This window comes from Onychomys torridus, chromosome 5, assembly GCF_903995425.1.
Source record: "Onychomys torridus chromosome 5, mOncTor1.1, whole genome shotgun sequence".
NCBI lineage: Eukaryota > Metazoa > Chordata > Mammalia > Rodentia > Cricetidae > Onychomys > Onychomys torridus.
Window position 1 is genome coordinate 91,507,176 of NC_050447.1, and position 70,998 is coordinate 91,578,173.

A 70,998-nucleotide genomic window follows, 5' to 3' on the forward strand; every position below is an offset into this window, starting at 1 on the left:
TGTGGTGTGTGTGTGTGTGTGTGTGTACTGTGTAGTGTATGTGTGTTTTGTTTTATTTTTTGAGACAGGTTCTCACTCTGTAGTTCCAGCTATCCTAGAATTCAGAGTTCTGTCTGCTTCTGCTTCCTGAGTGCATCACCACATCCAGCCTAATGTATGTATGTATTTATGTGTATATGGCATATGTGTATATGTATGCATGTGAGGTGTATGTATGTATGTGTATATGCAAATGAATGCATATGTGGTGGGGGCAGGGATGGGTTCAGGAGCCCATGAACACAGATGGGGACCAGAGGAGGACACTGGGTGTCCTATTACTCTCCTCCTTATTCCCTTGAGACAGGGTGCCTTGCTGAAGCTGGGGATAGGCTGGCAGCCCCAGAGATCATCCTGTCTCTGTCCTCCACAGCCTTGGAGTTACAGGTGTATGTGGTCATGATTGGATTTTTTTTTTTTAATAAGGGTTCAGGGGACTTGAACTCAGATCTTCTTATTTATTTATTTATTTTTACAAGGCACTGTGCATTGTACCTAAATGCCACTCATAGAATCAAGGGTCATGTCTGAGTCCTGCCTGTGACCTGGTGCAGGTCACTAGACTTGTCTGTTCCTCCACAAAATGGTATTAGGGACTCTACCTGACAGCTGCTTATCGAGGATCCCTGTCCCAGGCAACCTTGGGAAGGTGGGCTAACCTGTGGACCAAAGAGCTCTAGCAGTACTCAGGTTCACGTGGAAGACAGACCAGTGGGGTGTATAGTAAATGCACAGCTGCAGGATACGGGGTGCTTGTGGTGGCTCTAGGTAAGGAGGAGGTGAGGGAGGAGTCTAGGGAGCCTGGGGCAGGTGCTGAGTGGTAAAGATGAGCTGTTGACATTAAACAGCAAGCACACCCTGTCAACGACAGGCAACATAGTCCTGAGACAGGGACACAGAGAGGTGGCTGAGTGGGAGGGAATAGAAAGGGTCTAGAACTCCTCTGTTCTCAGGACCCGATGCAACCTGACTTAGAATGAACTTGAATGGCAGCAGGTTATAGCTGAGAGCAAACAGCCAGCTTTGCCTGAGAACAGTGACATGCTTCCTGGGACAGCAGCCATGACACAGCATCCATTCACAGGAACAGTAATATCACAAGGACTGCATCTACCTGCACGGCCCATCCTACCACATGGGCACCTGAGGCAGGTCCCGACCCTACTGTGCTTTGGCTTATGATGCCTGGGTGGGCACAATCACTTCTCTGTATAGGAAGGGCTAGTGGGCACAGGTAGAGTTTTCCACTCTGCTTTTCCAAACCACAAGACTTTCCTTGAGAATGGTGGGTGAAACCACATGTGTGTGCCAGGAGGCGGAGGTACTGGAGGGTCAGAAGCCAAAGGTCCTCTGACCAGCAGGATGACTCGAGCAGAGCAAAGAGCACCTTGCCTGTCTGTGGAAGATTATTATGTGCAGCCCAGGCAGGCGCCACGACCCGAGTGTGGGAGCCTAGGGTGACCTCATAGCTTTGCAACACCATAGTGGAGTTCTGAGATCATTAACTTAAGAAGGGAAAGGTTTGTTTTGGCTCATGGTGCTGGAGTTACAGGCCAGGTTCAGATAGACCCATTGCTCTGGACCTGCTGGGGGTATCAGGTAGCAATGGCAGGAGCCTTTGTCCAAACAAGCTACTCCTCACATAGCTAGGAAGAAAAAGCAATAAAGAAGGAAAAGCATATAGAGGTCCTGCAACCCCTCTTAATGGCACACCCCCACTGACCTCCTGGTAGGCCCTACACCCTAAATGTCTACAGCACCTTCAACAGAACAATGCTGTGCATTAAGATTTTCACATAGGGACCTTGGGGGTGGTTTGTTGAGCACTGTGGAAGATGGAAAGTGGAAGACTGTATGTGTGAAGGTAAAGTAGGGGAAATGAAGGCTTCAAGGTGATCTCCAGTCAGGGCTGAGGCACCAAGGCCCAGCAGTGGTGGCCATGGACAAGTGAGGTAAGCAGGATGGTTCTATCTATAGAAACAAGCACATGTGGTCCACATGGTCAGAACTGAATGGTGGATAGAATTCATCCCTAAGGATTAGAGAAGAAAGATGTAGGTCTTACAGAGTCAGCTCAGGAACCTCCCTCTGGGAACCCAGGCTAACTCTAGGTACTGTGTGTGATAGCTGAGGCTAGAGCAGGATCAAGGTTCAAGGGTAAAGGGTATCCAGCTCACTGGGTGCCCCCACCCCCTCGCCCATGGCTGGGCAGGGCCCCAGGCACTGTCTGTGCCTCATAGTCATCTGGGGCAGTTGACAAATCAATGTATGGCCTACCATAGACCACTAAAGCCAACCCTGGGTGAGCAGGCTGGGCAGGCAAGCCAGTTATGGATCTTCTTTGGTCACTGCTAGTCCAGCCTGCGTGGAGCATATGACTGGTATGAAAGGCAGACCTGGGCTTGGGCAAGGCTTTGGCACCTGATTCTGGCTGCATGCTAGGACCTGTGGACACTTAAGCCAATCTTAGGGCTCACCCGTGCGGGTCGAGGGCTCCATGAAGATAGCTGCTGTACACATGTTGTTCTCTGGGGATAAACTCATAACCATTGTCATCTACATGTCTGTTTTTACCAGGACTGTGCCACAGCCTAGTATGATAACAAAAGGAACTCCAGAAGCCAAGGCCAAGTCATGGTCAGAGCTGAGTCCTCCTGAGGCCTCTGTCATTGGCTTGCAGGTTCACGCCTCTCTCTGTGTCTATCATAGTTACCGGTGTTCCTGTATCCTGACGGCTGTGTGTGTGTGTGTGTGTGTGTGTGTGCATGTGCTAGTGTGCTCACACATATATAGAGGCTGGATGACAACCTTGGGTGTCATCTCAGAATGGTGTCCACCTCTTTTGAGATACGGTCTCTCATTAGTTTAGAGCTCGCCTATTAGGCTAGACTGCTTAGCCAGAGAACCCCAGGGAACCACCCACTCCACCAAACCCCAGGAATCTACCTGTCTCCACTGCCTGAGTGCAAGATTACATGCATATGTCACCACACCTCGTATTTTTACATGGGTTCTGGGGATCCAACTCAGGTCCTCATGCTTACCATAGACGTACTTCACTGACTGATCTACACCCCTGTCCCTATGCCTTCTTCGTATAGGAACATCAGTCAGTTTGCATCAGGGCCTACTGTAAGGACCTCACTTTACCTTGGTCATGTCTTTAAAGGCCCTATCCCTAAATATAGTCCCATTCTGATGAGTGTGGTGGAACAGGCCTGTAATCCCAGCTACTACGGGAGGCTGAAGCAGGAGGATCAGAAGTTCAAGGCTGCCCAGAATATTGAGTGATTTCAGAGTTAGCCAGGGCAACTTAAGAAAGGTCAAAAGAGGGCTAGAGATGTAGCTCCTTTGGTAGAATGCTTTTCTAGCATGCACGAGAGCCTGGGGTGGCTCTCTAGCCCTCTTATAAACATGGAGTGGTGGGGTATGCCTGGAATGCAAGCACTTGGGGGGTGGAGGCAGGAGGATCAGAACTTCAGAGTCATCCTAATCTATACTTAGTGAGTTCAAGACCAGCTGGGGCTACATGAAACCCTGGGGATGGAATACAATGGTATAGCACTTAGCTAGCACAGAGGCCCTGGATCCTATCTCCAAACAGTCACTTTTTGGGGCCCTGGAGGTGGGGATGTCAGCATGTAAATCTGGGGAGCAATTCAGTGGGTGACAGTGTGTTTTCCACGTGGATCATCCCGAGTTTTCCATGGATCTTGGACGACAATTCTTCATCTCCCTGACCCCAGCCGTGGGTGGGTTCTCCTGGGCCATCGATGATAACCATGCTTTTGGTTTTGAGGGAGTGAGTTATTAAGCATATAGCAAACAAAAGTAAAAATGAATAGCAAGTGGTGGGTAGAAGCCAGCAGATAGATGGCAAAACATCATGAGATCATGCTCTCAAAACACCCAGCAGAAATAAGTGATACAAACACAATTGGGTCTGAAATGGGGATGAGGAGGCAGCTACTCCCAGAGTCAGTATCCCCATGAACAGAAACAGCACACAGCCATTTACCCATAGAATGTGCATTACATGTGGTCACTGGGAATACCAGAACAACTAAAGGTTTGGCTTCAGGGCTCCAAATAACTGCTTGCCACCCTCACATCATGTCATTCTAGGACACACAGAAGCAAGCTCAGATCACCGATGATTCCCACAGAGATGGGCCTGAAGGCCATCGTCTTCTGCATCCTGACCTGGGTCAGCCTGGCAGCTGGGGACCGGGTATACATCCACCCCTTCCACCTGCTTTTCTACAGCAAGAGCAGCTGTGCCCAGCTGGAGAACCCCAAAGCAGAGACACCCCCGGAGCCGACATTTGCACCTGTGCCCATTCAGGCCAAGACCTCTCCTGTGGATGAGAAGACCCTGCATGACCAGCTTGTGCTGGCCACCGAGAAACTAGGGTCCGAGGATCGGCAGCGGGCCTCCCAGGTTGCAATGATAGCCAATTTCATGGGCTTCCGCATGTACAAGATGCTGAGTGAGGCAGGAGGTGCAACTAGTGGAGCCATCCTCTCCCCTCCAGCTCTCTTTGGCACTCTGGTCTCTTTCTACCTTGGGTCTTTGGACCCCACGGCCAGCCAGTTGCAGGCACTGCTGGGTGTTCCTGTGAAGGATAGAGACTGTACCTCCCGGCTGGATGGGCACAAGGTCCTTGCTGCCCTACAGGCCATTCAGGGCCTGCTGGTCACCCAGGGTGGGACTAACAGCCAGGCACATCTGCTACAGTCCACTGTAGTGGGCCTCTTCACAGCCCCAGGCCTCCGCCTAAAGCAGCCATTTGTTCAGGGCCTGGCCCCCTTTGCCCCTGCTGTCTTCCCACGCTCTCTGGACTTCTCCACCAACCCAGGTCTTGCCACTGAGAAAATCAACAGGTTCATCAAGGCTGTGACAGGGTGGAAGATGAACTTGCCCCTGGAGGGGGTCAGCACAGACAGCACCCTGCTTTTCAACACCTATGTTCACTTTCAAGGTGAGGCAAACCCTTGGGTCAGCCCTGGCCCCGGCTTGTGCCCGAGATGGCGCCTGGGTTTCCATGGCATCCCTATAGCCCATGTGTGAGATGGGCTGGGGTGGCCTCTGTGTTACTGGCAAGGCCCTGGAGCCTCAGGAAGCAAACCTGGCTCAAGATAGCACAGCCCCACCTCTCTACCCCACAGCCCTTCTGTGCTGGGTCATGCTCCTGTGTCTTGAGAAGCCTGGGACTAGAGTGGCTGGCCCAGGCAGGAACACCCAGCTTACTTGCTCACATAGGGAATTACCCATATATCCCTGTCTGGGAAGTTGTTTATTCATTCAACGAACTCTTACTACTTGTAAGACTGGACAGGAGTCTCAGAGCGGCAGGAGACTCTGACCCCATCCCCCTCCCCACCCCCAGGTTTCTTATTTAACATCAGCAAGTATGGAGACCCCAAGGGCAGATGCCCGAGGCAACACTACAGGGAACAGTGCTTGAGGTGGAAGGGAGTGAGTGGTAGAAGGCTGGTGAGGGCCACGGGCAAACATCCGTGCAAAGCCTCAGGAGATCAGGGTGGAGGTAAGGGCGGAGGGCTGGGCTGGGCTCAGAGACAAACACTCTGTGAGGAGTGCTTCTTCTCCAGTGGGCTGATCAGGACAGTTTTACTCATAGGATGTCAGCCTTGTGGCCTGTGACAGCACTGTGCGGGTGTGTGTGTGGGAGGTGCCATCCAGAGGCAAGCAATGGTCCAGGCACACTGTCCTGGGAACATGTGCAAGGGGGCCAGGTCTTCAAATTGATGGCTACTGGGGGAGGGCAGACCCATGGGAGCGCACAGGAAGACATGCCAGCCTGGAGTGGAGGTAGAGGGCTCAGTGCCCCTGATGACTTGGCCGCTGTGACAATGTTTGCAGTTTATGAATTCACACGGGGAAAGACCTCGGCCTGCCTGCCTTTGAGGCTGAGAAAGGAAGAGATCAGAATGTTAGAGGAAAGAGGCAGCCCTGAGGCTGCTGAAGCGTGGCTAAACTCGGTGTAACTGAGTCACAGTCCCTGGTGAGGAACCCCGGACTCACCATTGAGAAAGGAACGCTTCCAAAGGGCAAAGGTCAGCCATGGCTCAGACAGTTTCTTACCAAACCTGGGCCTTACCGTTTCAGCTAGACTGGCCAGCGAGCTCCAGGGATCCTCATATCTCTGCATCCCCAGTGCTGGCATTATAGACCTGTACTGCCTTTTCCCGACTATTACAAGGGTTTCGGGCTCAAGACACAGGTCATCATGCTTATAGAGTAAGTAGTTTATCTGTGGAGCCATCTCCCTAGACTATGATCTCTGAGTCTGTAAAAAGTGAGTTGGCAAAGGAGAATGGATCTGGGTTGCACCTGCCTGGTCAGACAGGAGCAGACTGAGTCCCTGTAGGTGACAGGTGTGAGACCTCAGACTCCACACCAGCATGCCCTGTGTTTTCTGTTTCCGTCAGGGCTTCTGTGGGGAGCTCAGGTGGCTGGGATTTGCAAAAGAGTGTCAGAGAGCACCTGAGGGTTAAGTCTCAGGCCAGGCCAGGCCAGTGCAGCCTCATGGCAGGGCAGATAGGTAGGCAGGTGGGAGCAGGGGGTGGGGGGAGAGTCCCTCCTTAGCTCTCCCATCCCTCCCTCACTGAGCCTTCCTCCCGGTGGGTCTCTGTGGCTTTCAGGGAAGATGAAAGGCTTCTCCCAGCTGGCTGGACCCCAGGAGTTCTGGGTGGACAACAGTACCTCAGTGTCTGTCCCCATGCTCTCGGGCACTGGTGCCTTCCAGCACTGGAGCGACTCCCAGGACAACTTCTCCATGACGCGCGTGCCCCTGGGCGAGAGTGCCACCCTGTTGCTGATCCAGCCCCACTGCGCCTCAGATCTAGACAGGGTGGAGGCCCTCATCTTCCAGCATGACTTCCTGACTTGGATAAAGAACCCGCCTCCTCGGTAGGAAGTGTGGGACCCTTGGAAAGCAGAGTTGAATGAATGGCACACCCATTGCATGCTCACATGTCAGTCTATTCATGTCTGTCCACACATACAGTGTGTCCTGTTGCTGCGTCCCCCCCCCCCCCATCCTTCTGTCATGAGCAGTGTAGCTGTGGATATGGCTCGTTATCTGTGACTCTACAGATACTCCCTCCACAGGGAGGCAACTGGGGCTGTCTTAGGCTTACTGTTGTGATGAAACATGAGGACCAGAAGCAACTTGGTGAGGGAAAGGTTTATTTGACATACATATCCTGAATCACAGTCCACTGAGGGAAGCCAAGGCTGAAGCTCAAGCTGGGCAGGAGCCTAGAGGCAGGAGCTGATGCACAGGCCCTGGGGATGCTGCTTACACACACGCTTGCTCTCTGTCATCGCTTGCTCAGCCTGCTTTCTTCTAGAGCACAGGACCACCAACCTCGGGGTGGCCTCACCCACAATGGGCTGGGCCTTTGCACATCCAACACTGATTTAACATAAAAATGCTTTACAGGTTTGCTTGCCTACAGCCTAGTCTTAGGGAGGCATTTTCTCAGGTGAGACTCCCTCCCCTCAGAAGACTACAGCTTGTGCCAAGTTGACACAAAACTAGCCAGCACAGGGGCCATTATCTTACTAGTATTTTGGTTTTTAGAGAGGTTCTAGAATTTGTGGTAATTCCCCTGCCTCAGCTATGCGGCTAGGGTGAGAACAGAGGGCAGACAGCTGCCCACCATCAGCAAGCTCTCCACAGGAGCTGTTTCAGGTCCTCCTCCTGTTTCAGGGCACGTGGAGGTTTTTGTTGTGTTTCTGAGAACTTCCTTGGGGTGAGGATGTCCTGTATTGGGTGACCCTTCCTGGGGAGACACAAGCAAACATCTATTCACCCCAGATAAGGCATTGACTACAGACCAAAGAACCAATTCCCTCCAAGTCGAATTTGGTCATTCAGTGCACTTATTGGGTTCATTTTCATGAGTGTGAGTGCATCACCAAAGAGCCCACCACAGCATGGAGACCACTCATGAAAGCTGCACCCCAGGAGCTCCCTGCACAGCCTGGAGGCAGCTCTACCCATCTCCTCTCCCCAGCAATTGTTTCCTGTTTACACAACACTGGGGAGGGGCTTTCTGAGGCTTATGCACCTCTTTCCAGAAGGGACTGTCTCCACAGGACATAGCTAACAACACTGACTGGGCAAGGGCTCAGGACTGCCTTCCTAAGTGGGTGGGAGCTCCCCAGCCCCCTAACAGTATTATCTCCACAGAACCATCCGCCTGACCCTACCCCAGCTGGAAATCCAAGGATCTTACAACCTGCAGGACCTGCTGGCTCAGGCCAAGCTGTCCACCCTTTTGGGTGCTGAGGCAAATCTGGGCAAGATGAGTGACATCAACCCCAGAGTAGGAGGGGTGAGTGCTGCTCTGGCTGTGCCCTGGGGAGGGAGGGTGGATGGCAATATGGAGGAAGGTGTGGACAAGGCCAGCAGGGCAGAAAGAAAGCATAGAGCCGGTAGGCATTGCCAGTACTCCCTGGCATCCCAGTAACATGCAGAACATGAGTCTCCTACTCAGCTCTCTTGCTGCCTCTAGCTCCAGGTCTGTCTCTGTCCTGCTCAGTCCAGCCTTGCATCCTCCAAGAAGTTGTGGTAGATTAGGATGGGGAGAATGACCCCAATGCCCTGATCTGTAGTTCCTGTGGGGAGCAGCTCAGCAGTAGACAGAGAACTATGTAAAACAGAGGGTATGTCTGGATACTATCGGCATTGTGCCAGATGCCGGGAAACAAAGAGGGATTACTGTAGAAGACACGATCCTACTGTGCCACTTGTCCAAATATTGGAGAGCAACACAACATCAAGATGGCAGTGGAGATGAGATGTGGACATGGGGCATGCTGAGCAGGAGCCTCTATGGGGCTTGTAGAGGACTGGTGTGTACACACTTCCTCCTGGCAGGCTGGACAGTCTCTAGCCTGCAAGTCCTCCTGAAGGAGAGGTGTCTCTGCTTTGCAGGTTCTCAACAGCATTCTCTTTGAACTTAAATCGAGTGAGGAAGAGCAGCCAACGGAGTCTGCCCAGCAGTCTGGCTCACCCGAGGCACTGGATGTGACCCTGAGCAGCCCGTTCCTGTTCGCCATCTATGAGCAGGACTCAGGTGCCCTGCACTTTCTGGGCAGAGTGGATAACCCTCAGAGTGTGCTGTGAGACCTGGTGCCATAGGGGCCCATCAAGGCCTCATGTGCATCTATGGGAACAAGGCTAGCTTCAGAGAGCTGTCCTGGGCAAAAATCAGTGCTGCCCCGCCTGGCTTTCCATCACTCCTTCCAGCAAGGCAGCGGCCATCTCCATGGAGACTGTGCACTGCCTGAGAATAAACAGTGAGCACCAGAGCTGGCCTCCTGGGTTGTGGGTTTGTTCGGAGACGGGGGTAAGAGCCAGGAGCTGGTACACAGCACAGACCACTGCTCTGCACAGGAATACCACTCTGGAAAGAATTTGGACCAAACAATTGTGAAACCAAAGAACATTCCCTTTTTATTCAAGAACAAAAGTTGGGTTTTGACATTAAAACACGCATTGTCCCCTTGCTTTGGGCTTGTATTTAGCTCACTGAGTGTGCGACCATGACCTTCAGAGTCCCTACACAACCCTACGTTTTCTTACCCATGGCATGTTTTGAAAAACTGAATTCATACCAGTGTAACACCGTATCACGTTGCTGAGAAACAGACATGGTTAGTTTAGCTGACAGGTTGAGCAAACAAAAGTTCCTGAAGCTCTTGGCAGAGAGGCCAATGTGTGACAGCTAGGTGGGGAAGGAGAACTCTGTCCCCAAGTTGCACTGAGAGAGGACCTGGGCAGAGGGTACATCCTTTACCCCAAAGACACAGGGTTGCTACTTGTTTCTCTGTCTCCTTGAGATTATACCCACAACTTCCAAGTGTGTGTGTGTGTGTGTGTGTGTGTGTGTGTGTGTGTGTGTGTGTGTAGCAGGCTGCCTCTTCCCTGAACAAACAGGAAAACAGGTGAACAATGTAGCATGTTAGCCACAGGAAAAGGCCAGAGAGCACCTACGGACAGCAGTAGAACCCATGGTGCATACAGTGGATACGTTCTGGCCTCTCTGGCCTGAGCTGGAGGTTTTGACCCTGCATGAGCCTAACCTAACCTCTTAGACAGGGCTTGGGGCCTGGGAGTTGGGACTACAGGGTCCTGAAAGGTGGATTTTGTTCCTGTGGCCCAGGGCCATCCTAACAGAAGAGCGCTACTATGTCCCTTTAGTCTCGGCTTTCCTCACCCTAGCCCTGTTGCCTCCTGAATACTCTATCCAGTTTCCGATACCATGACGGCAGCTTGTCTGTCTTACAAGGCGAGTGTGGTCAACCCAACCAGGCCATCCACTGCTGTGCCAGGCGGATGGGGAGGGACCTAGGTACCATGATGTGACTGGCAGCCAGTTCCTTATCCTCCCTGGCCCGTGTGCAAACAGGAAATGCTAAGGTAAACAGATTAACTCTCATTCTAAAAGGCCCTGTTCCCAGAGGGCGGTGGAGTAAACTTCTCATTACTGTGATAAAATACCAGACAAAAGCAACTAAAGGGATTGTTTTCAGCTCATGTCTGAGTTTCGGGGAGAGTGCAGCGCAGGAGTGCGATTCAGCCACTTGTCCCGTTAGGACACACAGGGACTGAATCTGGTGCTCACTCCACTTTCTTAGCCCATGGGATGCTGCGGTCCACTTTTAGGGTGGGTCTTCCCACATCTATTAACCCAACCCAGGAACTCCTTCACAGGCACGCCCCGAGTTTTGTTTCTTGGATGATTCTAAATTTTTTTTTTTTGGTGGAGCTGAGGATCGAACCCAGGGCCTTGCGCTTGCTAGGCAAGCACTCTACCACTGAGCTAAATCCCCAACCCGGATGACTCTAAATTTAATCAGGCTGACAAGATGAAGCATCGCAGGAGTTGATGGGAGAAAATAGAGGTGAACTGATATCCAGGCTGACACTCGTCCTTATAGAGAGAAAACTAAGTTAGTCCTTAAAGGCCACCCTCCCCTACAGTAGCCCAGGCTCTTCAGCAGTAGATCTAGTTGTCCCCTACTTCCTGTCATGGGAACCCCTGACTAGGCAATCATGGGGCTGGCATAATTATGGCTGAGAGGTGCCAGGGCCATGCAGGCTGCCTCAGAGGTTCAGGCTGTCCTATACCTACCTGCTCTGTGATTGGGGTCCCAACATGCCACCTCCTTCGCTCCTTGTTAGTCCACCACGCCAGGACCCTGGGCTGGCACAGATGACACTCCACACGTATTTGCTTCAGCAGAGGGCCTGAGCCTGGCCTGTGCCATCCTGCTAGTTGACTTGCTAGTGTGTCAGCACCTGGTGGGACACAGGACAACTGAGCTCTGCCTTGGGACAGCTACAAGCCGAAGTAGGAGCCAGCAGCGGTCCTGCTGCTCAGAGACCTGTAGCCCCAGCAGGAGCTTCGGCGGCCCGCTCCAATTCCACCTTCTGTGCTCCGTGGGCTCGAATATGGTTGGACTCGAATATGGTATATACACACGGCATAGGACCCTCCCAACGGGACAGCTTGAGCCATGGGCCCTCGGAGGGAAGCAGCAACACAGATTTTGAACTTCTGCCTCCAGAACAGAAATCATTTCTTTGATCCAACTACCATATCTGTGGTCACTGAAGGCAGCCTGAGAAAAGAATGCATGCTCTTTGATTGCACGGAAGGGAGATAGTGGACTGCGGGTGGGTCCCTGAATGACAGACAGGCCTTCTCCTTACTTACAATATGGGATGCTCTGTATGCCTCCCTACCTTTTCTATCTCCCACTTCCTGGCAGGCATCCTCCTCGTTAGCAAGTTGGGCCTGACTCTTTTCTATCACTAGCCCTAGGGAGGTGACACCCCAGCCCTGGACCCAGGCAGGCCCTCAGAGCCAGGCTCAAGGTGCTGGTCCCTGTTCTCCCAGGAACTCCATAGTTTATACCTGAAAAAAGAAAAGTGCATTGGGGATGGATTTTTAGTGTGTATGTTGAAGTGGAAAAATGTATTACTTTAAACCCGACTGACTAAAACTGAATCTCAACAGGGAAACTAAAGAAAAATAACCAGGGAGCTGTTCTGGGGGAGCCAGATGTAAGTCAAACTGTTAGCTTTGGCCTGAGTGTTCTGCTCTCAAGTGCAGAAACATGGCAGGGAGGCTGGAATGCAATGGCCAGGAGTCAGAGCCAATAGGGTAAGAGGTTAGGCCTCAAGGCCCACTATGAACCTCTGACTCTTTGGGCTGAGGCTGGTGTGTACGTGTAACTACACAGACTGGCAATATGAGTCTGGAGCTATTTATTCTGCCTTTAAATCCCACCTGTCAGTCATCTCAATGACAGGTTTGTGTTACCTATCTGTAGAATGGGAACAGCAATACTGGAGTTGGGCTGGGGAGTGTGGGATCAGGGGACACTAACAGACAGGGCTCCTTGGGTATGGAAGCACATGAGTTCAAGGTGTAGCGATGACTTCTAGTGACTATCTCGTGACAGCTCCTTGGGAGAAGCCCATTCCATGCACCTGTAGCAGCCGCCAAGCAGACAGGGCTGACCAGCCTGTATGGGACAATTCTGTGCTAGGAGATCTACACAGACAGGACCCTTCTATCTGTGTCAAAGGGAATTGTGTCGCTGAAGGCATGTATGATGAGGGCTACTTGGACTGAATTCATAACTGACACATTTGCAGCAGATACTTCTTTTATTTAGGAAAGGAATCTTTGCTGTCAGCTCTGGCTCCTGAGAGAGAAGTGGGGTGGCAAGATTAGATGTGCTATTATTCTTAAGTGCCAACCTGGGATGGCCACCCTGCAGCCTCTGAGGAGGCCCAGGACTGACAGTGTCTCTCAGGTTAGAGAGTGTTTCTATACTGTGTTGGTGCCATGATGCCCAGGGCTCCCTCTGCAGGGTCCGGTCAGCCCACTAGCCACACCTGTGTATTTAACAATACTGTAGAAATCTGCTTGTCTACTCCAAGATTGACAATAAAAATAAAACAATTTGTTCAGTAAACTATAGTAAAAAGCTCCAAATGTCATAAAAACTATCTTCCATACAATGGAAAGGCTTTTGGTTCTTTCTGGGTGAAAGATGGCCCACTTCACTGGGCAGGGGTACAGGCTGTTGCTGGGTGACTCAGAGGACAAGAGTCGCTTTCTTCCCCACTCCAGGTCCTGCCAGGATGCCTAGGGCTGTTCTGCAGTTGCTTGGTCCCTGGCAGCAAGGACAAGCTCTGTGAGGGCTGGGAAGCTCTTGATGTCACTGGTCTGCAAGCCCATCTTTTGTATCTGCAAAGGCCATGAGAAAGAATTATCACTGTGAAGAGATCTGAGTGGGGAAAGAGGCCCCTATTAAAATCATGACAACTTCATTTACCCTGCTCCCATTAAGGTAGAAAGAGTTCCCAAAGGAAGGAGGAAAAAGTCTTCTGCTACAGCCAAGGACTGGCTTATTGCAAAACTGCACGTTTTGGGTCAAATGCTTCATATTCTAAGAAGCTAGCATGTTCGAGTCCCTCAGTCCACCACACTAGACTGGCCAGGGCGAGAGTCTCTTCTGTGGGCTTCAGAAAATGCTAGGAGAGAAAAGCCCTTGTGCGGAGAATTAAAAAAGATTCTTTGGCTACAGAGTTTTCCATCAAGCACCAGCTGAGCTCTCCTTTTCTCAGCACCCTTCTCAGAGTGTGATGGACTGAAGACGCACAGCGCTTGAACTGCAGCAGAGCCTACACAGCCTCCTCCTCCCTTCTGCTCTCACTCTGCCCGTGTCTGGAGCAAGCTGTCCTGCTTGGGAGAAGACTGCAAATTCCTCATGACATAAGCATGGGAGCTGATGTTTGCAGGCTGTCTGTCTCTCTATTTTTAAGACAGACTCTCCCAATCTAACTCACAGCAATCCTCCTGCCTAAGCATCCCAAATGCGGGGGTAACAAGCTATGTGTAAACCCAGACTGGAAAGGAAGAAGTTTCCTACATCTGTAAATTTGGTGGTACTGAGGATATCACTGCAGCCGACCCTATATGCTGCCATCAGCCATCTACCATGACCATGACCTGAAAATCAGGGTTTTACAGGACACACAGCAAGAGGTTGCAGGCCCCGCCACGGCTCAGGACTTCAGGCAGCAAGGGCAGGTATGCTGACAGCCCAAGCACAGGCTGAAGCACCAGGGCCAACCTTGCTGCTGGGAGGGATGCTCTGTATGCCTCCCTACCTTTTCTATCTCCCACTTCCTGGCAGGCATCCTCCTCGTTAGCAAGTTGGGCCTGACTCTTTTCTATCACTAGCCCTAGGGAGGTGACACCCCAGCCCTGGACCCAGGCAGGCCCTCAGAGCCAGGCTCAAGGTGCTGGTACCTGTTCTCCCAGGAACTCCACATCCAGGGCCAGCTGCAACCGGATCTTGTCGTCATCACTCATGCCACCGCTGGAGCTGACAGGGTTGGTGGCTGGGGCTCTCCTGGCCTGTTTGAGGCGCTTCAGGCTTTCCTCCATCTTCTTCACTGAGTTTAGCACATCGGACACAGTCTCAAAGTACCTTGGGCACAAGACAGTAATGAAGGGTTGGTAACTAAACAGATACTGGTGACACCAAGCAGGAATTTGCTTTGCAAGCAAGATAGTCTTAAGATGGCAATGATGGGGTTGGGGATTTAGCTCAGTGGTAGAGTGCTTGCCTAGTAAGCACAAGGCCCTGGGTTCGGTCCTCAGCTCCAGATTAAAAAAAAAAAAAGATGGCAATGACATGCACAACAGCTCAACTGGGAAATGTGCTGTCATATTTCCTAGGTCTCCAGGATGAGGCACCCTGAGAACTTAAGAAATGAGTGTACAGGGGCTGGAGGGATGGCAGAGACAGGGGAGTCATAGTTTTCTGGTCAGCCAGCACAGCTGAACTGGTGAGCTCGAAGCTCAATAAGACCCGGTGGTCTCAACAAGGTAGAGAATGATGGAAGACGGCACTGGTAACTGACCCCTGGCCTCCCGTGTACATACGAATAGAAACACCAGTCCTAAACACAAGTGACCGAGGGCATGTCCTTTCCAGGTGGAGGACCCTCTGCAGCACATCCCAAGACCAGTCAAGCAATCTGCCTCTTAAAGTACAAACATATCTCAGGACTTTCAAAGATGCTCACTTACCCCCAAACTCTCATTGTAACATTAAAATCAGTCACTTTCTCACCTGGTTAGCAAGCTGGCTGTTTGGCACTGGGGCTTTATTTGCCTACAAAACCATAGGATTAGGCACTATTGGTTCTAAACTGACCCACAACAAAGTGGGGGTTGGGGGCTGAACTCAGAAAAAAAACAAACTGCAAACGGTGACTAGTAATTAAATCAATAGCAAAACGAAGCAATAAACTTCCAAAGGGCCAAGAAGTGATTCCATTAGCCATAAGTTAGCTGGGAAGAGATGCAATGAACTGTCCTGACTGGGGCCTTCTGCTGTGATTATAGTTTACATGCAGACTTCCTCTTCTCACCAGAAGCCATCCCATCATCTAGTGGGACCAGCTAGAGTGACAGCTGAGGAGAGGAAGGACTGGCTGGGCTGAGCAGGGACGGCAGTAAAGGTGCCCCTGGAATTCAGGGTTGGGGACTCACAGAACCCAGGTCAGCCTGACTGTAATGCAGGTGGAGGAGGGGTGGGTAGGGAGGGACTGGACCAAGAGACTGCTCACACCTTGCCCATGGGCAGTTCTGTGATTTCTTGCTGATACATCTACGTGCAACCCAATGCTCCAGGAAGCCCTGCCATGCCCATGCCCAGGGTGTATAGGCAGCCTCCAGCATCCATTAGCTTACTTGTGTGTGCTCTCAGACAGGGCTTCCTGCAGCCATTGCCGCATCACTGCTGGCTTCACCTTGTTCCCGTGTCCACGCTGAAGCTGGTAAAATGGCTTCAGTGCACTGTCCACGTAAGAAGAGGCTGTGCTGGGGACCTCCTGGAATACCGTTGTCAGCAGGAGAAGGACATAAGGAAACAAAAACAGAGTCATCATACCATCACTGTTCAGCAAACAGCTTCATCCCTCCCAGAAAGTAACCAGAGGGCCACAGAAGTCATCTGGGAACAGCAGTGTACCAAGGAAGAGCCCCTGCCCCACACCTGCCCCTCTGCTCCAGGTCAGGCGTGACTCTGGGACAGGATGCACAGGGCTGAGTACTGACTCCTCCACTAGGAGATGCCCAGGGCTGGTTTTACATCTTGCTGAAGCAGCAAGGATGGCACAGGGGACTTGATTCCTTACTCTATAGGGGAAGACTGCCTCGGGGTCCAGTGGAGACTGATGTGCTCTACAAACTCACACACCATGACGCCCACAGAATAGAAGGAAATGGAAGGCCCCTGGCATTGTGCCCAAGCCCCTCCCATCCAAGTGGGGGCTTCAGGCTCAACAACAAACAGTAAAACAAGATACTTCTGTTGGGGGCTGGAGATATGGCTCAGAGGTTAAGAGCACTGGCTCTTCTTCCAGAGGTCATGAGTTCAACTCCCAGCAACCACATGATGGCTCACAACCATATGTAATGAGATCTGAAGCCCTCTTCTGGTGTGCAGGCAGAACACTGTATACATAATAAAATCTTTTAATTAAAAAAAAAAAAGATACTTCTGTTACATGATAATTCTACTGCACAACTAAATCTGCTTCACTTGCTTTTTGTGTCAGAGTCTGACTTTGTAGCTCAGGATGGAATCAAATCTGTGATCCTCCTCTTAGCCTCCCAAGTGCTGGGATTACATGTGTAAAATAAATCTAAAACAAAAATTTTTAATAGTTTCCTTTTTTTAAAGAAAGTACTTTTCTAGCCAGCTGCGGTACTATATGCCTTTAATTCCAGCACTCCAGAGGTAGGGGCAAACCAATCTCTGTAGAGCTGAGGCCACCTTGGTTCATATAGTGAGTTCCAAGCTAGTTAGGACTCACATGTACAAAAGAGTACTTTTCCTTAAGACCCAAAGCCCCCAGGCCCCAAGTGCACACTGTGGGCTGTGGTGGTAGCTAGCTCCTGAACCTTTGGAGTCCCTTACCTCAGACCACCCTGATGCCTGCCTGTAGCCCACATCTCCCTGACCACACACACCACAGAACTCTCTCCAGAAGTGACACTGACCTTATTGGTCCTGCGGTAAAGCCTGGGAACCTCCAGGGCACTCTTCAGATAACTGAAGCAAGACTCACTCAGGTCCTGGACAATCCTGCTGCTCAGAGCTGGCACGTGGGCAGACAAAGAACTCTGAGAGTCTTCCAGGGCCGCTGTGGACACAGGGCAGCTGGACTGAGTCACTGGTCCAGCCTAGGGCAAGCTCCATTAAAGTGTGACCACAGCATTTAGAGTGCACTAACAAATCATGTCATTGTGTAAATCAAGGATCTCATTTACAGAAGTTAAAGAACAAAACAGGAACAACCAGGGATTTACAACTGGAGCTTGGATGTTAGCTTAAACACTCCCTGCAGTCTATGGTATTTTACTTGATGTTATTTCCTACTCAAAGATTCTGAGTCTGAGTTAATTTTTTACCTGAGATAGATGAAAAATTCTTGAAGCCGATCATTTCAAGTTTTGGCTTGACTATCTTCAGGAGTTCTGGAAGCTGAAACACACATTTTGGACACTAGTTTCTTCTTTCAATCGGAACAAGTGGCTTTTCACCCACATACTCAGACATGATTAACAAGTGCTGAAACCTAAGCCAGAACTCAGGTCAAAGTTCCCATCAATGGGAGTCATGCTCTCGGCACAGAAGCACTCAGCATGGGACACTGGCTGCATGGCCACTGAGGGCGGAGGAAAAGCAAAAACTCATCCTGCAGCTCTCCACCACACAGAAACTGCTCACAGTAAACAGACCATGTTTTCTCAGAAAACACAATGCATTTATTCAATCACACAAAATATAAACAGTGGAAAGCAAAATCTACCTGAAGGCATAAATTCTATGTGTGTCCCATAAAGTTCTCTGAATTCTGAGAGCTAAACATGGGTTCGACAAGGAAAACAGGTGGGGAACTTCTCAAACATTTGGGGCAGTGAACTACAATTACAACTCAGCCCACCACAGGCTGTGCTCCAGCAGAGCTGAGCTGAGGACGGAAAAGTAGAGCCTGACTGCTCAGTGGTTGGTTAGGTTACTCGCCAGGAAGTGAAGATATGGCTCACTCAGAGGTTGACCGTGGAGAGGACAAGTAGGGAAATGTCCTCTAGGGCAGAATGTCCTGGCCAGGTTCCCGTGATCCCAGAATTTACAGACCCATATATCTACCAGTGCAGTGAGGCTCACCCATTCCTGAAGTCTGTCCAGGTCTGCAACCACATACACCAGCTGAGTGCTGGAAATGGAGGCGGCCTGTACTTCTGAAGGATGGCTTCCTTGGTCTTCGGAAGGGTCTTTGCTGCCAGCCAAAGGTTTTTTAGTTTCCTTGGTGCTTTCATTAGAAATAGGCCTGACAGAAAGCTGGGAAAAGATTTCAAGGGTCATTCACTGACTCTGAGACACAGGGCATTTGTATATGCTCAGGAGCTCTGCACACACACTAGCTGTTTGTGGAGTTCAATGCACAAACACCAAGAGAAGGCCAGCATGTCTATCCCAGGCAGGTTTTGGCCCTGCTCTTCTTGGAATTGCTGTTCTTGACTGTCTTCTGAGACAGCCAGTGGGGCAAGAGAGTCTGAGGAAGTTTTTGAGCAGATGGGAGGGAGGAGAGAGAGAAGCCCTGACTTTCACAGAGCGCCCATCCCACCTGGCACCTCAGCTTAGAAATAAACCCTCACCACAGCCACATACAAAAGTCATTTTGCCAAATTACAGAACAGAGATTCAAGGTGCTTACCGTTCCAAGCCACGGGGTAACAGCTGACAGAGCGATGGCTAGACCTCACCTGCTCCAAGCCTGTGCTCTGCTCCAGAGTAGGGTGTGCCTGTCATGGCACTGTCCTCTTTGCGGTGGACTTCTTTTAAAGACTACCCCATTTATAGATCCTGCACCATGAGGACTGGCTTCTGTGTCTGTCACTGAGGGTGTCCCTGAGGTGGCTCTGAAGACTGAGGTCTGCAAGGACCTACAGCTGGTGCCCAGTTCTTAGTAATACTGACCTCCTGGGGATAAGAGCCCTGGGCTTCACCGACTTTCAATAACTGAGCAGTGCCTGGAGAGCTAATACATTTGACTGGCTGAAGAAGATGAGGAGATCCTAAGATGGAAAGTAACTACTTTCATTTTGATGATCATATGACCGTTTAAAACTTAAACCTATTTACTTTCATTTCTAATATTTTTCATTAAAATGAACATTTTATTTCCGAGATGCTTTAGGGAGTCTGATTTTGAGAAGAGAAACAAACTTATTGGGTGGGAATCCTCAATAAGTAATCCTGATCATGTGGCCAGGTGCCCACAGCTAGATCCAATACCATGGGACACTTGGAATATCCTGTGGGTGTTTAGCCACATGCCACTCTGAGTCCCACCAGCGCTAACTGTAGAGAGGGGCTGCATGCTACTCACCTCACTGACAAACACAGAGAACCGGGCCAGAATCTGTAGTGTGAGCCTCCACAGACGGTGTGCCAACAAAGGCAAGAACATCTCATCAGACCAGCATTTCTCCAGACTGCTCCATGTTTTGTGAGAAGCCAATAGGCAATATGGACTTCCGTCTGGAGAAAAACCATAGACCCAGGGCATATCATTGGGTTACAGCTGCCACTGGCACACAACTCAAAGTAAAGCCCAGGCATGCCGTGGCCTCACGGCTACAGAGATGCTGGACCAGCACAAGACCATGTGAGGTGTTTGATAACTCACCTGACATTGTTTCCCATGCATGGGGGTTAGCATCAAACACAGCACTGAACTATCTTTTAACGGGTACTTTATACCACAGCAATACACACAATGGCATGTGGCAGCTTGCAAGGCTTAAATTTCAGTTTTTAACCTCTCTTCCCCACCTCAACATGCCTACTATCCACACAGAGGAGGGCAATCCCTTACGACTACTTTTGCAGAGATGAACAGAAACAACTCCACAACTCGGTAAGAGTAAGCCTGGGATAGACCTGGCTGTGTTAGAGCAGGCACTTAAGTAGGATAACCAGGAACCTGTGTGGCACAGAAATACTGTCTCAATGGCTACCAAGAATGGTGTGTCATGAGCATGAACACCTGCAGCTGCCACCTGCTTAGAATCCCAGAGGCCTAGCTGTGCTCCAACTGAGTCTTTCCCAGGAAGGGACAAGATCATGCAGACCCACGAGCAGCCTTCACATAGCTGAGTTGGGGGCAGGAAAGAAGGTGAACTGCCAAAGCCGACAGACAGCTGATTGAATCTACAGCACTCCACACTGGAAGTGCCTAATGTCAAGAGTGCTGGTCACAGAGTCTGGAGTGTGGTGAGCACACACACAGGTATAGTCCTGACATGCTGCATTCAGGATAGAAAAGGTCAATTTTGAACTTTGTAAAGCATCCCTTTCTATCATCTCTCCAAAGCAAGAAATTCAATGAGCCAAAAGACTCTTGTCTTTGGCTGTTGTCTTAAAAAAAGAAATTTCTGAGAACTTAGCTTACTAGTACAGCGCTTGCCCAGCATATTATGGGGCCCTGGGTTCAGCAGTGCATTTTTAAAAAGAGGTTAAGCCAGTGTCCTTACAGCACAACTTACTGTATGGTGAGAAAAGGCAGGAGCACTCTCGGGACCAGGGTTGAGCTGGCTGGTGAGCTCAGCTAACCCCTTTAGGGACACCTGCTGTTTCCATTCTAAGGTTACCTGGGGCGTCTTCTAGCCCGTCTGTGAGTGATGCTTCTAAGGATCCTGCCACTTCTCTAAACCTGAGAAAGAAGGACATGCATCAGTGTTGGCGGTTCTGCAAATGCTGTTCCTTGCTTAGTCTCCTTTCCTGCCCACTGACACTTGATATTCTCCAGGATGTCCAAGATGCCCTTCTTTCTTTCACTGTGTCAATTAAGCCACTTTCCTGTGGAGTTCTGTGCTATTTGCGCTAGTCTCAAATACACCCCATGCAAGCCTTATTAGGAGGATTCCCTTAAGTTCCACTTACAGTAACACTTCAAGGCCACAGAGTGCTTGCTATCTCTAAACCCCTACACCAGCAATACCACAGCCAAGAAACGTCTCAAACTAAGACACAGGAAAGCTGGCTTTCACCTGCGTTTGTCACTTGAGAGAGATTTCTAAAGTCCCTGTCAACCCTGGGATCACTGAACATGCCCTTCAGCCTCTGCTGACCTTCCCGCTGCTCCTACATCCTGAGGACAGCCAGTTCCCAGCGTCCAAACACCTGTCCGATCTGAGTTCACTAACAGAGACAGCATATTTTCCTGACTGCAGAATGAAGGTGTTCTACTCATCTGACAACTGGAAGCTTCCATGGACATTGTTTCCCACCACACCAACCTCTGCACATCTTGTACTTGCTAACTCCCTCATTAACAGGGAATTCTGACTCATGCTCAAGACCGAGTTACCTAAGAGACACTTTTACAGTCACTCCTGGAAATGAACTGTGCAGATGCTAGGGAAGTCTACACTAGGCTGGCCTGGGCAGAGGAGAGGCACGGAGCAGAGAGAGGCGGTGAGAGCTGCAGGAAGCAGCCCCCAAGTGCTGGAGAAAGGGCCGAAGGTGGCAGCAGTACACAGCCGCTCCTAGAACTCTGCCTCAGCTCCACAGCACCTTACCAAACACAGGAAAGGAGCCTGATGCAGAGGCCTAGGGACTGGCTCCACTGTCCACAATGGAAAGATGGCGTCTAAGAGGCCCAAGGTGAGGATGTGTCATGTCACGGTTGGGGTACTCAGCGAAGACTATAGTACCAAACACAGAGCATGATACTAGAAAGGAAAACAGGTTTAGTTTGGCAAACTAGGTAAAGGAATAAGGCGCCAAGTTATGTGAACATTTATGACAATTCACAGAAATGATGGAAAGAGAGCCCTGACAGCTAGCACTCCACATAGCAATGGTACATCTGCTGGTGAGCCAAGAAACACAACTCAGAAAGAAAGGCCAAGACAGCAGGCATGACTGCCGTAGGGAGGCCAGTGCCTTGCAAAGCTGCTGACCATGATGGTGAACCCTGAGCACCCATGCTGTGGCCTTCAGATGCACTAGAGTCACTGTCCATACATGGGACCTCAGTAGGAGAGGTAAGACATCTAAACGCTAACATTTGGGTTTGGGGAAAGACTCTACCTACACTCCTCCCTGAGCATCATGGTCTACAGGAAAGTAAAAGCACTCTTACAAAATGACACCTGGGGCAGCCTAGAGTAGAGGGTGCTGCTTTCTCTCTGCTTTAAGTACCAGACATCATGAAAGTATACATAATCCGTGGACATGCAGCTCTGAGAATGGGGAATAGGGAAATGGGGTGAAGATACCTAAACCTTTATATCATGCATTCCACATCACAGAAGGAACTACAAATCATACACTCACTAGAATGTTCTGGGAGCACATTCCAGAAACTTCAGGTTGAAGGCCAGCACCACTCTGTTCAATCTGAAGCTGTCTGGGTCATGTGTGCATTTACTTTATCCACTAGGGACTGAATGTAGATCTACTTTCCAACATGCCTGTAAGGGCCAACGTCAAGCAGACAGATCAAGATCTCTGGAATGAGCAGACCTAAGATGTGCTCATGAGAAAGGCTGTGGGCTGGGCTGCCTTTTCCTGAGGGTGGGCATGCAGTGCATGTCAAGTGCAGCAGTTCACACTGATCCTGAGAGCATATTAGTATATCTTAGGAAAATGTCCGACTCCCAGAATCCTATCCTAGGGCTTCCTTTCTGTGTTTTTGGTTTTTTGAGACAGGGTCTCCCAGAGTAGTCCAGTCTGGAATCTTCTCACCCTGCATCACAAATGCTAAGTGACAGGTATATGCATGCCACCATATCCTGACTCAGGTTTGTTTTAAATGGTCCTGAAGTATTTGAGGTGATCGTGTCATTCTGACCTGTTGGCATGTTGGCAGAGCTGCCATTTCCTTAGAATAAATACCCCATACAAAGTCTTTACTTACATTATTTCTTATAAGAGAGAACAACGGAGCTGAAAAGAGCTGCACTTTATAATTCAAGCATAATCTTAAATGGCAAATGAGACAGTATATGAAGGCTAAGTCTTCAAACGCCTGGGCAAATCTGGGGACAACGGGAGTTTCTGCAGAGACTGGCCGAGTTTCAGTATGGTTTTAGCTGTCAACTGGAGCCATGTGTAGGGCTCCTCAGCACCTGTGGGTAGGCAGCTTGGGTGACTGGAATTCGGTATGCTAGGTGGTTTAGACCTAAAGCAGTCTAAGTAAACCAGGGGACCCAGCACCGACTGTTACAGTCCTGCTCACAGGAACAGTGCTGTGCTGCTATCAATGCTAAACCTGGCCCTGAGCTGTCCCACCCCGGCTCCACTGATGCTCATGAACAACTGTCTCAGTGCAGACCACGGGTCTCACATCAGCAACCCTTTGTTTCTTTCTGAGGAAGAGACCATGGGAAATGACAAGTAAGCTCAGGGCATGGGGGACAAGGACATCTGGCTCAGGCAGCGCAACTCTGCTGTTCAACAGGGACCAGGCAGCTGCCTCTTGAGGCTGTTTCACTCAGCAATCCTCTTCAGAGCTCCACATCACCATCTGGGAAGCACCTGGCCACCCCAACAAGAAAGGCTGCGCTCTTCATGGACACTCCACTCACAAGCTTCAGCACTGCTACTGGACAGGACCTGCCCCACCTCCCTCAGGATACTGCAGAAATGGCAGCTCCTCTCTGTTTGCTTCTTGGGGTAACAAGCTGCTGAGGACTTGTCTGAATTTCTCAGCACTCTACAGACTTGCTTGTTGACATAGGTAATAGATCATGAGATCTGGAAGGGAAGTGTCACTGTCTTCCAGGTCAGGGAACAAAGGTCATAAAGGTCACAGGGGAGAGAAAATAACCACCTGCTCTTCCCAAGCTGAAGGTGGGGGGGGGGGACACAGAGCCAAACACAGGGCCAGGGCTGGAGACAGGTGGTAATGGGACAGGACAGAGTGCCTGCCATCCAGCACCTTCAGTACTCTTCACAAAACCAGAGAGAAGGACTGTGGCAATGAAGCCAAGCCTGGAGTCCAGCTTACTTCAAGATCACTTTCTCTCCCACTACCAGAAAAGACACACTTTCTTGGTAGTTCAGCACTCATGATGTAAGGACATCCTCACTTCAATTCTGCCACCCCCAGAGAACTGCTGCCTGGAGTAATATCCCCTCCCCAAACTTGAAAAACCTTAATAATAATTTTAAGATGTTAATTAACTAGCAAATGCTTGTCAGTTGAGTGTGATGACAAGCACTTTTAATCCTAGTAATTGGGAGGCTGAGGCTAGAGGATCATGATTTTAAGGCCTGCCTGAGCCACACAGCAAGACTATGACTCTACCATGAAAAAGTCTATTTAGAAGTGACTGACCTTATCTGAAAATAAACAGGTAAGTTCCACTTATTGCTGAAGCTGTGATAGGCAGGGTGTGCTCGAAGTCGCTTCACACTGGCCTGGGATCCACACTGCCGTTCAAACCTCTGTACAAAATCCATGCTTACAGTGTATTTCTAGAACAAGAACAGACAATGGGGTTTTCTCTATCAGCAGGCTAGACAGAGTCAGGAGCACATGCTGACCAGGCTGCAGCCGAGACAGTAAAGTTCTACACACAATCAGGCTGCAGCCGACTGACCTTAGGGCAGCTAACTCCCAACTTCCCACCTCATTAGGGCCTCAGCCATGCCCAGACTGGCTCTGTGACTCTCCAACTCTCAGGGAAAAGCCCACACGGAGCCCAGGTGTTACACTGCAAGTCCAGGGCTTTCTAAATGACACACTCCAGTTCCAGGGCAGCCTTGACCTCCACATGGAATCACAGACAGCAGATTAGGCAGCAGAATTCATCAGCACCTCTCTACATGCAGAAGTCATTTAAAAGGGGATGAGGAACGAGAGGATCCATCCTATCATTCCTGGGGTGAGAGGTGAGAGTGCCGACTGATGGACAGCACTGAATGAAGACCACCAGCAGTGACTTAACCTCACAACTGTCTACAAGGGAATCATGACAACCATCCCTCCTCCTACAGACACAGCTAGGAAACACAGTAAGACCATACTTGCCTTCTGTGGGGTCTCCATCTCCTAAGTCCCAGGCTCCCTGCAAACCCCGCTGAACTTTTAGCTCTTTCTGTTAGAAAGGGCTCAATCCTCTGTCACTAAATCCCCAAACTTAAAAGTTCATGCAGACAGGGGTTTCATCGCAGTCAGAGCCACAGGTCTTACAGTTCTTTCAGCTAGTTTGGGATAGCTCTTACCCTCTGGGGGAGTCTAGGTGTAAGAACTGGGACAAGGGGAATGCACTGACTCTGAAAACAGGAAAGACTAAGAGTCCACAGGCCCACCCACTTCAGAAGAAGTGTGGCATGGGCTTCAGGCTGGAGGCATTTATTGAAAGAAGTGATAGAAACCCACAGAAACTGCAGCCACCAACACTGGGCCTGAAGGCCTGCTTGGTCCTGGTCTGGAACTCTGGAGTTCAGGTTCTCTCAGAAAGATTCCCTTCTGAGCCCAAACCTCGGCCCAGTCACCTATGGTCCACATGAGTCTCTAAAGAACACAGCAAAACAGAAAGCTCCCTGATCAGCTAGAGCCCACTCGGCACTTTCACCCCACTTATGGTATCCAATCTAAAAAACACAATAGTTTTTAAAATTATAAAACCTGGCTACAAACCTTATCAAAACACAAGTCACCACATTATTCAGCATTCTACATGCAGGACAAATAGCACAGTGGGTTTCTCTGGCACAAGGAAGCCCCAGACTCGTCTGAACTAAAGTCCACCAGTTAAGTTACCTGTGCCTCTAGACAGCTGAAAGTCCTAACAGATTAAACAGGCAGATTAGAAAAAGCAAAGAGAAGTAGAAGGGCCGTGATGGTAATTAACACCGAGCACCGAGCACTCAGGAGAGACAGTTCTGCATCATCTGGGGTCTGCCAAGGGCCAGGGCAGGAGGAAAGAAGATAACAGCTGAAGAGACAGTACACAGGAGAGACACTGCAGAATGAACGGAATACTAGTCCTCAGTGCAGGACACCCAGCAGAGCCCAAGGGTAGTAAGGAAGAAGTTCCCACGACACACCAGAGTCAGACCCTTAGAGGACAGGGCAGTACCTGACTGGCTACTGGGCCAAAGAGAACTCCACCTCTAGCCAACTACCTTCCCCAAAGAAAAGCAGGGTCACATCTGCAGACAAATGTAAACTGAGTGCTTATGGTAAAGACACAAAGTGTGCTTGCTATCAACGAGCCTTACTACAAAGCCTTCCAAGGGCAGAGATGTAGGAAGAAAAGAGTGTGCTGACATCTTCAGTAAGCAACAGTGAACAGCAGAAAGGGTCAACCCAGGGAGTCCTTTACAGAGCCATGATCACTACAACCAGGAAATGCCAAATTTCAAACACATCAAACCAGAGGTGCAGGGAGCAGCGCGTCCACTGGGAGGGGCCACAGAACATGGATTCATCTCTGTCTCTGTTAAGTGGAGAGGGAGGACATCCATGGCTCTTGTGACCGACAGAAACAATAAAAAGAGTTGAAGGAAAAACACAGTTCAAGGAGAAAATCCCCCAAAGCCTAAATCACAAAAGGGCAGGAAAAGAAGGGGGAAGGGCAGGGGAAGAGGAAAAAGAGGAAGTAAACCAGGGCAGAGGAGAACAGAGTAAAACTGTACTACACTTTTACAGCCGCATATTTAAAATACTGTTTATTAGGAAGAGCTGACTACAGCAAGCTCCAGAAGCAGGAGCCAGGGCAGGACTGCCATCTTCATGCTCAAAGCATCGAAGACAGCTGTGGGCAGTGAGCACCAGAGTGCCTCCTGCACTCTTCAAGGCTTGCTACTTTCCTCAACATTACACACCAGACAGGAACATGTGTGGCACACCTGTGGGAGGTGCTGGGAATCAGAACTCAGGTTCTCATGCTTTCCCACACCAAGAGCTCTTACCTAGCTCACACTTGAATTTTCATGGAAAACAACTGCATGGATACTGGCTTAATGAGGGTCGTAGGACTTTTTAAAGGAATGTAGAAATTGCTGCATATATCTATGCACAACTGCCTCTAGATTGAATTATGATCACAATCTAAGATGAGAATGTGGTCTGGAGAGACAGTTTAGCACTTAAATGTGCATATTGTTTTTTTCTCTTTTCTTTCCTTATTTATTTATCTATTATTTATTTATTTGTTTATTTATTTTTTAAGTGTGATTGGATGATTTGCCTGGGTGTGTATCTATGCCACTTGCATGTCTGGTGCCTGTGGAGGTCAGAGGAGGCTTTGGGTCCCTGGAACTGGGAGATGTAAGCCACTGTGTGGGTGCTGGGAATCTAATCCGAGTCCTCTGGAAGAGCAGCCAGTGCTCCTAATCACCGAGCCATCTTTCCAGTCCCCTGCATATTGTTCTTGTAGAGAACCTGAGTTTGGTTCCTAGTACCACATCATGAGGCTTACAATCAACTGTTACTCCAAATCTGGGGGTTCTGATGCCTTCTTCTGGATACTGCACTCAAGTGCACATACCCATCTACTCATACATACACATAAGTAGAAATAAAATCTTAAAGTAAAATAAGAGCATTCTCATTTCTCCAAGTATCATATCCACACTTGAAAGAAGCTGCTTGTGTTCAATTAAAAACTCACTCAACAATCATAGTTTTGTTTTTCACTAACCCAAAGACTAGAACTATGTCAATGAAAATGTGGCTTTCCCTAGGCTAGAGAACTTTTAAGAACCAAGATGACAAGGCTTTACCTGGTGAAAGGCGTCAGGATCCCCAGGATTGAAAAGTGAGGGTAGCTTTTCCTCTAGTCCTCGAACTATTTCTGGCCATACAGAATTCACCAAGAAATCATAACCAGGGACGATAGTGCCTTTTTCACTGTGGGACAAGAGCCGAGATTAGTCAGCTTACCCTACGCTCTACTTAGTGCACTGTGCTTAAATAAAGGCCCTCAGCCTAGATTATCTAACCACTTCAATTTCACTTCTGGGTCTCAGTGTCACACTGACCCTGACTCTCTTGCCTCCTCCAAGACCCTGTCAGGGAAAAGGCAAACCCACCGCACAAAGTTAATATAGCTCTCCCACTCCCAGGCTATCATCCAGACTCTTAGCTTGGGGAACAGCAGCCTAAAGTCAAGCATAGTGGCACAGGTGTGCTTTCTCACATTCAGGAGGCTGAGACAGAAGAATTACGAGACTTGGCATAAAAAACAGTAGCCTCCTACCACAGGAAAAGCAGCCTTTGCATTCAAGACACTTACTTGTAAGGCATGCAAGTTTACTAACCTATCTGTTCCTAAAGCACTGTGCTTCCATGCTCTAAGAATGTATTCATTTCTAAAATTCTATGACATTTCATGTAAAACCTTGGTCACAGATCTTGATCTAAGAGGACACTAAGTTAATATGTGTGTGCTTTGTTTTGTAGTGTCTGGAACTAGGTGCTGGATTTCTAATCTGCAAATTCAGCACTGAGATAAGAGCACACAATTAAGCTCACAAAGAGGTTTCTGTATGATAGAGGTCAGCTGGCAGTGCAGGACCAGACAGTGAAGGGCCTCCTCCATTGTACCAAGGAGGCTGCACCCTCTCACAAGCCCTGAGAACAGGGGAGAAGGAAGGTTCAGCATGCAGATCTGAGAACTGGAAGCCTGCTCGGGTCCTGAGTTAGACAACAGATGAAAGGTCAGATGGCAATGGTTCAAGCAAATGGGTATCTATTGAAGACCAAAGGAGAACTAAAGACAGCCTCAGGATCAGTATAAAACTTGCCGACTTGAACACTGGACACTCGGGAGTAGCTGACTGGTAGGATGTATGCCTTGCCTGTACAAGGCCCTGGGTTTAAGCCCAGCATCACAAAACCAGAAGATACTTGTTTTGTATATGGAATGAGATTTGGCCCATGGGAAGAATCCATTTCAGTTTAAACTGGACTTGGGAAGAAGGTGGGTGAGAAAAGGAAAATGCCGGAGTCTGGGCTCCACGAGGCCCTTGCACCCAGACCTGCCTTCCAGCAGCAGAGAGGGGCACTAACACACTAGCTCACAATGGGCCTGCTCACTAAGCCAGCTTGGGGAGCAGCTCAGGCTGCACCCTTGAACTTACCTTGACACAGCTCCTCCTGTGACTTCCCGGAGAAGGCGGCAGTGGTGAGGGATGAACTCCAAGAGCTTGCTATACATGAGCTGAAGGCCACTGGGGTGAGACTCAACCAACTGTTCAATCATCACCTATACAATGAAAGCCGTTTGGAAACAGCATTCAAAGGGAAACATGAACTAGACACTACAAAGGTGAGGGAACTTGGGCCACTCTTCTGTTCAGCTGTTAGTTTTGTTTTTGTTTTCCTGGGTCAGGGTCTCACTGTACAAAGCTTGACTTGAACTCACAGAGACCGCCTGCCTCTGTCTCCCCAGTGCTGGGATTAAAGCGTGTGTGTCATCACACCCAAGTCAGCCATATATTTTCTAAATAGTAAAACCAAGCTGGTCATGTTCAGAAGCAGTTGCTATGTTTAGCTGTAGCCCTGACTTGATGTGGGGAAGGAGGAGGCTAGGTGGCGGAGACTAGCCTGGACTGAAGAACCTGCTTCCTCCAGAACAGGTCTAGATTATAGCGAGGGCTCATTCCAGTTTCTCACAGCCCAACCCTTGGCCTCTTCTATCACTACTAGGCTTAGGGTAAAGTATGAGGCAGACAAATGAAAACATAGTTTCCTTCAATATTTTATTTTTGGTTATAGGGTTGAAACTCAAAATATCATATAACAGAAACCGTAAGTTTTAAAAGTCAGGGGGCTATAATTCACTTAATACTATCTTTAAATGAGAAATGTCTTCTATAGGCTCCTATTTGAATACTTGGTTCCCAGAGGTAGAGCCTTGTGGAGGAAGTACTTCACTACAGATGGGCTTCAGGGTTTATAGCCTTACCCTACTTCCTGCCCCTGCTCTCTGCTACCTGTATGTGGATAAAAGTGTGCTCACCCAGTTTTCTGCTCTTGCCAGCAAGCTAAGCCTTCTCTGCCATTATTAACTCTATCCCTCTGGAACTGTAAGCTGAAATAAACCATCTTTTGGAAGCTAATTTTGGTCCTGTTTATCACACAACAGAAAGCAAGCTAACACACTCGATGGACCCACAGACTTCAATGCTCCTTCACTTCAGCACTGGAGACTCACTTCGGTGAAAGGCACAGCTGTATCTGTAACTGAGCTAGCCCAGTGACTGGTAAATGCCAGTGCAGCTGGTTCTCTTCCCTCCACAGACAGCTACAGAGTGTAATAAGATAAGAACGTGGGAAACTGAAAACTTACTTTAGCAATTCTAAGCTTGTCCAGAACTAAAATTAATCTCTGTACTTAATCTCAAAGACGTATAGTAGCAGAATGAAGGACAGCCCCCGAGAGATTGGCCAAGCATCTGCCATCACAAATGCTGACAGTTCCCAACAGAACACACAACTCTACCTGATCATTAATCCAACGGGTGAAGGACATCTGTCTAAGTGTGTCAGGTTGATGTGAAGTCCTCCATCTCCGATTCCCACCTTCCTAGCCCTGACAATCCCTCCCTGATTCTCAAGTGTCTTCCATTCCCTACAGAGCTGTGGACAGATAGTCTGCCTTTCCTTCCACAGGCCTCACTGCTCTGGACTCTGTGGTGCCTTACCAGCTGTTTGCTTGTCTAGTCCACCTATCAGACTAGTGGTTGTTTTCTAGTGACTTAACTGGGTATGACTCATCACTTTAACAGAGCTAATGTTTTGACCCATGCCTTCTTCTCTTAACCCCACATACAAAGACATAGCCAAGCTGCATCATGAACACCCACTAGAATGCACTTAGTTCCAGTACCAACTGTGCAGCAGGACCCTTTCTAGCTAGCATGCAGAAACAAGCTCCTTGCATCTCTGGTGTATCTGTCTCTACCCCCCACAAAGCAAAGGCAGCACAGCATGGCTCTGTATAAGCTCCCCACACCAGAAGCACATACCTCATCAACGTATGGCTTCACCAGGACTTGGCCAACCAGAGCTTCTGCGTCCCGTGTCTTGTCAATGGTGGCATAGGTCCGCAGGCAGTGCCGGATGATGTCCACATTTGAGGTCTGCAAGCCTTCCAGCAGGAGACCTTCTAGGGATTGCTGCAGCATTGCTGTGATGCCAGCTATGCGCTGTGGGGGCCATCAGAAAGTTCACATCACAATGGTTCCCAAACTTCAAACGGCTGTACACACATTAGCCCCTGACCCCACAGAAAGCAGTGTGTAGACATTTAAAAGGGGGAACTCTGCCTGGGGTAACAGTCTATCTCCTTCCATGACCTTTCTCCAAGTAGAACACCAGCTCAGCAAAGAATTTACAGAGAGACAGTCAGAATGAGAAAATGTCATTTTCCTCTATAGCTACAAGGTAAAATTGGTTTCTGATAGGCATTACAGATTTAAAGCTCAGCCAAGGGGCTGGTGAAATGGCTCGGCCATTAAGAGCCCTTGCTGCTCTTGTGGAGGACCTGAGTTCAGTTCCTAGTATCCCCACGAACGACTTTCAGCCCCCCTCTTCCGACCTCAATGGACAGCTGTAAACACATACACACTACTCAGGCATGCACACAGAAGCCAAATGGTTTAACATTAAAGGGGAAAAAAAAGCTCAGTCTAGGGATTTGGGAAAACTGAACATTATCTGTGCCGTACGTTGTCAGATTTAGACTGGTACTCTTACAGCTTAGAATGTGAGTTAGTCTTTCCACAAATCTATAGTGAATGACACTTGGAAAGCAGGAGTCAAAACCGAACTCCAAGCCTAGGGTTAACATCCTGTAACTCACAATCAGTGCCAGGCATGCTGCTAACCACTGAATAGATCCTCTGCACCCAGAGCCCAGCCCTACCCACACTTACAGGTCTCACTTTGTCCAAAAGGGGCATGCCCTTGCTTTGCACAGCATGAAACTGAAGCTGGTTAAATTCTGTGGCAATTCTCTCCAAAACCTGTCCAGTCAAGAGTGGGCTGAGAGAGACAACAAGCAGAGAATTCAATTGCAAGGCTGTTGATTTCCCAGAGGACATGGCACCTGACTGCCCATAAAGGTCCAAACCACAGTGTTCAGCTTCCAGACAAGTGGTGCTTGGCTTTAGGACAGTGGCAGCCTTGCCACAAGGTCAAAATCCATCTCTGTGCCATTTGTCTGTCTCCTCCAAATGGCCCATTCCAGCTGCAGTGGGCCACTGGTAAAGTGAATGTGACTGCTGCTGCTAGAATCTGCCTCAGGACCCCAGTATCACAGGGGCCATGTGCCCCCACCTTTTCTAAGCCCTGCTCCCAACTGCCTGCACCGTCCCTGCTTTGACTGTATGTCTCTCTTTCCTGAACCTTCTCTCCTCCACTTGCTTGTCTCTCTTCCTCTGAAATACCTGATACTTCTTAAACACCAAATGCATTTGTCACTTTAATAAAGTTGGCCTAATAGCAATAAATAAAATCTCTTAAATACCTTCCTATTTAAACAATAGCTTAAAGTTCTGTTACCAATACTGAAAGAGCACTCTCAGTGTGCTGTAGGGCCCAGAGAGAAGGCATGCTGCAGTGTGTAGCTGCCACAAAATACAGAGCAAGCACCTGTCCCCTAAACATGCTATAAAGTACCAATGACACTCGAGGAGGAGGAACAACAGCAGAGGAGATGTGTTATTTTACTGGCGGAATGATGAACTAGGAAAATGTCCTAGCATAAGGACAAGGGAAGCATCACAGTGAGGCCACTGGACTGCCTGGCCCCAGACTGTCAAATCAAAACTAGTTCAGAGTGGAGGCAAAAGGCTGCCCAGTAGATGCTCCTATCTTTAGTGTCTTGAGCTCTTCTCCTGGAGCCTGGGGCTGTTTATGTCTAGTGTGTAAATACCCCTCAGCCTAACTACTCACTAATCTGCCCTTGTCTTCCCTTTGCTGCAGGGTCAAGTACTGACCTGAGCTAAGCAAAACTCTCTGAGGTGATCCAGAGCAAAGCAGGCACAGTGTCACAGTGTAGCTCATCACCAGGGCAGCTGGAAGCCCACTCTTCCCTAGGCCCCGGCCCACACCTTTGTTGGGAGCCTACCAGCAACTGAGACTGGTAGTGAGGACTGGCCCAGTACCAGGGCCTTACAGTCTGACAGGAAAAGCACTTGAGTCAACCAACAGCTTCTGTTCCTGGTGGGTGTCTGTGAGCCCAATGGCAGAAGGGAGGTGAGGTCAGGGGAGCCTTCCTGTGGTAACTTCTGTGTGTATTGTCTGCACATTTTGATGCAGAATTGCATGAAACTTTCAAGAGCAGGAGAGACCAACAGTATCCAAGATAACAGAACAAATGGCACAAACAAGCCCCTCACATTTTCAACTTTTAGTTCCATCTAGCACAGTGTCATACCACCTTTCCATACCTTGTGCATGTTTTGGGTGAATCTGGAAACATGTTAAGTGAACTGGGTGGTCAAAGGGAGGTGACCAAGAGAGAAAGGCCCTCAGGAAGATGGACGGGGGTCTAGACACTGGGCTCAAGCCTGGATCCTGCTGCAGTCAGGGAACCACAGCTCTGGAGAATGTAGAAGTGATGAAGGGAGGCTTGGGGATGTGAATTCCCAGAATGACTACACACAGGAGAACCTTTAGGATCATATGGCAGAGTCCTGTGCTGAAAGGGTGGGAGGCCAGGCCTGAATTTGGAAGAGAAGAGAAAGTGAGGAAGCAGATGCAGCCATGACTCAGCACCAGCCTGCAGCTCCAGCCCAGTGCACAACAGAGAGGAGCAAACACCAAGAACTACTCCGCCAAGTCCAAGCTGGCACTAGGGTAAAGAAGGCACAGGTTCTAGAGATGAGAAAGGAAGGAGAGGGAAAAGAGAGCAGCTTCACCGTAGCGAGCAGGAGAAAGAACACAAGCACTCATTTCCCGAGATAAGGGAGAAAAGGACAGTGGAGCTCTTCTGCCTTGGAGAGAGTCAATTCCTCACTTGATGAGTGCATGTGTCTGAAGAATGGCTGGAGAGGCTTTGGTGGGGTCAGACCAATCCCAAACCAAGACTAGTAAAGCTCACGTGCAGCCGACAGTTCAGTGTCCCTGGTAAGGTTCCAGGAGGCTTCCTGGGATGTGTGTTGGGTGGAGTCCCGAGACAGCACTGTGATTGAGCAGGATGGAGAGGAAGGGCAGCTCAGCAGGTGTCCAGGAAAGAAGCTGGGGGTTGGGGTCAGGTGCCAACTGAGGACAGGCTGAGAAGGACTGTCACAGTGTGGAGCAGAGCAGGCAAAGCAAAGTCAACACCACTGGCCCTTCAGCATCCATCTCTCAAATGCTGGGATTATAAGCAGGTGCCATCATCACACATGGCTGAGTCACTTTTAAAAACTGTACACCAGACTCAGATATTCTTTGTTTTCCAGAAATGAGTCTCACTCAAAAAAGTCTTAGCCTGGCTGTCAAGTACCTAGTGAAAACACTTACCTGCTTGCTTCCAATGAAGACACATCTTTAGAACTTTGAGAGTTTAAGATTTTTTCAATTTTCTCAACTGATCGAATAACTTGAATAAGTCTCAACACACTCATCTATAAAGAGGATGACAAATAAAAACAAACAAAAAAGCAGTTATCAGGATGTTGAGAGGCAAAGATCAACATTATACATTTTAAATATTCTTACATAATCCTGAATTCCCAAGAATATAAACTCATTCTGGCTTTCCTACAGTGAAATTTCAAATTTCTATCCTAAGATTACATTAAGTAACACAAAATAAGATGGCAAGCTATTTTGCCAGCCCTTATACTTATTTTCTCAAGATCTATTTTCATGTTTTTCGTTTCCAATATATTCATCTTCTTTAGCTACATGAGCACAACACACCTACATACCCAAGTGTCAGTTCATTAAAGACACTTATGACAAAAGTCCACAGGGACGACGGGAGACACATTGTGCAATAAGATGACGCCCAGGCTCCCCAGAACATGGGGCTCCTGGCAGATACTGAGCTCCTGTCTCTCACAGTGCACAAGAACACCCTCTGTGATGGGGACAAATGGCATGCTTGCTAAGCTTCCCTGTGGGGTGCTGCTATTTAATTTATTTAATCTGGTGACCACTCAGGCATGTCTCCAGTTTTGTCTTCTGCAGCAAGTCCTGACGATGAACATGAGAAGCCTGGGAAGGGTGTCTGTAGCATGTAACATATCACTTTAAAACATTAAACTCCTCTCTCCTTATTCACAGACCAGGCGTAAGAACTCCTAGGCACTGCCCTTAATGGCTGCACAGAGACACTGATGCCATCGGCTCTTCTCAGTAGAGTACCCAGAGAAACCGCACGCCTACAGAAGTGATAATGCACTAAACTGGATCAATGTTTAGGGGCAGACATCACAGCATACCTTTTTCTTCCTAATGTCTTCTTGCTTAGACATTCGTTCATCTACTGCCAGAATTCCTTCACTGACAGATGACCTAAGACTCTTGAAAATAATAAAGAAAATGTTTTGTAAAAATGAAGTATAACATAATAAAACTGACATATTCAATTCTATTTCACAAGACTTGGTATACCCAGGCCAATACTGAGACATCGACAAAGATTACAACGCATGAGACAGAATTACTGTGAGGCACACAGGATATGGAGGCCCAGTGATACACAAAGCCAAGGTCATGGCAGACTATGTGCCAAAAAAGGCAGCATAGAGGAGACACCACAGAAGCTGGAGTGGAGAAAGGACAACTGAAGCCTGTGTATGGGAGCAGCTGGGATTTAAAGATTTGGTGTAGACTCTGAAAATCTGCAAACGAGCACAGGGAAGAGTCCTAGAGGGCCAAAGAAATGAGGACAGCCCTGCTCAGGGTAGGTAGCTCAGGCTTCCCTTTCAAGAGAAGGGGAAATTGTGTCTAGAATAAAGCGGGTAAATCAAAAAATTCTACAGAAAAGTCCATTATAAACTACTGCAACACTGGCTACTGACAAGCTAGACAACAGCACACCTCAGTCCCCATCTCAGGATCTCAAAGGCCTGCTTCAGCAGTGGTTGGCTAAGGTGTTGGCATACGGTGGTGGCAAGGCAGCAGTAAAACAGGGGAGGTTTGAGGTGAGGAAGGAAGGAAGAACCAGTCGGCATGAGAGCTAGTCTCAGGCAGAGAACAGTTAGTTGCCAGTCAGCTCCACATAAGGCTGAGAGATGGGGTTCTGGGAGCTCCAGGTAGAGTCAAAAGGATGTGGAACCCAGCAGCGGACCACAGAATCATTCCCCTTCATTCTGTGGAGAGTGACTAAGAAGAGCTTCAGAAAAACAACCAAGACATCAGCAACCACACTGCTTGTGAGTTCAAAGCCCAGCTCAGGAGGTATCACCTACCACAGGCCTCCTTCCTTGAGACCCCTGACACTGACAAAATTTCCCCAACACTAAACACGTAAGGAAGTCCACCTGTCACATGTTCAAATAGGGTCTATGGTTTTTCAAGTTCATGGTGACACATACAGGCCACCTTGGGACAGAATACCAAGTACACTGCAGCTCCATAGTGCCAAAGGGCCTGGCAGTCAGGGGCCTGAGACAACTGTGGGGTGGACCAGGAGGCAAAGGACAGGGTGGCCCAGTGACCTACTGACATGACACCAAACTTCCCTACAGTGTTCACCCTTCCTTGCACTGCACAGTATGTCAGAGAAACATTACAACTCTTGTGCAAGGGGATGCTGCTAACTTGGTATCATCTCTCCGTCAGGATTTAAAGAGCTCTGCGGGCAGGCTGGGAACCTAACCACATGTCAATTATCACCTGGGAAGATACTTATAAAATAGAAAAGGCTTAGGACATACACCAGCTCTGCCCCAGTGACTGGTCACTAACAGGCTGAATCCCCACCTTCGCCTCCTCTAGCCACTTTAAAGCCATCTACTTGAAGACCCTGTTGCCTTTACACCAGTCATGCTGCAGACTGTAACATCACATGCTAAAAACACAGAATCATCTATCTGCAACTTTCTGAGATGTAGACTATAATTACTGGCCACTGAAAAACAACAACCCAACAGACTAGGAGTTCTTGGATCCCTAAGTAGTCAGGCATATCATGCTTTATGCTATACTATTTACTAAGAGTGGGGGAACTTACCAGAACCTCTTCTCGTAATTGTCCCAAAGGCACAGAAAGCTGGTTAAGGGCTCTGTCCATGCCGACCTAGAGGCAAAATCATGACAGCTCAAAATCATCACTCCTAATCCAGTGTAACGATCTGTGTAACGATCGAAGTGTCCATGATCACTGTTGGCAGAGTACAGAAACGATTGTGGCTATATACATAGACGATGAGAATAAGGAAGTCAGAGTACATAAAAGTCTCCTTACATACAACTTATCTTTGGGTGATTTGGGGTTTTCTGAGATGCGAGGGTGAACTGAGTGCAAGTACCACTGAGTTCTGGCCCTCAGGGCAAGTTTAATGACCAAAGATTTCAACCAGAAGTGACAGTTATTTTCAACTGGCTTGGTGCCAAGGTCTGATGAAGGACATCTCACTTAAATCCTTTAACTCTTGGGGGAAATCCAAATTAAACACAATGAAAATAAAACTTTCTAAGTTTCTAATTCTACTGGAACAGTCATCTTGGTAACTACAGCACATTCACAACACACAGTTCATTCTTTTTCATGTTTCTTAAAATTCCCAGAGGGTGTACTTTCTATATTTCTTTGGACAAACATTTAAAAGCAAAATAAAATATGAACAAGATTTTAAAAAAGCCCTCAAAGAATAGTTTGAAAGTATTAAAACTGAGCATTCCTATGCTGCTCTGATAAGTAGCTGGCATGGTCCTCACCACTCATGAAGGCTGGCCTTCTGAAGATCAGTGCTGGCCCTGCTTCCTACTAGCATGTGCATATATATGTGTCAGGCCAGTGAGTAGGCTCCCACCAAGAGTGGCTGTCATGTGCTCAGGCGGAAAAGCCTAACCAATGGGACTTCCTGTGAACCTGTCAGTACCCAACAAAAATGGCCTCTTGCTGCCCGCCCCTCCCTTCACTACACTCACAGTTAACAGTCAATACCCACTCAAAAATAATCGGACATGGTGATGCACACCTATAATCCAGCACCCCGGAGAGAGAGGACTGCTGCAAGTTTGTGGCCAGTCTAGGCTGCACAGTTAAGTTCCAAGACAGCCAGGTTGACAGATTAAGATGTCATTTCAAAAGTTAGGCATGGTAGCACACACCTTTAATCCAGCACTTAGGAGGCAGAGGCAGGTGGATCTCTGAGTTTTAGGCCAGCATAGTCTACCTATACAATGTCAGAAGAGCCACAGCTATAGAGAGACTCTGTTTCAAAAACAATAACAAAAGGCTTTCTCAGGAAAACCAAAAATACAAGGAGAATAATAAGGTCACAGCAGTTTTATGTGAGCAAGAACTAAACTAAAAACACCATTCAAGTTTTGTTCTTCTGTGACTGACATTAATGAGTGCCTGAACCTGAAACTTTGATTTCTAAAATACTGCACTTTTAGGAACCAACCCACCCAAATGAGGACCTGTGTATCACACCAGTGGTAGGGACTATGGAGGGAAGCTCACCAGGTTTGTTGAGAGGTTGACAAAGTCCGCATAGTCCTTGTTGATGAGCTCCACCATGGCTGTTTTGAGCAGCTTGTAATATAACTCCAGGTCATCTCTCAGCTCTTCCAGCTGCACCCGTTTCCTGCAGTCAGACACAAAATGATCCACGTCGAAATCCTCCTGGAAAGAGCAGGAGAACCAAGTTACTGGTACATGAAGACAGGAGGAGGAAAGGGCCATTCTACCACTCACGAAGCCAGTCTGTCCCGAGCCCCTTCTGGTCACATGCTGTGACAGAGGTGCCTGTCCACTCACACAGGTGCCCAGAAGGGCCAAGGGCAGTCTCCTTGTGGTCTCAGTCTACAGGGAATTTAAGTTTCAAAAATGACACAATTCAGTTAAGGCTCATCTAAAAACAGAAACAGCTTTCCTCCCTAACTTTCTAAATATTAACTATTTAGTGTAAAATTTTTAATAGACTATGAAAAACAGCAAAGAAAGAAAAAAGAAAACAAAATCTTCATATACACCACTGAGCTATTTTTCACTATTTAACATTGTGCTTCATATGTTCTAGACCTTTTTTTAATGCACACAAACACCTGCACAAATGCACCTAACACTTTTCTCCCAAGACAACAACACATCTCAGTGTTATTTCACTGCATACTTGAGTGGGCACTGAATGTCCACAGCATGGGCTTCCATGGACCAGGTATGGAGGCAGCACTTCCCATGTGATCCCTCAGGCTACCACGCTCTTAGCTTCTCCTCACAGCATCAGAAGCTCCTGGTAAGCTGATGCACTTACAGCAGGCAGGTTCCTACCTACTTTGCCTGGGACTGAGCCTCCCACTAGTGGAGCTGCTCCATCACCAAGATTCAGGTGTAATGGTTCCCAAACATGTTAATGCCCCAGAATGTATTATTAAAGATCACATAATTCCATTAAACACTATAAATCAAAACATTATGACTGAAAAGAGGTGACCATTTTCATGAAAAAGCAAGCAGGTGCTTTGGAAAGACTGGAAACAGGCAATTTGCTAAGCCAAATCTTTCTGAATCACATACAGGTGACATAAACCCAGCAGGGCAGGGGGTGGGGAAATCACGAACCCAGAAGACTCTGTAGCAGATCCTTTGCAAATGCCCACAGGTTCTCACTCCACTGAGAGAAACAAAGTGAATACAAAAAAGACCATGCTGAAATGGAACCAGCAGATGAACTGCAGAGTCATATCAATGTAGAACAAATGATTACATCACTATCTTAAAATAAAATGCTAAGGTCTGTATACACCATTTCTTCAGGTACCAGTTAAAACTTCAGTTGACCAACCAAATACCTGCCCTGACCATATAGACAAAAAGGCTTTCTCCCGAACCAAGGCATCATAGCAATCTATAGAAAAGCCATCTGCTTCTCCATGTGAGCCACAATCAGCTTGGATGGTTTGGGAGAACATGGCCCACAACCCCAGCCTTGGTATAAGCAGGTATATGACCTTGGGCAAGACATTATAACAAGTGAACTGTCTTATTCTAGGTGACTCATTTAGGGTTACTTGTCACAGCAAAGCTGCCTGATGTAGAATCAAAGGTATTCTAAGTAGCTTGGTTCTATCCTTGGTCTTAGCCAAAAGGCTAGGAATCAACAGTAACTTGGTTTACTAAGGCCAAGAGTTCAAGTTCAGCTTGGGCTAGACAGCAAATCACTGTTTAAAACAGAAAAGAAATAGAAAGCAAAGGAAGAGCGCATCTGGTCTGCATGGATGAGCAAAAAGAAGGATCTAGCTGACTGCATTAGAGCTGTGCAGGCGACAGGACCAATGGCAGTCTGCTGTGACTTTAAGAGCGGGAGACGAGTGTAGTGGAGACAAGTCTCTGGGCACGTCTGTGAGGTTTTCCCGAGAAGGTAAGCTCAGCGTTGGCATCCATCACCTTCTGCCTCCTAACTGCAGCTGCCTTAAGTTCTGCCACCACTTCTCTCTGCCGGGGTGGACTGGCGGTGTCTCCTCACACTGTGGGCTGAACCAAACCCTGCCTTAAGCTGCTTCTTGCCAGGTGTTTGGTCATAGCAATGAACACTAATACAGTGAGACACCAAAGACGACTCTCCAGCCAGGAGCTGTGGACAGGGAGAAACTGAGGTAGAGGAACCAGAACCAGGAGTGGTGGTGTGACTGAAGATGGCTCCTATGTGCCCACAGGGCGTGGCCCCGTTACCCAGTGTGGCCTTGTTGGAGGAATGTGTCTCTGTGGAGGCAAGCTTTGAGGTTACATATGCTCAAGCCAGGCCCGGCACACAGGCTCCTATTGCTGCCCATGGATCCAGATGTAGGACTCTCAGCAGCTTCTCCAGCACCATGTCTGCCTGCACACCACGTCCTGCCAAGATAATGGACTGAACCTCTGAAACTGTAAGCGACCCCAATTAAATGTTTTCTTTATAAGACTTGCTATGATCATGGCGTCTCTTCACAACAATAGAAACCCTAAGACACCAGATAAGAACAGTCATCAGAGAGGCTTCATCCAGCAACTGGTGGAAACCGAAGCAGAGACCCACAGTCAAACATTAGGTTGAGCTCGGGGAATCTTGCTGAAGAGAGGGAGGGAGGAGTGTAAGAACCAGAGGAGTCAAGGACAACACGAGAGAACCCACAGAATCAACTAACGGAGACTTCATGACAACCAGGGAGCCTGCATGGCACTGACCCAGGCCCTCTGCACATATATTCCAGTTCTGTAGCTTGATCTTGTGGGTCTCCTAACAGTGGGTGCAGGGGCTGCTGTTTCCTTTACTGGCTTTTGGGACCCTATTCCTCATGCTGGGTTGCCTTGCCCAGTCTTAATATCAAGTTGCTTAGTCTTTCTACAACTTGATATGCCATGTTTTGTCAATATCCATGGGAGGCCTGTCTTCTTCTGGATAAAAATGGAGGAGGAGTGGATGGGGCAAGGGAGGTAGAAGGGAGGTGGGGAAGGGACTGGAAGGAGAGGAAGGTGGGAAAACGGTGGTCAGGATTAAAATAAACAAATACATCCAGGGGGAAAAAGTCAAAAAGCAACCACTGACCAAGTAGTTTCTGAACTTGCATATTTTCCTCTCACCATGCACAACAGCCACACCACACTTTTCTGTCCTTGTTCTTCAAATCTAGATCTGTAGCTGCCACACAGTCGGTGGTCAATGAATGCCTGTGGGTGAGTAGACGACTGCTACCATGGCACTTGCAGGTTGTCATCATGGCAATCTAGTAACAGTTTTCAAACAAATGACTGTAATTTGTGTAGTCTCAACTCTCCTAATGTGTATCTGATAGCCTTTTAAAAAATAAACGCCACTGCAAAATACGCCCAACAAGACACAAATGTCTACAGACAATCCGCATAGCAGGCACTCCTGCCGCCCTTCCTGCCACCAAACCAACTCATAAGATGTTTCTTTAAAGGAAATACAAATAACAAAGGACCTTGACTTCTGGCTCCACCTAGAAAACCAACATTACACACAGAAAAGCTATTCTATGTAGTTTCCTCCACAGTCAAACTGGTCACATTAACAGAACTGCAAATTGCTTGGCATACTCAGAGGTTTGACAGCATGAACCAGCATGGACGTGCCAGCAGCCACTCATTCCCCCAGCTGGCTGTATGTTGTTTCACTGCTTGTATTTTGTGCCACCTACTTTCTGATGTGCATTTAACAGAGGCACCGCGTCAGTGTGAGAAAGTCTGCAACGAGGCAAAGGCGCCTGGCGCTAGGCATGCAGGAAGCATTTAAGTTTTCTCACCTAAGGTCAAAATAGGCCATGATCCCTGGGCGGTGGTGGCGCACTCCTTTAATCCTAGCACTCAGGAGGCAGAGCCAGGCGGATCTCTGTGAGTTCGAGGCCAGCCTGGTCTACCAAGTGAGTTCCAGGAAAGGTGCAAAGCTACACAGAGAAACCCTGTCTCGAAAAAACAAAACAACAACAAAAAAATAGGCCATGATCCCTGGGTGAGCTTTCTTCCTCCAGATACCTTTCCCATCACGCACCTTTGGCTCTTTCTATCCTCAGGAGCTCTTAGTCATGGGATGGAACAGGGGCTTTCTGAATCATTCTTTCGGGCATCCTACTTGCACTCATGTATTGGGGCTGGTGAGATGGCACAGCAGGTAGGAGTGCTTACTACTCTTGTAGAGGGGACCAGAGCTTGGCTCCCAGCACTCAGAACCCAATGGCAGCTCCTCTAACTCCAACTCCAGCGAAGCCAACAGTCAGATTCTGGCCTCTGAGGACTTCTGCACACACTGTGCACATAAACTCAGGAAGGCAAACACACACACACACACACACATAAAATAATAAATCTTAAATTACACTTACTTTAGTGGCTTAGTAATGTCACTACATAAGAGCACTTCATCCCTGGCTCTAGACACGCCTCTCACTCATGAAAAAGTATGTGGGCACGGTAAAGAAGACATATATAAATTAAAACCAAAAATCCAGAGCTTTGCTCATGTAAACTAAACGCAAATATCAAAACAGAGCTAGGCCAATTAAGTCAGAGGAAAAAATCACCACGTGAAAGGAGAATCACGAGCACACACATACATACATACATACATACACACACACACACTCACACACACACTATACTGTAAGATTTGCACTCATTTGCTCAATATTTGAGGTGCCAAAGAGACAAAATTTCTAACTCCCTAACCTGTTACCTGAAAACAGCTCTGAAGTGGTCCCTCAACTTTTAACACATTCAACGGCACAACCTGTAGGCTCTCAGCCCTTGGGAAGCTAGAGAAAAGAGGATCGAGACCCGCCTGGGCTACGACTCAAAACTCTGTCTCAAAAAAGAAATTGGGTGTAAACATGTTTTGGGGATATTTTAAGTGACAACAGCGGAGGGATACAACTAACAGAGCAAACTCCTTCAGTTGCGGCTCAAAGCCTGGATCTTTTCTAGGCTGTGCCTGCCGGGTAAAATTCTATCAGCGAAGTGTTTTCCCTTTGGATTTGTAAGCAGGGCCGCCGCTGGGCTGCAGGGTGACGAGGCTGTCAAGCTCCCATTCCTTAATGTCAGAGTGAAGTTCAGCCTGGACACCCCAGCTCCCTTCTCCCCCGCGTCCCTACGACCCGCCGGAGCCTCCGGGAACCGCAGGGCCTCAGCGGAGGGCCTCCTCGGCGGCGGACCTGCCGGTGTCCCTCACCTTCATGAACTCGTCCTTATCGAAGCACAGCGTGTCCGGCCCGGTGGGCAGGTTCATCCTGCGTCTCTCCATCACGCCGGCAGCCGCCCCTCAGCTCCAAGACTCCGCTGGCAGGAAGGACGCAGGCGACACCGCAGGGGACGCGGCTGTCCAGCCCTGCACGGCGCTGGCCCCGCTTCCGCTCCGGTGACACGCGGCAGCCAATAGACGAGCATAGCGGGCGCCTGCGCAGTTGGCAGTAGGAGAGGCGCGCGGGAGGCCGACGCTCGCAGCCGGGCGCTACTGCCTCCGGTGGTCGAGAGCGGCACTGCAGCCTCACCTACTCGCCTAAACCGCTGGCCAGAGAGAAATGTCAAGGATCAGAACAAGCCTTGTTCTTTTCACCTGGGGGAGAGTCCCAGAGCTGCCTCCTCCGTGGAAAAAAACGTCACCGCCCTTAAAGATGGTCCTTAAAAATCGGTCAGAGGAGCCGGGCTGTGGTGGCACACTCCTTTAATCCTGGTACTCGGGAGGCAGAGGCAGGAGGATCTCTGTGAGTTTGAGGCCACCTGGACTGCAGAGCTAGTTCCAGGACAACCAGGAGACACATGAAAAAAAGTGTCTTGGGGGAAAAATGCTATCGCTCTGCATTTCAGGTTACCCTAAACATAAAACCATCACTCTAACTGAATGTGGGGGTAAAATTTAAAGACCCTATTGCTAGAGTCTGCCCTAGATTGGCAGGTCCCCTTAAAGTGACTCCCCAAAGTGTCTCAGGAAGTCGTGATACACAAGGATGCACAAAGTGGACTGCACTCCACGACCTTAATATGCTTGTGTGTGGTGGTGGGGGAGTGGGCAAAGGAATCCTTGTTTTCTCTTTAACATTTTATTCTTGTTAGGAAGTCACCCATACAAGTCTAGGCAATGTGGACTGACCACGCTCCAGTAACTCCCCCTGTCCCCAGGTTCTCTCTACTCAGGGCACCAGCACCATGGCTGTCATTGGGAGATGTTGCTGGAACATGTGGTGGTATTGTGTTCCCCGAAATATTGTGCAAGCTAATAAACTTATCTGGGGTCAGAGAACAGGACGGCCACAACATTAAACATAGAGGTTAGGCAGTGGTGGTGCTTGGGAGGTAGAGCCAGGTGGATCTCTGTGAGTTCAAGGTCACATTGGAAATAGCTAGGCATGGTGACTCACACCTTTAATGCCAGAAAGTGAGCCTTTAATTCCAGGGAGTGAAGGAAGGAACCAGAAAGATATATAAGGCGTGAAGACCAGAAACTAGAAACATTCGCTGGTTAGGCGTTCAGGCTTTTGAGCAGCAGTTCAGCTGAGATCCATTCTGGATAAGGACTCAGAAGCTTCCAGTCCAAGGAAACAGGATCAGCTGAGGAACAGGTGAGGTGAGGTAGCTGTGGCCTGTTCTGTGTCTCTGATCTTCCAGCGTTCACCCCAATACCTGGCTCAGGTTTGATTTTATTACTAAGAACCTTTTAAGATTCCTGCTACATCAACACTCCCCAGACATCCTAGTTATCAATTCATCAGGTGAAAGAACAGATCAACAAACAAAACCATTCTTGCCAACTCAAAATATCATCCTCGCACCTAATGAAATGAACAGTTCTCTGCTGACATTGGACTGAGAGATATGGCCTTCAGCTCCAGGCTATAATTCCAGAGTGACAACTTGGAAGCACCAAGGGAGGGACCCAGGTGCTGGCAGAGAAAGAAACAAAGAGTCCTGGGAAACCTGTCTTGTCCCTAGCAGCTTAGAGTAGAACTTGCAGTTCCCTCCTGACACTGTTCTCCACCCTTTATCAAAGAAAGTAACCTGAACACGTATGGCCTAGTGTGCTAATCTTGGGGCTGCTAAAGGGTCCAGTGGCACAGCAGAATGGACAAGAGTCCTGGTGCCTGTTTGCTTCCGCAGGATTTGGTAGGAGCAGCCTGGAGTCTATCCTAAGGACTGCCGTTCTGTCCCAGCACACCCCAGCCAGGGCAGCAGATCAACTTTGGTGCTAATGGACCCCAATGGTGATATTTTATTTGTGCTGAAATGTGATTTTATTTGTATGTTAACAAAGTTGCCTGGGGATCAGAGCTAAGAGCAAGCCATTAAGCAGAAATCTGGTAGTGGTAGCACACGCCCTTAATCCCGATCACATGGCAGGCAGAGTCTGTGTGATCAAAGACACAGCCTAGCGGTGACTACCGGAACCTTTAATCTCAGTATGAACCATAGAAACCTGGAGGTCTGTATAGACAGGCAGTGACAAGGAAGTCATGTGGTTGGGTTTGCAGCCAATGAGAAGGCAGAACAGAAAGACAATAAAAAGACAGGACACGTAAAGAAACTCTCTCTCTCTCTCTCTCTCTCTCTCTCTCTCTCTCTCTCACACACACACACTCTCTCTCTCTCTCTCTCTCTCTCTCTCTCTCTCTCTCTCTCTTTCTCTCTCACTCACTCTCACTCAGGGGAAGGACAGCAGCAGTGTTAAGATAAGGTGGTCTTAGCTTTTGGCTACTACTCAATCTCTGGGCTTTTAACAACTCTTTATTTGACTCTGTGTTTCTTATTTAATAAGACCATTTAGAATTACATCTACAGACACCCCTCTCCCATGGCAGTGGGAGAGGGTGGAGACCAGACATGCCCAGTGGGCATGGTCTTGATATCTAACCCAGAGCTGCCGCTCAACTGGCCTGACCATTTTCTGCTGTGTTACACAGCTTCTCAAGCATCGGTGAACAGCCTCTCTGCAGAGCTGCCTGCACACCTGCTGTTTGTACTTATTCCTTTGCCTGTGAGCAGCCATTCGGGGGTCCTGTCAGCTCCCCACTGCCTGGTGCCTATGCTTTAGGCATGCATCTCCTGCTGCATATTTAAGCACAGAGTTCATCCTTCACTGTCAGCTTGGCTGGATTTGGAATCACCTACAAGACATACCTCCAGGCATGTTTGTGACCATCTTTCCAGAGATGTTCGGGGAAGGAAGACCTACCCTGAATGTGAGCAGCACCATTCCTCGGGCTAGGGTGGCAAGCTGACTAAAAAGGAGAGAGCCAGCTGAGTGCCGGCATTCATCCCTCTCTGCTTCCTGCCTGTGGATGCCGCATGACCAGACGCCTGCGCTCCAGCCTCCATGTTGTCCCTGCCAAGGTGTACTGAATGCTGAAGCTTCCTCCTTTAGTCACTTATTATGCCATATTTGGCCACAGCAACAAGGAAATTAATGACTACACATACCGTGTCTAGTAATGATGCCTCTCTCATGGTACTTGAAGGAAGAGTAATGAGGACATGAGTATGCAATAAGGGGTCAGCATGCCTAGTGTCCTGTCCCATCTCTGAGCTGTCTTCCCTCAGGAGACTTTACGTGGACACATTTTCTGTCTTGTTAAGGCTCTCCTGTTCCTTGATCTCTTCCTTTCTTAGGAAGCACGCACCTGCTGCTTCGTTTCTAAGCAAACAGTCGCCTGCTTCGACTTGCCATCTCTGGAAAAGTCTTAGCTCCCTACTTGCGGTGGCATTGTGACAAAGCCTGTCCCTTTCTTCCCACTCTGCCCTATTTATAGGCTGCCCGTTTTTGGCAGGTTTGCAACTGAACACTCAAAAACTGCAAAGAGAAGTATCACACCCAGGAAACTCATGTGGGCATTTTCTTTAGACATCACCACACAGAACAAGTGGCCTGTTCTTGCTGATAACCAAGGATTTTGCCATTTGATAGGGATTGTATCTCAGTGTCCCTAGAGGAATATGGGCAAAGCGGAGTCATTAGGGAGAGGAAGGATCACCCTCAGCTCCCAGGTCTACAACGACCTGGGAAGCTTATGAGGATGCATCCAATCAATATTTTAAAAACCTTTCTTTGATCTTACCAGGTCTTCCCCCATTCCAGCACTGGGAATTGAACTCAAGGCCCTCATAAATTTGTGTTCCCTGTCACTGAACTGTATCTATATCCTCAGTCTTATCTTTACTTTTTTAAAAAGGGACTTTATTTTTAATTTTTTAAATGTGTGTGTACATAAGTACAGGTACCTACTGAGGCTAGAGGGAGGCTAGAGGCATCAGATCCCCTTGGAGCCGGAGTAACAGACAGTTGTGAGCTGTCTGACATGGGTATTGGTAACTGAACTCAGGTCCTCTGCAAACAAAGTATACATTCTAACTATTGATCTATCTGTCCAACTCCTCCAATCCCGTTTGACCTTTTATTTTGAGACAAACTTTCACTAAGTTCCCAAGGCTGACCTTGAACTCACTATGTAGCACAAATAGGCCTTGAACTTATGATCTTCCTGCTCCAGCCTCCCAAGTAGCCGGGGTTGCAGGCTGTCCTCATTAGACGTGGCTTGACCCTATGTGTTTCTCCAGTAACTCCTGCATTTCTCTGTCCCCCTTTACTCACAGGACACCTGCTAAAATACATGTCTAGGCTGTAGTTGCCAAGCTAGGCTATTCCTGCAAGCTCCCTGAAGAGCCATGTGCATAGATAAATTTAAGTGAGTCCCACTTCAGAGTTCCTGATGATTCCGTATATGGTTGTCAGGAAAACTGACAGAGATGAAGCTGGGTGTGTGGTGGTACACACTTGCTGTCCTGGTACTCAGAAGATGAGGCAGGAAAATGAGGAGTTCCAGACTGGCTTGAGTTACTTAGTGAGTCTGAGGTCAGCCTGGACTGCAGAGAAAGATCTCGTCTCAAAACAAACAAACAAACAAACAAACAAGTAACAAAAAAAGCAGAAAACACAAAGTAATTTGCCAGAGAACAAACAGTGACCATGCAATGTAGCTGAAGTTTTCTCCAGCAATAGAAAATCAATGTAGAGCTAGAGGTGTGGAAATTTCTTAGGATCAGCTTTTTGGAGAAGGCCAATACACTGAAATACAAAGAAATGGTTTAGGAAAAGGGCTAAACAAAAGAGATTAGATTTAAGATTCTTTAAAGAAAAAAGATACATAGAAATTATAGAATAGAGGGTAGATTATTAAATCTACTCTGAAAAGAAAAAGGAAAGAGAGGAGATGCCAGTCCGCCGTCCAGGGAGCAGCATGTAATGACACACAGGTAAAGCCAAGGAACACGTGGCGACATATAGATTAACAGTAACCGGCTGAGTTTAAATGTAAGAGCTAGTCAGTGGTAGGCCTGAGCTAATGGCCGAGCAGTTTTAATTAATATAAGCTTCTGCGTGATTATTTTATAAGTAGCTGCGGGGTCCGTGGGGCTGGGCAGGACTGGAGAAAACTCCAGCTACAATGCACCCCTCCCACTTTCCAGAATTAATGTCTTCCCAGCTCCTGCCTTGGGCTGATACCAAAGGATTGAGGTTGAATTTCAGGTAAACACCCCTAGAGGACGATATTGGTACTGGCAACCTTTAATTCTGCATCTCTGGCTTGTTCAGGTTGAAAGTTATTAATCAATTTGGGAAAGAAAAAAGAAAAAAAAAGAGTTTGGTGGCAAATGTTGAAATCCTCTGATTTGGGTCAGAGACAGTAGTAGCCTTTTAAAATTAAATTTTTATTTTGTTTTGAAGGACTACCAAGTTATTGTATTTTCAGATACAGTAGAAAAACCCCACAAATAGAAATTTTGATTTATATTTTTCACAGTCAGTGTGGTATAATAAATGAAATAATTGAAATATAGATTGTTAGTGTCTTTAAAAAAATCAAATTATGTTAGGAACATTTTCTTCCAGTGAAGTTAATTTTTTCCTATATCATCTTGCTAAAATAATGTTTTCAATCTTGTTAACACTGATTATCCACTTGACAGGATCTGGAATCACCTAGGAGACAAAGCCCTGAGCATGTGAGGGCCTTTCTAGACCGGGATAACTGAGGTGGGAAAGCCTACCCCGAATGTGGTGGCACCATCCCATGGGCTGGAATCCTAGGCTGAATGAAACGGAGAAAGAGAGCTGAGCTGTCGTGTCCACCAACCTTCCTTTGGCCCTTGCTGGAGCTACATTCAAAACAGTAGTATTCAGTGGAAAGAGTGAGGTCCCCTCTCCCCCACAAACACCTCAGAGTTTTGGCAAAGACTAGAGACATTTAGAATCAGCACAGTTGGGGAAATGAGTACTCCTACCCGCTGGAGGCCAGAAACTAGGGATGCTGGCTCAGGTCTCCTGGGGAAAAATTGCCTGGCCCATGATTCCCACAGCACAGCAGATGAGTAACCTCCTCATGGCTTCTGCCCTGCAAGCCAGCACTTGTATCCACAGAAGCCTTCAGGATACTCTAATCCCTCGCGGCAGCCTTCACCCGATTCACCATCGCCCTTGAGGATTAATCAGTACTGTGGCCTCCATGGCATTTCTTCCTCTCTTACCTGCTCCCAGCAGTGTTTCTCTGGTTCGCTTGTCTCTACTACACTGGCCTCTGTGGCTTTCATCAAATGCTCGTGGCAGAGACTTCCAACTCAATTTTACTTGCCCCGCTGTGCTCCACTCTCTCTGCCTCTGAATTCTGCTTTACTTTCAATTCCTGAGATAGAAGATAGATAGTAAATAAATAGACAGATATACAGATAATTATATACATACATACATACATACATACATACATAGGTAGACACAAAAATATACAGATAGCTACATACATGATAGATAGGTAACAGACAGGGCTGAAGTCATCATTCAGAAGTACAGGCTTTAGGCCTTGGGTTCAAACCCCAATACTGCCAAATAAAACAGAAAATATCATGATAGATAGACAGATATAGGTAAATAGAAAGATAGATAGATAGATAGATAGATAGATAGGTGATAGATGGATAGATAGGTAGATGCACAGATTTATAGATAGATGAGGGATAGCTGGACAGATAGTTAGATGATTGACAGGTAGGAAGGTATGTGTTTGTTTATCAACTGTCTGACACCTCCATGAAATGGAAACTTCACCAGACGGCACTTTGACCCGCTGCTGACTTCTCCTCCTCTGTGGTCTGCATGGCAGCTGGTGCTCAGTAGGCGCCCACAAATGTTGGACAGTGTCCAGCCTCCACCCCATCTACTCCACAAAGCAAAGGGAAGAGGTCCTTCCTTCTACACAGTGAAAATAGCTTCAATGCCCTTTTCTTGTTCTTCGGTGGCCTGTTTGCTAGTCAGATCCCACTAGATTCCATCCCAAAGCCCCCCAAAATGGCGCTGTCGTCACCACCAGATGTAATTGTTTTTAATTTTTAAGCATTTTTTAAAATGTTAAACCCTAAAATAAATGCCTGAGAAGCCTAACCATTAGCCTAATGGTTTCTAACCGCTCATTTCCCCCTTCTGCTCAGGCCGGCACCATCTCTGCCAAAATGACTCCACACTTCCAATTTGCCTCCCACCTTCAGCCATCTGCCTTCTTCTGCCTCTCCCCACATCAATTCATTCTCCACGGGCTCCGAAATGGCGATTCTAGAATATATGCCCTTTGCTGTCCTTCTGCCTGGAGTCCCTGAGCTCCTCCTGAGGTGCCCATCTCCCCTTAGGAAGGATCTTTAAAAACACAAACAGAAGATCCATCATCGTTCACCGTAGATCTGTCCTGGTTATTTTTCTTGTAGCTACAGCCAAATCCCTGATGAAGAGCGTCTGAAGGGAGGGAGAGCTTATTTTGGTTAACAGTTTGAGGATCCAGGCAGTACTGGCAGTAGTGTGGCAGGAGGAGCAGCTCTCATCTGTGGTGGGAGGAGTGGGAGGGCAATCAGGAGACAGAGTGGTGAATGATGCGGCTCAGCACCCCCCCCCCCACCCCCCCCCACCCCACCCCCCCCCCCCCCCCGCCCACCGCCACCGCCACCCCTCAGACTAGGAACAGAAAGAGTTTATTAAGAAAAAGGAAACGTCCCCGAGGATGGGAATGGGTCAATGAGCTGAGTCAAAATCTTCCTAAGCCGTGTTTCCTTTATTCAGCCTGGAACTGTATGGGATATTACCACTTCCCCCTCAGCTCACAGTGTGCCTCACAAATGTCACAGGTGTTACTTCTTTTAGTGTTTGTGTGAAGCGAATGGTGTGTGTGTGTGTGTGTGTGTGTGCAGCGCACATGCACGTGTGTGTGTGTGTGTGTGCAGTGCATATGCACGTGTGTGTGTGTGTGCACATGCACGTGTGTGTGTGTGCACATGCACGTGTGTGTGTGTGTGCAGTGCACATGCACGTGTGTGTGTGTGTGTGCAGCGCACATGCACGTGTGTGTGTGTGCAGCGCACATGCACGTGTGTGTGTGCAGCGCACATGCACGTGTGTGTGTGTGCAGCGCACATGCACGTGTGTGTGTGCAGCGCACATGCACGTGTGTGTGTGTGCAGCGCACATGCACGTGTGTGTGTGTGTGCAGCGCACATGCACGTGTGTGTGTGTGTGCAGTGCACATGCACGTGTGTGTGTGCAGTGCACATGCACGTGTGTGTGTGTGTGTGCACATGCACGTGTGTGTGTGTGCGTGTGGAAGCCAGAGGTGGGCTCTGGACGTCTTCCTCTCACTCTCCACGTTGGATTTTGAGATGTATTCTCTCCCTGAACTTGGAGATCACTGATTGGCTAGACCAGCTAGCCAATGAGCTCCAGGATCTGCTTGTCTCTGCATCTCCCTCCCTCAGTGTCACAAGTGTTTCCTACCGCACCTAACATGGGTGTTGGGGATCCAAATTCAGAGCCTCATACTTTTATGGCTGTTGGTTTTCCTGGGAAAGTGTCCCTGGACATAGGAATGTCTTAATCCAATCAAGTTGACCATGGAAGTAGCCATCACAAACTCCGCCCCTTATCAACTCGTCATTCAAATATACCTCTTTGATTGATAGCATTCCACCCCAGGTCCCTAAGGCCTCATTTTCCTTTCTTAGTTTAAAATGCATGGAGCCTACCTTTAAAAGCCCCCCCCCCCCCCCCCCCCCCCCCCCGCCAGGTTTTCATAGGACTAACACCATTCAAAATTCCCAAGTCTCCTCTATGACTCAAGACAAACTCTTAACTGTGAGCTATAAGATAAAATCAAGGTACATACTTTCAGGCACTAGAGAGAAGGCTTGGTGGTTAAAAGTTCACATTACTCTAGCAGAGGGCCCGAGTTCAGTTCCCAGCACCCATGTCAGGGAGTCCACAACTGCCTGTAACTCCAGCTTCAGGCAGTCTAATGCCCTGTTCTGGATGTCCAAGGGACCTGCACACACATGTCATACTCAAAACACAGGCACATAGATATTCACATAATTTAAGAAATGAATCTTTTTTTGTTGTTGTTTTGTTTTGTTTTTTTGTTTTTTTGTTTTTCGAGACAGGGTTTCTCGGTGTAGCTTTGCACCTTTCCTGGATCTCACTCTGTAAACCAGGCTGACCTCGAACTCACAAAGATCTGCCTGCCTCTGCCTCCTGAGTGCTGGGACTAAAGGCATGCACCACCACTGCCTGGCTTAAGAAATGAATCTTTAAAACAAGAAAAGGTGCATCCTTCCAACACCCAATGGTGCAGAGCAAGCATCCTCTTTCCAACAAGGAGGACACACAGGCTAGCAGGGGCAGACAAAAGAGAAGCTGCAGCCCAGCAGAGCAGACCCCAAACCACACAGCTCTGTGCCTGACATCAGCACTTCCTAGAGACATCATCCACAGCCCAGCTAGCTTGTCTCTCCAGCTCCATCGCCTGTGGCACATGCTGCTTCTCTTTTGAGCCAGGTTACTCAGGGCTTGCTATTTCCTCCAGAGAAGGTTCTATATTTCTGGCATCTCTGACCATCACGAGTTCTACCCATTTCAACTTAAGTTTCAGGCTTTACCCCCTGGGGAACCTGATACAAGATCTAAGACTGTGAGGTGCAGGACTGGGATGGATGGAAGGATGGTAATTCTGTGGACTGCATAAAGCAGTGGGGACCAGGCTGAGCTGGAGTCCCAGGATAATTGGAAGATTTCAGTCCCTTGACACACACCAAGTGGTCTGATGACAGGTCAATGAGCCTGCTGCCACTTGTCTTAGGGCTGTGAAGAGACACCACGACCATGGCAACTCTTATAAAGGAAAGCATTTAATTAGGGCTGGCTTATAGTTCAGAGGTTTAATCGGTTTGTCATTGTGGTAGAAAGCACAGTGGGATGCAGACAGGCTGAAAGTTCTATATTCAGATTGGCAGACAGCAGGAAGAGAGTGCCACACTGGTCCTGGCTTGAGCATCTGACACTTCAAAGCCCACCCCCAGTGACACACTTCCTCCAACAAGGCCACACCTCCTAATAGTGCTCCTTATGGGGGCCATTTTCTTTTGAAACACCACATTACTGCAGTATTGTGTTCTTTTTATAGGGTCCAAGTTAGGGTGTGCAACTCTTTGTCAGATGTCTTGGTAAGTTCTCAAGCTCCCCCTCCAATATGATATTAATACATCTATGTCTGTCTGCATATGCTCCCAAATACATTGATAAGTTAATAAATGATAAATTTTTATTAATAGGTTATAAAATCAATACAATTGCTAGGGAGAAAGGACACCAGGTGAAATCACTTGTCAGTTGTTCAGGGAGTTTCAGGGATGTAGCTTTTGTGTGCTGTGACCATGCTGGGGTGTGCCTTTTGGTGATACAGCTAGCTTTGCACTGCCCATGCTTTTGTAAGTAACCCCAGTGAACTCACTGGTTCACTAAGCTAGACTTGAGTGAATTGCTTTTCTTGTCCACAGAGGTGCCCTATCTGGAGTGAACAGATGTGAAACATCAGAATGCTCTAACTAAGAGGTGTGTTTACCACAGTCTTTCCTGGCAGTTTCATCCTCTTCCCTTGAATCAGGTTTAGAATCTGTCCTTGTGGCTCTGTAATCCATGTGCATTCTACATCATTGCAAAGGTGGCAAGGCCAGCCACAGTGTGTCTACTAACAGCCCAGGAATTACAGACTTTTAATCTCTTCTGGGAAGCAGGTAATAACTAGAAGGCATTTTGTTTAGATTGAATGGATATGGGAATTTATTTTACTCCTATTCTATCACACAGCACATTAATGCACCTTCAAATGACTCAACAATGTACTCTGTGTTATTAAAGTGATAAAACCAATACTCTCAGGTGTGTTGTCTAGTGAATTAAGAGGGATTAGGAGGTGTGGCCTTGTGGGGTTAGTTGTGGCCTTGTTGGAGGAAGTGTGTCAGTGGGCATGGGCTGGGGTTTCAAAAGCTCAACCTAGGTCCAGTGTCTCTCTTTCCCTGCTGCCTGTGGATTTTCCAGTATCATGTCTGCCTTCATGCTGCCATGCTTCCTGCCATGATGACAATGGACTCAACCTCTGAAACTGTAAGCCAGCCCCAATTAAATGCTTTCTCTTATAAGAGTTGCTGTGGTAATGGTGTCTCTTCACAGCAATAGGACATAGGCCAAGACAGAAGTTGGTACCAGGAGCGGGGTATCGCTGTGACAGAACTCACCATGATTCTTGTTGGCAGAATGTGGACTTTGGGATTTTGGATTAGGAAACCAGTTGAATGCTTTCAGTGGGGCTTAATGGGCCATACTAGTAAGAGTGTGGAAGACAGTGGTGCTGAGAGCAGTGTAGATGATGATGGCCTGGCTCAAGAGGTTTCAAAGGCCATATGGTTCTGACTTTAGAGTCAAGGATACAGGAAAGGGGTTTTGGAATCTCCTCCAAGGCTAAGGAAAGCTGTTGAGGCCAGATATGAGTCAGGGGTATTTCTGGCTAGAAGTCCAGAGAGGCCATTGTGTGAAGCTCTGAAGGTGAAGCCTGTATTATCTTGGAAAACCCAATATGTTGGAGATGCCAGAGTCATGGGATACCTGCCAAGGAAAGCCACAGACCAAGTGTGAAACCAACCCAAGAGAGAAAATTATGTTGCAGTCAACATAGCTGAAAGTAGTTGAAGATCTGAAGGCACTTTGACACCAGACAGGGAGATGCGGAGTTTGGAGTTTGCCCAGCTGTTTTTTTGTCTTGCTTTGAGGTCCAATATTTCTTCACTGTGATCCCTTCCCTACATTTGAGAACAGTGATGATTATTCTGAGCCATCGTATGTTGGAAGTATATTATCTGGTTTTTTATTTTGATTTTATAGGGGATTGTTAAGTTAAGAGATTTCATGAGTTTCAGAAGAGTCCTTAAACAGTGTTGAGAATGTTAGAGACTATGGAGATTTTTGAAGTTGGACTGAGTGCACTTTTTTTTTTTCATTATGATATAGCTACAAGCCAAGGGTGCCAGGCAGTAGAATGTGGTGGTTTAGATTAGAATGGCTCCCAGAGGCTCATGTATTTGAATATTGGTCATCAAGGACTGGATTGGCACTACTTGAGAATGATTAGGAGGTATGGCCTTGTTGGAGTAGGTGTGGCCTTGTTGGGGGAAGTGTGTCACTAGGGGTGGGCTTTGGGGTTTCAAAAGCTCAGGTCAGGCTAGTGTCTCTTTTCCTGCTTCCTTTGGATGTGGTATAGAAATCTCAGCTACTTCTGCAGCACCATGTCTGCCTGCATGCCACCATGCTTCCTGCCACAATGATACTGGATTAAACCTTTGAAACTGTAAGCCAGCCCCAATTAAATGCTTTCCATTCTAAGAGTTGCCATGGTCATGGTGACTAAGACACTGACTAAGATAAACAGTGATAGAGACACCTGCCCTTCTGAGCTCATGATGCTTTCCCTGGTGTTTCTAATAGAAGTGAATGGTGGGGTGTGAGTAGCAGATTGATATGTGAGCCCCTCCTGAAATTTTTCTTTTTTAAAACATTATGTGTATATGTATAGATCTGTGCATGTGAGTGCAGTGCCTACATAGGCTAGCAGAGGTCATAGGACCTCTTAGAGCTGGAATTACAGGTGTTGTGAGCTCCCACATGGGTACTAGAAATAGAACTCAGGTCCTATGGAAGAGCAGGATGTACTCTTAACTGCTCAGCCATCTCTCTCCAAACCCTTAAAAATGTTTGTTGTTGTTGTTGTTGTTCTGGTTTTTCAAGACAGGGTTTCTCTGTGTAGCCCTGGCTGTCCTAGAACTAGCTCTATACACCATGCTGGCCTTGAACTCACAGAGATCCACCTGCCTCTGTCTCCCAAGTGCTGAGATTAAAGGTGTGCACCACCACTGCCTGCCCCCCAAAACTTTTTAATCTTTAAATTTTCTTAATAATTTAAACTCCATGGGTTCCCTGGAAACGATCCACAAGTACAGAGTACATATACTAAGGAAACTTTGACTGAATGACCTTCTGGAAAGTGGTAGGGAGATTTCACACTGGAAGGAAAGCAGGGTTAGTGGCCTACTTTGTGGAGGGCTGGGATTTTTAGAAAGTTCAGGAATGATTTCAACCTCTTGTGCTTGTCTTTTTCTGAATATTGCTACAGAGTTTTGAGCCTTTCAAACTTTGGAGGGTCTCAGGAATATATTAGGATGTCTGCTACTAGGCCCCTTCAGGCTCTGCTCAGCCGACTCATCTGCTAAAGCTTCTGGTATCTTCTGAGGCCCCATCCTGCTGCATCCCTGCTCTCTGCAGGTGGCCACATGATTGCTTCAGCTCCTTTGTTAATTGTAATTGTTTTCCTCCACTCCTGTCCTCCTATGATATACACTCCGCCACCAGGTCCCTAATGACTGCGATTAGTGCTTCCCATGGTGCACAGAGGTGGGCCCGGGCATCACTAAGCTGGGGTCTCCTCATGCTTCACAGGCTTCCCTGTTTCTTCTGACACCCAGGGAGCTAGCTAGCCGGAATCCTTTGATGGCTTTATTCAAGGCATTCTCCCGCCATCAGGGCAGCAGAGAAGAGGAGCTGGAGGGGGGAGTGGGTGCTACAGGAAACCACCAAACACCCCAAACTACCAGCCACATCACCTTACTCCAACCCACAAATAACCTGTGAATGTTTATAGGCAGATGCTATGTTCCAAATGGATTCCCCCAAAAGCATGTGCTGGAAAATGGAACCCTCAGTTCAGTGGGGTCTAGAAGGGGTGTGGGTGGGCAGGGGCAGGGCCTGAGAAGAAGGTCTAGGGAGAGAAGGGGTGGGCCCTGGGGCTCTAGCCTCACAGTGTTCTGGCAGTTAAGTTCTCCTAAAATGATGAGCCTTCTTTAGTCTCTGCGACCAAATACCTGACAAGAAGCAATTTAGGGGGTTGGGGATCTAGCTCAGTGGTAGAGTGCTTGCCTAGCAAGCACAAGGTCCCTGGGTTTGATCCTCAGCTAAAAAAGAAAGAAAGAAAGAAAGAAAGAAAGAAAGAAAGAAAGAAAGAAAGAAAGGAAAGGAAGGAAGGAAGGAAGGAAGGAAGGAAGGAAGGAAGGAAGAAAGAAAGGAAAAAAGAAAGAAAAAGAAAGAAAGAAAGAAAGAAAGAAAGAAAGAAAGAAAGAAAGAAGGAAGCAACTTAGAAAGGAAAGGTTTATGTTAGCTTACAGTGTGGGATGGTTTGTGATAGTTACGGTGTAAGAAGGCATAGATGTACCGTGGTGGGAAGGTTTGTGATAGTTACAGTGTAAGAAGGCATAGATGTGCCGTGGTGGGAAGGCTTGTGATAGTTACGGAAGAAGGTGTAGATGTACCGTGGTGGGGAAGGCGTGGCTACAGTAGCATGAGGCCACCAGGAAGCAGAGGGAGATGAATGTTGATGTTCAGCTCCTTTCCCCTTTTTATTCAGTCTGGGATCCCAGCTGGTGAGATGGTGTCACCTACAGGCAGGGTGGGTCTTTCTACCTCAGTTAAACCCAGTGTAGAAACTCCCTCACAAGCATGCCCAGAGGTTTGTTTCCATGGTGATTTTTAATTTTTTTTTTCATTTATTTTACATACCAACCACAGTTTCTCCTCCTTCCTCTCTTCCTGTTCTCTCTCTCACCTTCTGTCTACCCCCTCCCCCACTCTGCCTCTCTTCAGAAATGGGCAGGCCTCCCATGTGAGTCAACAAAGCGCGTCATATCACGTTGAGGCAGGACCAAGCTCCTATCCCTGCATCAAGGCTGGGCAAGGCATCTGTGCATGGGTAATAAGTTCCAAAAAGTCAGTGCATGCACCAGGGACAGGTCCTGATCCCACTGCTAGAGGCCCCACAAACAGACCAAACTACACAACTGTCATCCACATGTAGAGGGCCTAGGTCGGTCCCGTGCAGGCTCCCTAGCTGTTGGTCCAGAGTCCATGAGCTCCCATTAGCTCAAGTCAGCTGTCTCTGTGGGTTGCCCCAGTCATGATCTTGACCACCCTTGCTCATACAATCCCTTCTCTCTCTCTTCAACTGGACTCCTGGAACTCCACCCAGTACTTGGCTGTGGATCTCTGCATCTGCTTCCATCAGTTACTGGATGAAGGCTGTCTGTCTGTTGACAATTAGGGTAGTCATCAATCTGATTACAGGGGAAGGCCAGTTCAGGCAACCTTTCCACTACTATTAGGAGTCTTAGCTGGGGCCATCCTTATGGCTGTAACAAACTTCCTGGGGGTTTCCATGGCACCAGGTTTCTCCCTAACTCCCAAATGCCCCCCTCTATCAAGATGTCTCTTTCATTACTCTCCCCTCCATCCTGCCCCCAACTGGACCAACCCAATCCCTCATATTCTCATCCCCCCATCCCCTCCTTTCAACTCCCCCTGCCCCCAGTTTACCCAGGAGATCTCTTCTATTTCCCCTTCCCAGGGAAATCTATGCATCCTTCTTAGGGTCCTCTTTTTTCCTAGCTTCTCTGGGGCTGTGGATTGTAGCTTGGTTATCCTTTGCTTTACATCTAATATCCACTTATGAGTTAGCACATACTATGTTTGTCTTTCTGGGTCTGGGTCACCTCACTCAGGATGTTTTTTTTCTACTTCTATCCATTTGCTTGCAAATTTCATGATGTCATTTTGTTTTGTTTTGTTTTGTGAGACAAGGTTTCTCTGTGTAGTTTTGGTGCCTGTCCTGGATCTTGCTCTGTAGACCAGGCTGGCCTCAAACTCACAGAGATCTCCCTGGCTCTGCCTCCCGAGTGCTGGGATTAAAGGCGTGTGCCACTGCCAACTGGCAATGTCATTTTTTTTTTTTTTTTTTTTTTTTTACAGCTGAGTAATACTCCATTGTGTAAATGTACCACATTTTCTTTTTCCATTCTTCAGTTGAGGGGCATCTAGGTTGTTTCCAGGTTCTGGCTATTATGAATAACGCTGCTATGAACACAATTGAGCAAGTGTCTTTGTGGTATGATATGCCCAAGATTGGTATAGCTGAATCTTGAGGTAGATTGATTCCCAGTTTTCTGAGAAACTGCTATACTGATTTCCAAAGTGGCTGTACAAGTTTGTACTCCCACCAACAGTGGAGGAGCATTCCCCTTACTCCACATTCTTTCCAACATAGGCTGTCATTAGCGTTTTTGATCTTAGCCATTCTGTCAGGTGTAAGACGCCAGACTTTCTGTCTCTGACCACTTTACTCTCTGCCTTCCATTGGGGGGAAGCACAGCAAGAAGGCTCACACAAGGGTGGGTCCCTTCTTCTAGGATGTGCCAGTTTCTAGAAGGGTGAAGTGTGAATCTCTGTTAGCAATAAGTTAAACAGCCTGTAGAAATCTGTAAGGCAGCAATAAATGGGCAAAGACAGCAGACATCAGGTCAAAGATGGGCTGTGAGGACCCCAGGCAAAACTATTTTAATGTGTCTCCAAAGCATGTGTGCTAGTCTTAGGCCAAGTAGCCTTAAGGTGAGTGGCTTCTGTTGGGCCCTGGCTGAGTCCCAAAAATCCTCTCCCAGATCTCAGAGCACCTCACAAACACAGCTTCCCAACCCCTGGTGCTTTGGGATAATTCCTAAGTGTGGAAAGACTGGATAATATTAGTCCTATGTGTTGCTAGATGTCAGAGTAAGATGTCACTGAGTCTTTTCTGTAGCTAGGTATCAACCTAGACTGAGGACAGAGACATGCTGGAGTCAGAATGGCCCACCCATCTTGGCCCCAAGACTAAAATAGGGTTCTACCCTTCCTGCCTTGGACTGAGAGGAAAGGCTGGGTTAACAGCCCACTCCTCAGCCCCTCTGCCTGTGCAAAGTGGGACAATTTCCTTCCAAACTTGGTTGGAAGTCTTATAGTTCCAGTTTTTAGGTGTGGATCTGTTGTGGGAAAATTTTTTTGTACGCTGTAAAGATGTGTCTCTGCCAAGGCACCTTCTGATTGGTTTAATAAAGAGCTGAATGGCCAATAGCTAGCCAGGAGAGGATAGGTGGGACTTCCAGGAGGTGACAGGAACGCTGAGAAGAAGAGAGGTGGAATTAGCCAGCCAGACATGGAGGAAGTGGGGATGCAAGGTACTGAGCAGAGGTAACAAGCCACATGGCAGAATGTAGATTAATATAAATGTGTTAATTTATGTTATAGGAGTTAGTTGGGAATAAGCATAAGCTAAGGTAAAGCTTTCATGCTTAATAAAAAGTCTCTGCATCATTATTTGAGAGGTAGCCGTACAAAGAAAGACAGACTACATGGATCTGTGATCCATTTTTGATAACCTTTTTTAGTGGTTGCAGGTGCATTTGAGGATTCATTCCTGTGTGTTTACCAAAGGACAGAGATGTTACTATCCAGCTCAGAGGATGCCAGGAACCCTGTGCCCATGCATCCCTGCGATGCCCAGCACTATTGGTCTTCTGAGGAGGCCTGTGATAAGTGATCTAAGAAACTGAGAGAAAAATCCTCAAACTTAGCAATATTCAACTAGATTCCTAATTAGTTTTAATTGGAGTTAATGCATTCTGCACCCTCTTGTTTTTCAATTGCCTTCTGCAGATTAAATCAATTTACTTGTTCAATTAAACCTCAAGATATTAGAATACACTAAACCACTTACAAGAGTTTTTATTTCAAACTCTGCTGCCAGACAATTTTCTTTTTGTAAAAGTCAGTCACCCCTCTTCCTATTCTGAGGTACAATGGAGTATCCAGAAGTCATGTTCAAATAAGCCTTAGAACTTAGAGTTACAGAAATGAGGACCACCGTGAACGTGGTGAACTGTGGGAAGCTAGGCTGCTCAGGACCTTTCTTTGCCTCCTTGACTTGTGATTATTAATAGATGAATTTGTGCATGGCTATGCCTTTATGATGGTTATAACTTTGTATCACAGATTATTTATAAAACTTTCCCTGAGAAGCTGAGGATGATGATAATTTTTGTATGAAGAGTCAAATTTGTTTTTAAAAAAAGTTCAGAGTTCAGAAATGGCATGTAGCTCAGTTGATAGCATGCCTATCATGCACGAGGCTCTGGGTTTGATTCCTAGCACTACGTAAACCAGGCATGGTGGTGCACATCTACGCCTGGGAGGTGGATGGGGAAGGATCAAAAGTTCAAAGTCATCTTCAGCGACATAGAGTTCAAGGCCAGTTTAGGCTACATAAGGCCCTATTTTGTTTTGTTTGTTTTAAAAAGCAGATAAAAATCCAAAACTATAAGTACACATAACAATATGTGCTGTACATGCTGAATGTATACCTGGTATGTGCACAAGAAATGTGTACTTGTCTGTTATCACAGCCATCAGAGAAGGCTATAAAGCACTAAATGAATAGACAAGAGCCACAGGAGCCTGGGACAGAGACCAGAGGGCTGTACTCAGTGGAGTTAGATCTGATATGGGTATGTTACCAGGAGGGTGACTCAGATGGAATGATGGGTAATGGAAAAGATGTCACATAGTGTCTAGACTCAGGGACGGTGGGCAGGAGTGACAGGACAAGTCGCTGGGAGACTGGAAAGCACTTTAAGGCCTGACGGTGCATAAGTCACTCCCTGGAAAGGACCATGATGATGCACTCAATATCTTCACATGCTAAAAATAGGGAACTTTGCCAAGTAAACGGTGACCTGACACTGGTCACAGGCTATATCCTCATTTCAGAGATATTGGAATGTGGAGGGAAAATACATGGTTGGTATCCAGGAGAATCCCAGAGGCTCTTGTGCCCTTGCACCATGGCAGGATGTTCTTCTCACTGGGTGTGGCAGAAAATAGACCACTTCAAATCTGTGACTGTGCTTAAAGGACACTGAGATGGTGCCTTCTCAGTCTCTCTTGTTCTCTCTCTCTCTCTCTCTCTCTCTCTCTCTCTCTCCACTGCCCCCCCCCGCCCCGTGTGTGTGTGTGTGTGTGTGTGTGTGTGTGTGTGTGTGTGTGTGTGTGCGTGCACATGGGAGAGGAGAGAAAGAGAGAGAGAGACAGAGAGACAGAGAGAGACAGAGAGAGAGACAGAGAGAGAGACAGAGAGAGAGACAGAGAGAGACAGAGAGAGAGACAGAGAGACAGAGAGAGAGACAGACAGAGACAGAGAGACAGAGACAGACAGAGACAGAGAGACAGAGACAGAGACAGAGAGACAGAGACAGAGACAGAGAGACAGAGAGAGAAAGACTTACTTACTCATTTCTTACCTCTGAAGATGCTGCCAGTCCTCTGGTGAGCAGTTGAGGCCCTCCAGCCTTCAGAGAACTGAGGATTTCTGACAGTCACACGGTGAGCTTGGATGTACTATCCTGCTTCCACTTAATTCCAGACCCACTGGCATTTTGACGGTACCACGTAGGAGACCCTGAGAGGGAATCTCCCAGCTGACTGCTGGTGTCTAACCTTTAAAAACAGTGAGAATAATTCATGGTTTTAAGTTGGTAGGTTCTGAGGCAATTTGTTGCACAGCTGTAGACAACCCATATACTTAGGACCCACATATGGAGCATATCTTTACTGGGTAAATGTCAATCAAGGCCTCAGAAACAAACTCGTGTTAGTTAGAGCCTCCTTGGGAGAGCCAGTGCTTCAGAAATAAGTGCAGAGATTAGAAGCAGGGCATCACAGTGGGACCTGGATGTGGATGGCATGGTTCAGGGTAGAGATGGTTTACAGGAACTGGGACAGAGGACAGATGTGGAGGCAGTAGCTGAACACCATCTATCTACCTTTTCTTGTTCAGACCAAAGCCAACTCCAAAGCAAGGTCCCTATACTCCACAGGAAGAAGACAGTAGGAGTGTGTGACGCAGTTGGATTCTCAAGGGTGTGGACCAGTGTGCACTTCCAGGATTGGGGCAGTTCTAAGTAGGAGGTGGGTCCCGGAGCCCTGCCAGACACCAAGAACAGTTAGCTTTCTGGACATAGTGATCTGGGGCCCAGGGGTTAGGTAGTCATAACAGAGTTGAGGAACCAGGGATATCCAGTCTTCTGACATTGTGACATGGTGTTGTCACCTGCAAATGTGTTGGCTGCATTTACAGCCCTCCTGAGACTCATGCTGCCAGTTGGCCACAGACTGGATACTCCTACCCCCTTCGCCTCACCATGGCATATAATGCAAGCCTGAGTAGAAGACCCATGAACGCTGGGATATCATTTTGATGAAGCAGACTTTGTCCTGTCTTCTGGCTGTTCTCCCAGCTCAGGGTCAGCAGAGGCTAACCTCACCACACCCCATGTCTACTTTCATCTCGTTTCTTCCCATGAGCACTGGTCTCTGGGAGTGTCTACAGGAGCATCCTAGAGTCTATCTGGGCTGCTGCAATGGGGACTGAGATGAGAGCTGAGAGAACTGGACTGAAGGACGGGTGAGGGTGTGAGGAAGACGTGTGAGGAAGGAGTTTGGGCCTCTGCCAGAGCGCCGAGCAGATTCAGATCAATAGTTGGGCAAACAGAGCCTTTGCTGAGTCCTGGTTCTCATTGCCCCCAGAGCTAACTATAAAACGAAGTTGGGACATTTTTCCAATACAGAGCCTCAACATGTTTAGCGTGTGGTTTTGCTGATGACAAATGGTACCTGGTGTTTACTTCTCTGAACTTGTTGAAGGAAGGAGCTGCCGGTCCTCCTGCTAGGATGGAGCCACCCATCTGGAGTGGAGGAAGTGTAAATTACCTCATGGCTCTTTGGGAAAGACTCTTAGCTAGTATTTTTATTCCCTATTTGATAAAGGGATTTTGTCTTTTCATCTGAACTAAAATATCCTGTGGATGTGTGCGTACCTGGAGACCAGAGGCCAGTCTCAGGGCTTGTTCCTCAGGTGCCATCTACCTTGGGTTTTGAAATAGTCTCTCACTTTTACCTGGCTCTCACCCATTAGGCTAGACTGTCTGACTAGCAGGCCCCAGGAATCCTTGTGCCTCTGTCTCCCCAGGCTGCAAGCACTCCCTACTGCATCCAGCTCTTTTGTGTGGGTTCTGTGTTTTCAAATTCAGGTCCTCATGCTTATGTAGCAAACACTTTACCCACTGAGCCAGCTCCTAAAAAAACATTTTTTTAATACCTGAGTTGAAGAGAAAGGAATCCCTCCTCGATTTAGTCCATTTTATAAGTATACAGTTGGGAGCTGGCAGGCGAGCGCTCTATTTTTATGAGGCTGAGGTGGGGTGTGAAGGATGTGAGCTATTTATTCAGGGTTTGTTTGTTCATATTCCTGCACCTGTCGGTCACTGGTTGACAGAGATGATTCACCTTTACCTGGACTCTCCCAGTTCTAAGTGGAAGAGCCCACTCACTCCCTTTGATTCTTCCATCCACACCCCTCTCCCTAGGACTTCTTCAAAAAGTCACATAAGTGACCTGCAGCATTTCACACTGCTGAAGAAGAAAACAAAGCCACGTTGGGGCATATGAACATAATATGATTGACATGCCTGTTTACAAGATGAATAGCTGAGTGCTATTTACCAACCTGTGCATTTTATTAATAACATTTTATTCCCTTTATGTCTTGCAAAAACAAGTCCTACAGGGTTCTCTTCCTGGCAATATGGCAACCTAATTACCCAGATCATTCTTCCTGTTGAAAGTAACTGAAAAGGTTGGAAATCAAAGCCTTCTTACAGCTTCAGTGAGCAGGCAAGAAACCAAGAAACACACAGGGGAAAGCCAAGGGCAAGTGGGGCTGGGGGAAGTGAGCAGTCAGCTTACAGCTTGGGGAACACACCAAGTTGCTGAGTCCTGGTTCTCACTGCTCCCAGAGCTCTGGCTATAGAGCAAAGCTGGGACATTTATCCAGTACAGATAGATACGCCGCCTGTGTAGATTATAGGTATGTGTAGGATAGCCCTGAAGGATGATGTTCTGAGAGATAAGGCATGGGGCAGTCAAGGAAACTGCTGGAAGACTCTAGGCATGCTAGGGAACCTGCCCCAGAGCAAACGTGGCCTGGAGATACACCCAGTGCTCACCACCACTCCACAGTACTGCAGAGAAAATAGCACAGCTCTTCAGCATGCAGCAAAAAGCAAATCCACCTACACCAAGCTGGAACCATAGGCCAGTCCTTACATACAGACTCACAGATGGGTGAAACAAGGGTGAATGGTTAATTTCAATGACGCTAGACTAGACTAACGATGCCAGCTTCACCCCCCACCCCCAGCAAAAGTAAAGGTAGATCCTTAGGAAAGAATCTGCCTTGACTTTAGACATTGATTTCCTCCAATAGAGCTTCTTAGGCAAATAACTAGCTCATAGGATGGTACAATATAAGTTACCGGAAACATTTTTGATTTCATGAGTGAGAGATAACAGAAACAGCAAACAACAGAGAAGGTCTTGAGAGGGTCTTTGATGTTGGAATTAGATGTAGAGTTAAAATGTTTTATGTTAAAAAGTTGAAAAACTTCAATGACCAAAGAGAGCTGAAAAAGAATGAAGCTGAACATGTAAAAATAAATGTAACGAATCTCCAAAAATTACGGCTGGTTTCATGGCCTGTTTTAAACATGGCTAAGGAGAGAATTGGTGAAGCGGATTATAGCTCTTCTATAAAGTCTCGCGAGAAAGAAGAAAGCAGAGCCTTGAAAGCAAAGCTGTGACGTGAGGAGAGTGCAGTAAGACGTCTAACATGGAAGCAGAGGCCATGGTAGTCCGGTGAAGAAGGCATGCTTGGCATGGGTGAGACTTCAGGCTCAATGCCCAGTCCCCATCAGGCTCCCCCAAAGAAAGGAAGTGTAACATGGGTTAAACAAGACGTTTAGGAGAGAGAAGCAGAGAAGAGAGTCAGGGACACAACTGAGGAGACAATGGCTGGCATTTCAGAATGTTCAAGATGCAGATCTACAAATGCCAAGTCCCCAAATAGACCTAAATACAGAGCAACAAAGACCTCAGAAAGAATGAGAGAGAAGTGCTAGGACTTCAGAGGGGCAAGTTATGTCAACAAGTCTCAGCAGGGGCTAAGGGACTTGCCTAACCACACACTTCCTGGTGTTTGCTCCCCAGTACAGAAGACAAATTTCCCAGTGGCCACAATGGAAGTTCAGTGACAACAAAATACTTTCAGTTGAGCTAAGAGAAAAAATAACGCATTTAAAACCCCATCTGGGCCTTTAAAAAGTGTGATATTGTGATTCATAATAAGAAACAGATATTTTGGTCTTTGTAGCTAGTTCCTGGAACAATACTCCTACAATCTTTGTAACTCTTTGAAAGATGAGGGTGCCAGGAATATCCTTTATTCTTGTACTTGGTCCTGGGAAGTGGGCTGGGCACACCAGAAACCACAGGTGAACGGTGGCAGATCATGGTGCATCGTGGGTTAGACTGTCCGCATCTGGGTCACTCTCCTAAATTCTTCACTTGACCTGTAGATGTTGCATTTAACAGTACTCAGCACCTTTTGGCAACATTCAACATCTTTAATGAAAAGTTTTCAGCAGTCCAGCTTTCTGTTTATATACATTCCCTTTCCCTGCCCTCCATCTTCTAAGAGAGGACGGTTCACATTAGAGTTTAAACTCTGAAGCCCTGGGAATCCGTGGCAATCTGGGACTGTCTATAACAGCTCTTACCTCCACTTACCATCTTCCTCCAAATTACAGTGTGAAATGATCAATGTCTTCAAAGCACAGATGTATAGAAGCCTACAATGCTGCACTTGAGAAGCATGGGATGTATTAGGGTACAGAGGAGCCTATATATAAATTTCTAAAATTAACTCCATCATCTGGATGTGGAGCCATTCATCTGTAATCCCAGCCCTTAGGAAGCAGAGGCAGGAAGATCAGGAGTTCAAAGTCATCCTAGACTACATGGTGAGTGTGAGTCTACCCTAGGCTACATGAGAACCTGCATCAAAACAAACTAAATTTATGACTCATGTAAATTAGTAATTTCTTGGAGAGATTTGGAAGTACTTTTCTTAGTTACTTTCCTATTGCTGTGAAGAGACACCATGACCAACACAACTTTTAAAAGAAAGCATTTAATTTGGGAGCCTATGGTTCTACAGAGTTAAGACATCATGACCATCATGGTAAGGAGCACTGTAATAGTTTAGCAGCAGGTTGGAGCCAAGAGGCACCACCAAGTCACACCTCACAACAGAGCTCACATGGGAGGTTTATTGGGGGGAGGTGCAGAGGTGGCCTCTAAGCTAGAGCAGAAGGAAAGAAAGAGGGGCGAGAAGACTTGCCTTTTATAAGAGGACATAGCGCATGTTCCTAGGGAGAGTGCTCTATTTAGCGGCTGCAGCAGCTACAGTCACATATTGACTGCTGCTAATGTGTCCTACTAGGTCCCCAAGAGCAGGCCAGTATAGATGCATGAATGCTAACAAACATGGCAATAGCCAGACAGGCATGGTGCTGGAGCAGTAGCTGAGAGTTCACATCTAATCTACAAGCAGGAAGCAAAAAAAAAAAAAAAAAAAAAAAAAAAAAAAAGCGGGGGGGGGGGCACTAACTGGGAAAGAGACAAAGGTGTGGGCTTTTGAAACCTCAAAGCCCATCCCCAGTAACACACTTACTCCAACAAAGCCACACCTCCTAATCTTCTCAAACAGTTCCACCAACAGGGAACCAAGTATTCAAATACATGAGTCCAGGGGAGGCCATTCCCATTCAAACTCCCACAGTACTAAAAAATATAATATCTACTAACATAAGTTGATTTTTTAAAATCATTGAGAAGTTTGAAATAAATACATTCAAAAGTCTTTTAGCTTATTCTTAACTGTTGTGGGTAGGATGTGGTTTACTTCCTACAGAGGAACATTTAACTCAAAACATATGGAGGTGGTGGGAACCATTAAGAGGCAGAACCCAGCCAATGATGATTAAGTGACAGGGGACATTATTCTCAGAGGGACTCATGCTGGTGTCACAAAGCAAGCAGGCTGTTAGGAGGGAGTGAGACTGGCCCCTGAATCTCTCTGACCTCTTGTCTTTGCATGTGATCTCTCTTTCATGCCTTTAATCCCAGGACTTGGGAGGCAGAGGCAGGCATATCTCTGTGAGTTTGAGGCTAGCCTGGTCTACAAAGTGAGTTTCAGGAAAGGCGCAAAGCTACACAGAGAAACCCTGTCTTGAAAAACCAAAAACCAAAACCAAAACCAAAACACAAAAAAACCAAAAGCACAAAAACAAAAAAATCCAAAAAAACAAAACAAAACAAAACAACAAACAAACAGACAAAACAGAAATAGGCTCCAACCACGACACTTCATTTGTGACCCTGTCAAGGGACCCTCACCAGAGGCGGAACAGATGGGGTTGCCTGATCTTGAACATTAGATAGCAGCCATATTATTTTTCTAAGACTGAATTTAGCCTCCATATTATGAGCTAAATAATCTCTTCCTTTTTCTTTATTTTAATATCTCCAGCTTCAGGTCTTATGTTACGGTAATGCAAAGCAGACTAATTCACTACCTCATCCATCATCAGCTCAAAGAAATACCCTCCATTATTTGCAATTGCAGATTAAAATTTTTTTTGTTAATTTTTATTTGTGTGTGTGTATCTGTGTCTGTGGAGTACATACCATGTGTGGGTAGATGCCTGTGGAGTCCAGAAGAGGGCATCATATCCCTGGAAGCTGGAGCTGCAGGTGATTGTGAGCCTCACAGTGTGAGTGTTAGGAACCCAATCCAGGTTTTCTGAAAGAGCAGTCTATCTTAACTGTTAAGCCATCTCTCCAGGGTCTATTAAAAGTGTTTGGGATGCCGCATTCTGGCGTTTCTGAAGGTTCTCAGGTCACATCACTCAGGAGACTGTTAAGATGTATTTGGTGTGATCTTGAGAGTGCTTCTGTCAGTGGAGGGTAGTGAGAGGGAAGTGCTCTCCTGTCTCTTCCCTTGCAGACTCCCTAGCCTGCAGCATCAGCCAGTCTTCATGGGTCAAGCTAAAACTCCTGCCATTCTGGGTAACTGAAGTTTTTAAATCATCTGCTTGCCCTTGGGTGAAAGGCAAGTTATAAATAACTTCATTACATAGGCAAATTGTATAATTGGCACATATTTAAATGACTAGTGGGTGGTTTCAGAATGAAAAGCCCTATTATGCAACCCTGTGCCTGAGGGACAGTGAGGTCTTGAGGTCTTCAGTAGAAGGGAGGCACCTGGGCCATGAACCTGTTTAGAACCCGAAGGAGCTCTGGCCTTCACTGCCTTGCATCAATTTCAAGGCTCAGGAGTTGTAATGAGCTCTAAAACATTGAAACAAAATAACCTTAGTCGACAATTTTATTACTAATTAAATCTACAAGAGTACAGGAGTTCTATTATAAAAAAGCTGGCAAGGATGCTGGAGGCAGGGAGCACGGCATAGCACAGGCCTAGAATCCACCAGTGAGGGACTGAGGGCGTGGAACAATAGTGAAGCACGTGCCTAGTACTTATAAGACTGTGTTCCACCCACAGCACTGCCCAAAAGAGTTGCGGGAGGTGTGCTGGAGAGATGGTTCAGTGTTTGAGACGACTTGCTGCTCTTTCTTGCAGAAGTTCAAGTCCCAGCACTCATACTAGGTGACTTGCAACCACCTGTAACTCTAGCTCCACTAAAACTGACGCCATCTTCTGGCCTCCTCAGACACTTACACACATGTGCGCATGCGCACACAACCCCACCCCCCCCCCCCAGAGACAGAGACAGACATACACACATGATAATAGCCGTGTTATTACAGACTCACAATGAATTGTTCAAAAATGATTTAGAGTGGCCAGACATTATGGTACACGCCTTTAATCCCAGCACTTGGGAGGCAGAGGCAGATGGATCTTAGTGAGTTCAGGGCTACATAATGGTACCCTGTCCTCCCCCGCCCCACAAAAAAAA

The 70,998-nt window shown here is 47.6% G+C and overlaps 2 protein-coding genes across 3 annotated transcripts; one reads left to right on the top strand and one right to left on the bottom strand.

Annotated features, from left to right (window-relative positions):
- Positions 1–4,141: 4,141 nt before the first annotated feature.
- On the top strand, positions 4,142–9,582 carry Agt (angiotensinogen). Its single transcript, XM_036187841.1, has 4 exons — positions 4,142–5,021; positions 6,706–6,973; positions 8,262–8,406; positions 9,009–9,582. Exons 1-4 carry the CDS (start codon positions 4,193–4,195, stop codon positions 9,198–9,200), a joined length of 1,434 nt encoding a protein of 477 aa, XP_036043734.1. The 5' UTR covers positions 4,142–4,192; the 3' UTR covers positions 9,201–9,582.
- A 3,154-nt stretch (positions 9,583–12,736) lies between these two features.
- On the bottom strand, positions 12,737–44,174 carry Cog2 (component of oligomeric golgi complex 2). Of its 2 annotated transcripts, XM_036187839.1 has the most exons (18): positions 43,985–44,174; positions 38,785–38,946; positions 37,324–37,389; positions 35,588–35,668; positions 34,662–34,765; positions 32,087–32,195; positions 31,178–31,357; positions 29,288–29,412; positions 27,929–28,055; positions 24,531–24,670; positions 20,836–20,897; positions 19,572–19,723; positions 18,347–18,520; positions 17,587–17,659; positions 17,176–17,318; positions 15,862–16,001; positions 14,410–14,590; positions 12,737–13,341 (listed from the first exon to the last, which is right to left on the bottom strand). In XM_036187839.1, exons 1-18 carry the CDS (start codon positions 44,054–44,056, stop codon positions 13,240–13,242), a joined length of 2,193 nt encoding a protein of 730 aa, XP_036043732.1. In that variant the 5' UTR covers positions 44,057–44,174; the 3' UTR covers positions 12,737–13,239. The 2 variants fall into 2 exon arrangements, with proteins under 2 accessions (XP_036043732.1, XP_036043733.1); XM_036187840.1 differs by lacking the exon at positions 43,985–44,174 and having other exon boundaries at positions 37,324–37,473; positions 38,785–38,844.
- Between the last annotated feature and the right edge of the window lie 26,824 nt (positions 44,175–70,998).

What these genes read in the sequence shown, in the direction of transcription:
- Agt (XM_036187841.1), top strand. Translation starts at nt 4,193, where the DNA reads ATGATTCCCACAGAGATGGGCCTGAAGGCCATCGTCTTCTGCATCCTG. An exon ending in CACCTATGTTCACTTTCAAG is followed by an intron (nt 5,022 to 6,705) that starts GTGAGGCAAACC and finishes TGTGGCTTTCAG; the next exon opens with GGAAGATGAAAGGCTTCTCC. An exon ending in TCAACCCCAGAGTAGGAGGG is followed by an intron (nt 8,407 to 9,008) that starts GTGAGTGCTGCT and finishes TCTGCTTTGCAG; the next exon opens with GTTCTCAACAGCATTCTCTT.
- Cog2 (XM_036187839.1), bottom strand. Translation starts at nt 44,056, where the DNA reads ATGGAGAGACGCAGGATGAACCTGCCCACCGGGCCGGACACGCTGTGC. An exon ending in TCAACCTCTCAACAAACCTG is followed by an intron (nt 37,390 to 38,784) that starts GTGAGCTTCCCT and finishes TTTTGCCTCTAG; the next exon opens with GTCGGCATGGACAGAGCCCT. An exon ending in TGGACAGACTTCAGGAATGG is followed by an intron (nt 17,660 to 18,346) that starts GTGAGCCTCACT and finishes TGTGTGTTTCAG; the next exon opens with CTTCCAGAACTCCTGAAGAT.